We start from the raw sequence: 72,089 nt of genomic DNA on the forward strand, positions 1-72,089 counted from the left end.
GGTGCAAAAATGGTTAAACCCTTCAAAAATCGTGAAGGAAGACACATAGACATTCTGCCCAGACATAACTGCATTTGCGGTTCAAAATCCCCTTTTGCGGTACCACATATGAGGTCAACACATCCGCTACTGCGGAGTTCATTAAACCGGCCTAAGCCGCATCTGCGAACCTCTTCCGCATCTGCGCTTCCGCAAATGCGATCCCTTTAGCCACTTCTGCGGTTCAGCTCACCTGACCCATTTTCGCTTCTGCGATGAAACACTCGCATCTGCGGTCCACAAACCGTAGATGCAGAAATATCAGAAGTAGCAAATCTGAAGCTGCAACACAAATTTCAATTTCCCTGCTAACCATCCGAAATCACTCCGAGGCCTCCGGGACCTCAACCTAAAGCACAAACATGACCCAATATCTTATTCAAACTTGTTCCAATAATCAAATACCTTAAACGACATCAAATCTATCAAATCACATCGGATTCAAGCCTAAGTTTTCAAAATCTTCCGAAATACATTTTTGATCAAAAACCCAACCAAACCACGCCCGAATGACCTAAAATTTTACACACATATCCCAAATGACACCACGAAGCTACTGCAACTCTCAAAATTTCATTCCGACCTCTATATCAAAATCTCATCTATCAACCGGAAAACGCCGAAATCTCAATTTTGCCAATTCAAGCTTAAACATTCCACGGACTTCCAAAATGCATTCCGATCACACTCCTAAGTCCCAAATCACCTAACGGATCTAACCAAATTATAAAGAGTCCAATCCGAGATCATATACAAATAAGTCAAATATTGGTCAACCCTTTCAAATCTCAAGCTTCAAACTGGGAATTGTTCTTCCATGTTTATTTCGATTATCCTGAAAACCAAAACCAACGATTTACATAAGTCATATTACATTACACGGGGCAAGTCATGCCCGAGAACTGACGAGCGAAATTCAAAAGCTCAAAACGACCGGTCGGGTCGTTACATCCCCCCCCCCCCCACTTAAACATACTTTCATCCTCGAACATGGCCAGAGTTGTTCCAAAAGCCAACCAATTGCTTAATAACCTCACCATGCACATACCCAGGGGTGATACCACATCACCCTATCTCACATAGGTTCGATAACACAATATAACTGAAATTTCACAATCCATCCTAGTCCATAAACCATAGAACCATATTTCCACTTCTAAAATCATCAACACGATCAGAATCTCACATTTATACTATGAATAAGTCCGAACAATTTGTAACAAACCATATATGCTATCTCCGGTACAATCACATGATATACCATATAACTCCGCACTTGTAGTGATAACTTCTAAATCACAGCAGCTGTACACAACATCCGCATACCGATAGAAAAACTCTTATCAACTAAAGTCTCATCCCAACACTTTCATATACTGCCAATGATCACTAAGACACACGGTAAGCCATAACCATTTCCCAGATCAACCATTCATGAAGCCACTTCTTCCTTGGCAAATACCACAACAAATTTATGAACTAAAGCTCGATACTATCCTTCCAAATGCTGAAATTGCATCCGTTCGTATTTATTAATGATCCCCAACGATATCCTCTAATCCAACACATTACTCTGGTGACATGACACATCCATACATGCCTAAGCAACAACTTGCAAAATACACGCACTAATACGCAACAGTTCGAACATACTCAAATCATGAAAATAACTCAAATGAAAAAGCTGTACCTCAGGTTCACCAGTACCACCACAACACAAGGCTGAGAACCTGTCTCACATCATAGTAACAGAACACGTGAATCTAACCCGCAAGGTCATACCTCCACATAACTTCACTGTAATGTGCGATCCTATCCAACACTGCTCCACATGAATCACCTTAAGTCACATTGCTCGAAATCGACAACCACGCACAAATCGATTTCTGGAACCAAAGCAAATCATCATACCCACAGTGAAGCAAATAACATACATCACACTAACCTGAAAGGACATAACCGATACACCTTTCATCGAGTAACACCCAATCACTCTTCCCGCTCGACTTCCACCATGAAACCCCAATAGAACCACACCATATGTGCCCATAACCAACAAATCATAACATCTCGCAACACAGAAAGGTAATTCATGGATCTCCCCAGATTACTAATAAGCTCAATAACAATCGAATCAACACATCCCTCAACACTACAATTCAGAGCCAACCAAGGCGGCTCAAATTAGAACACGCATCCACATTGGCCTGCCAACAAACGCCTTATCACAAAAATCCCGGAGCTACTCTTCAACTCCTTTAACTCTGCCGGTGCAATCCGATATGGTGCCCGACATCAAATCAATACCGAAATCAACAACCTTGCCCGACGACATGCTCGGCCACAAGAAACATATCCGAAAAGTCCCTCCCTACCAGAACTAAATCAATGGTAGGAGCCTCTGCACTGAAATCTATCACGAAAAACCCAACTAAGAAAAACAAACCTTCCCAGCCGTCCGTTGGGTCTTCGAAATATAAAACCACTCCACTAGGACATAATCCGTCGAACCTCGCCACTCAATCCGTGACATTTTCCGGCATAGCCAACAACATCGCCTTAGCGCAATAGTCCAGAATGACACCACACAGAGACCAACAATCTGAACCCAATATCACATTCAAAATCTAACATACCAAGCAACAAAAGATCCGCTCGGGTCTCCAAATCCCGATAGTCACTAAACAATGCCGATACACACGACTCACAACCACCACATAGCTTGAATATGAGAACTTCCCGTCTCCAACTCCATATGGTCCATGAATCAACATATCTGGTCCTAATTCTGCCGTCTGAATGCATACCACACCTCAAATACCTAATCATTCCATGAGAGATAATCTAGAATTCCTCTGTGCCACCAAGCAAACTCGAATATCAGCAATCGATCTAACAAGAAAATGCCGCAATACTACCGAAGTATCATCAACTTAATCACATTGCCCTTTCTGAAACATATGCCCTCGTCAAATCACCCCAACTTAGCAATACAATTTCCTTAATCATCCGAAGACCCTTTCTCTAATTATCTGAAGCTCGTTCCTCTAATTGTCTGAAACTGCCCGCCGCCTAAGAGTTGTGACCTTCCTTTTAGAACCGAACCGCAACCTTACACACGCGATTATCAATCCTTCACAGCATACAACATAAGCCATACCATCCTAGGATAACCATGAGAACTTCATATCCCTTCCGAACCACAAACAACTATGCATTCCACTAGCCAAGAACTTCCCATTGATCCCATCTAGAAGAGAACCACTATACATCCCATGCTCCTCACGCCAATAAGAAAAATATACCTCTCTAACTACGGTGGAAACCATCTAGAACTCCCCGAATTCCTTTTGCACAACACTAACTCATCAGGACTGAATCCTCCTAACTCAACCGAGGTACGCATGTCACTAAAACCCAAAAGAATTACCACAAAACACCTGTAGAGACTCGTTACCTCGTAAACACCCAAGGAACTAATCATATCCTTACCATACCGATCTGGCCTACTACCATGCTATCCCATCTATCTGAGTTTCCCTCTGATCTACTGTCATCTTGACACTTCTTCTTGCTACAATGCCACAATTCCTCAACCCAGACTCACCACGCGAGACCCAAGCACAAAACCACACTCTCCAAGACTCATAAGCCGCTGAATACTCTCTCAAATATTCCTAAAAGCACCACATTCAAAATACTTTACTCTGAGAAAACCTCTTGCGAATCTAAATCTGTTACCTTTACCTTCCTGATACTGATACATAGAATCCTATAATTAATATAGAAAATACCACAAGTCTTGACATCTTCCAATGAAAACTCAGTTTCTAACCACATATACAACCTTAAAATTCCCCATTTTACATGTAGAATCTTGAACACATTAGAACTATTCTCGAAAGTCATTCACTCTATTCAAACTGCAATTAGCCTGACCAAACAAAGAGAACCACCCGTGTCTCAATAGCACTCCGACACCGTTGAGTGTAACCTCATCCTAGAACAACCAAGCCACTTCCTACTCTATGCACCGTGCATCCATTACCAACAACTCAAGACATTCCGTGATTCTCATACCCTATGTAGCACAATATAACCTCTGTCAAAATTTTCCTTTACTCGAGCCATCCTAGGCCTCAATTTCCGCAAGCCATAACTGATTCACCATAGCACCTAACCGTGCAATCGCCTAATCAATAGCAGACTCCCCCACTTGGTTCGAATCCATAGATCAAAACACACACAATAACTCATAATGATTATACTCTATTGATGCCATAATACCATAGTGAGATTAAACTCAAATCTTTTATGAGCTTGTGAAAATACAGATCGTCTAGAATTTTAACTCTTCTGCAAATCTCGCACTCCACTCTCGCAACAGTTACACCCACTCCCAATTTAAATTGCAACACATATCTTTCACTTGCAAATGAGATCTTCTAATAGACACATAAGGTTCGCACAACCTCAGAACACTTCGCAGGAGACAACCCACCTACTTTGCCTCTAACTAACATTTCTGTATACCTTCCACCATCATAAACTATATGCAGTCACTTAGTCTTCCTGAGTCTAAACTCAAACAACAACATGAAATTTACTTCACTCACAACTGGGAAACATGAAAAGATCCTTCACATGCCCATAACTCGAGGCTATACCTCGAATCAAGAAGGAATTCAAGCACCTGTAGTTCTTCTATCCTCTAGCAGACCCTTCGCGTCGCCTCCAAATCATATGGATACATCTTATAGTACTAGAATACTCATCACATAGTTATCCAACTGTCACTCCCACTAGTATGGATACTACCGAACATATGAGTTCAAAAACACTAGTTCACACAATCAGCACCTCAGTGCTTAAGCTATAGGCAGAGATCTGGCCTCAAGTTCTCCAGACTGGCCCAACATCAACTCACAGAGATCGCATCTCGCCCCTCGATCAGGGAATCACAAGCCATCGAGGCACAACTGATATTGAGCGCTCATGCACGCATACAAATGTATGGAAGGAATTCAAGAGTTACTTTTCAAGATGAATCAAGGATGCACGATTAGAATTCAAGAATGTGAAGTATTCCTAAAGGTTCTACAACCTCTACAGGATAAATACAGACGTCTCCATACCGATCCGCGAGACTCTACTAAACCTGCTCATGACTCGTGAGACCTATGTAACCTAGGCTCTGATACCAACTTGTCACGACCCTAACCCCGTACCCGGTCGTGATGGCATCTCTCGTGAAGACAAGGCCAGCTAGTCTAACACAATTCATCCTTTTAAGCAGTTAAATGGCATAAGAATAGTTCAAATATGATTTAATAGCACAATTAGCAGAAATAGAGATAACAAAGCGGAATTCCAACCCGACACAGCCCTAACCGGGGTGTCACAAGTCACGAGCATCTACTAAGGTCTCAAATACAACAAAGTCCTGAAATAGGCTAAATACAAACTAATGAATGAAGAGAGAGAAAAGCAGTGTTGCGAACGCTGGCAGCTACCTTGCTAAACTCCGATAACTCTGCCTCCGATCAGCCAAAACCCGCTACCGGGTGTACAAATACCTGAATCTGCATACAAGGTGCAAGGAGTAGAGTGAGTACTCCAACTCAGTGAGTAATTATCATAACTTAAGTCAGAATGGTAAGAAATTACGTAAAGCATATCAGGATGCTGTATAGAAGCAGTTCAAATCCAGTAAGAAAGCAGTGAAGCTGTATAATCTTTTAAAAACATCTTAGCTCAGTTTGAAACTTGTTTGAAAATGACTTTTTCAACAGTTATGCAAATGAATGCGAAATAATTAGTACAGATAAGCACAGAAATTTGCCCCTCGGGCACAAATACACAATTTAAACAGGTAAATGGCAGGCAAATAAGATAAGATAAGCACATAAGGTTCGCCCCTCGGTCACAATGTCATCAAATCCGCCCCTCGTGCAATGTCTCAGAACAGTACCAGCCACTCGGGCTCAATCTCAGAACAATACCAGCCCCTCGGGCTCAATCTAACATCACAATGGGTATCCGCGCTCACTGGGGGTGTATAGACTCCGAGAGGGGCCCCTTACGGCCCAAGCGCAATATCAAGCCATCTCAAGGCATCAAATCTAGGCCCTCGGCCTCATATCAATTCAGTATCTCACTGCTGCGGCGTGTAGCCCGATCCAAAAGTATCCTCACAATACAGGCCCTCGGCCTTACTCAGTCAAAAAATCACATAAGCCACTCAGGCAACAGCAAAACATGATGCTCAACCGAAAATGTTATTTGAAATATCATTTCAAGTGTTAAAGAAAAATAAATTTGGCTGAGTTTTGAAAATAGTGGAAATTAACATGACTGAGTTCAAGTATAAAATCAAAACAGTGAGAAAATATCAACAACAATCCCCAAAGGGTTCAAATAGCTGGCCCTAGGCCCAAATATGGCATTCAGCCCAAATAATGATGATAGTAATTTGTTTTCAGTCAAATACGCGGTAAAATCATCAATCGGTACAGACCAAGTCACAATCCCAATAGTACACGACCCCACGCTCGTCGTCAGCGTGTGCCTCACCTCAATATAGCACTATGATGTGTAATCCGGGATTTCAAACCCTTAGAGCATCATTTACAATCATTACACACCTCGAACAGGCTAAATCTCTAGCTCGCGATGCCTTTGCCCCTCAAATCGGCCTCTATGCGCGTCAAATATATCCAAAATCAGAACGAGAATATCAAAATATGCTAAGGGAACAAAGCCCAAGCGAAAACAATCAATAACGGGCACAAATCCCGAACTTACCAAAACCCAAGCTCCGGGCCCACTTCTCAAAACTCAGAAATTTTCACATCAATAGATTCCTCATCTCCCCACGAGTTCATACATATCAACAACATCAAAATCGGAGTTCAAATGGCCCCTCAAATCCTCCATTAAAGGCCTCTTAAACTCAAGCCCTAATCCTCCATTTTTAGCCCTTTAAACCCATTAATTACAACCTTAATTCATGAAATTCTACCATAGGAATGTGTCTTAAGTCCAAAATCCTTACCTCAACGAAGTCTCTTTGATTCCTCTCTTCAAAATCGCCCAAAGCTCCCAATTCCAAGTGCAAAATGGCTAAACCCTTCAAAAATCGCGAAGGAAGACATATATATATTATGCCCAGACATAACTGCAGCTGCGGTCCAAAATCCGCTTTTGCGGTACCGCATATGCGGTCAACACATCCACTTCTACAGAGTTCATTAAACCGGCCTAAGCCGTATCTACAAACCTTTTCCGCATCTGCGCTTCCGCAAATGCGATCCTTTTAGCCGCTTCTGCGGTCTAGCTCACCTGACCCATTTTCACTTCTGCGATGAAACACCCACATCTGCGGTCCACAAACCGCAGATGCAGAAATACTAGAAGCAGCAAATCTGAAGCTGCAACACAAATTCCAATTTCCCCGCTAACCATCCGAAATCACCCCGAGGCCCCCGGGACCTCAACCAAAAGCACAAACATGACCCAAAATCTTATTCAAACTTGTTCCAATCATCAAAACACCTCAAACGACATCAAATCTACCAAATCACATCGGATTGAAGCCTAAGTTTTCAAAATCTTCCGAAATACGTTTTTGATCAGAAACCCAACCAAACCATGCCTGAATGACCTGAAATTTTACACACACATCCCAAATGACACCACGAAGCTACTTCAACTCTAGGAATTTTATTTTGACCTCTATATCAAAATCTCACCTATCAACTCGAAAACGCCAAAATCTCAATTTCGCCAATTCAAGCTTAAACCTTCCACGGACTTCCAAAATGCATTTTGATCATGCTACTAAGTCCTAAATCACCAAACGGAGCTAACCAAATCATAAAGATTCCAATCTGAGATCATATACAAACAAGTCAAATATTGGCCAACCCTTTCAAATCTCAAGCTTCAAACAGGGAACTGTTCTTCCAAGTTTATTTCGATTATCCTGAAAACCAAAACCAACGATTTACATAAGTCATATTACATTACACGGGGCAAGTCATGCCCGAGAACTAACAAGCGAAATGCAAATTCTCAAAATGACCGATCGGGTCATTACACATCCTTAACTTTTCTTCTTTGCAAACGCGGTCCTCTCTTCGCATTTGCGATGCACAAAAATCTAGGCAGTCAGAATATATCCCAAAATCGAGGGTTTCACCATTTTCATCATATTTTGACTTCTAGAGCTCGGTTCTTGGAGATTTTTGGTGAGGTTTTCACGTAATTCGATTGGGTAAGTGTTTTCAACTATAATTAAATATATTTCATGAATTTGTCTTTATTTTTATCATTTAAATTGTGTTTGGGGTTGGGGAAGGAGTGAGGTTTTGAAGAAAAATTCTAAAACGAAAAATCGTGATTTGAGAGACCAAATGGTATCGAAATTTGATAAAATTTGTATGGTTGAACTCGTATCAGAATGGGTATTCAGTTTTTGTAAAATTTGTTGGGTTCCGAAGTGCGGGCTCGGGGTCGACTTTTGGACCGATTTTTAGAATTTGATCAAGATTGGAACTTTATGATCCGAAATGGTCTCTTATGTGTTTTATTTGTACTTTGAAGTTAATTTGGTTATATTTGAGCCGTTCGGAGGTCTTTTCACCCGAGAAGTGCATCTTAGAGTATCGGTTTGTCGTCTTTGAGGACGTATCTTGCCTAACCTTGTGTGGGGGCTTCCCATTAGGAATTGAATCTTCTATGCTAATTGTAGTCCGTGCATGTGAGGTGACGAGTGTGTGCTCGGACTTATTTATGGGAAATATGCTCTAGGGATCTTAGGTCCTTATGTTTAATATGTGAAGAACATTCCGTTATGATTGAGTTTAATAATTGCTTAAAATGCCTCCATATGCTCCATATGATGTGCTAGCTTCCCTCGAATTCCTACGTGTTGCCTTGACCCTTAATTGCCTTAATTGAAGTGATCGCTTTCCTTATTGTTTTGATACTTCTTGATTGTGATTTCCCCTATGACTTCGTACGAATAGTTTACATGTCCAATAGTCGTGATTACCAGTGTAGTTATCACATGCTTGTTATGTCTTGTCGTTTAGTTAAAGTTTCATTGTGAAGTTATTTATCTGTATAAGTTTGGTTATAGCTGATTCCTTTGCGTGGACATATTTAATCCTTGTTGTTGGTTCCCTTGTCGGGATGTGTTTACTCTTGTTGTTGACTCCCTTGCCGAGATATGGTTGCATCCTTATTGTTCCCTTGCCAGGATTATTCTGTGATTACTGTTGATTGGTGTATTAAATGGATCAGGTTGGACACCGCAACAATATTAAATGGATCGGGTTGCACGCCATAACAATATTAAATGGATCGGGTTGCACGCTGTAATATCATTATATGATTTGGATCGGGTTGCACGCCGCAACATCATTATATAATTTGGATCTGGTTGCACGCCGCAACAGTAATATATGATTTGGACCGAGTTGCATGCCGCAACAGTAATATATTCTTTGGATTGGGTTGCACGCCGCAACAGTAATATATTCTTTGGATTGGGTTGCACGCCGCAACAAGATTATATGTTTTGGATCGGGTTGCACGCCGCAACAGTAATATATTATTAGGATCGGGTTGCACGCCGCAACAAGAAAGAAGAAAAGTGAATATTGATTCTTATGGTGAGAACGAGAGTAAAAGCACGAAGGGTGATGCTGTGCACTTTCTGCTACTATGTATTTGTTGTTATCAATTCAAATGTTTAAACTGTTTAATTCCTTTATTGTTGTGATCCATTGTGTTAGAACCCATAATATTTTTAATACATCACCGTATTTATATATATTTATTATACATTCCAATACTTCAAGCTTCAATAATTGTTACATCCTTAATTCAATTAGTTTGTCAAATATATCCCCTTAAACTGTCTGAGGTTGTATTTTAAAAAGGAATTTCTACTAAGTTTTAAGTTATCAACTCCCCTGTTAAAGGTAATAATTCTTTCGATGTTGTATTTTAAATTAAAAGGGGGTACATTCTTTACTCAAAGGATTTCCAAAGAAACTACTTCATCTTTTCTCGCTGGCTTTTCCTAATTAGCTTAGAAATTGCAATTTTACTTATATTAGGTAAATGGGACTTCTTAGACATATTGAGTGTATTGTACGGATGTTATGTATTGTATAGTATGAGGATTTTATTGTTAAAAGTGAAAAGGGAAATGAAATATGGGGGCACAAGGTGCCGTGTGTGCTGAAGGTTCGAAAGTAAAGATTATGATATGAGGAATCGAGGGTTGAGACGGTCGGGATTGTGTACTAGGCATGATGTGATTGATTTAGTTGGCATTGCTTTCTTTATTTGGATACATTCTTACTTGTCTCTGTTCGTGTTATGTTAGTGTTGATTTACTTGGTTATCCGATTCAGTTGGTTATCTGATTTACTTGGTTATCTAATTTACTTGATTATCAGATTTCCTTGTTTATCGTTCGTTACTACCCGTGTTCTCCCTTATTGTTCCTACTGTTTGTTTTTTGATTTCTCTCCGCTGTTGGTATTACCTCGTTAACTATATCTCGATATTTTATTATCATATCCTGTTCATTTCATTTGACCAGTAGGTGTCTTGACTGTTCCTCGTCACTACCCCACCGAGGTTAGTCTTGATACTTACTGGCACCGCAGTGGTGTGCTTATACTACACTTCTGTACATTTTTGTGTACAGATCCAGGAATTGATCGATAGTAGTTGTGCGGGACGTCACAGTGTAGACTCACGGTAACCTGCTGCTGCGTTTGTAGGTCTTGGAGTCACCTTCGTTTGTATTTACGTTTCATTGATTCCTTCTCGTTCTGGATCAGTGTTGTATTTACTTTGTATAATTACTCTTAGAAAGGCTTATGACTTGTACCACCGGTTTTGGAAATTTTGATTTATTCAGAGTTGGTTAATTTAATAGGTATATACATATATAAGTATGTCCCAAGGTTTACTATTTTTATCTTGATTTTTATAGATTTTTAAATCTATTTATTGCCTTATTTTATCAAGAAAACCCAATAATTATCCCCAAAATTATCATTTTAGGTAATTCACTTATTGGATTCTCATATTTATATTAAAATATAGCTGACATAATTTTTGCATATTTTTACAAATTTGTTTAGTATTTTTAAAGCTAAACTGCGTATAATTGCGATATTAGCCTATTTTAAGATTTAATTATTTTCATAATTATAAAATTGACTCCAGTATTTTTAATTTGATAATTACATATTATTAATCATTTTAATACCTTTAATTTAATTCTAGAAATTATTTTACTATTTTTTATAAAATTAATAAGGGAAAAATGGCTATTTAAATGTTAGCCCCGTTTATTTCAATTTTAGCCTTATTTGAACCTCCAGTTGAACCCAATGTTAAACCCAATTACCTTGACCCAATCCCTATTTGAACGGACCCAAACCCAACCCTGCTAAACCGTCCCACGTACTCAATTAATCCAGGTCGTTGATTAAAATGATCAACGGCCACCAAATACCCTTTCCTTTTTTAATCCCGACCTACCCCCTAACCCTAACCATTTCACAACCCTAGACGCCTCTGAAATCCTGTACTCTCTCAAACTCTCTCGAGTCTTCTCAGAACCCTAGTTGCCTTTCACCGCTCCCACCCTGAAAGCCATCGGAATCCATGGCTTCCAGGGCTATAGGAGTCTTATACCTACCTCATGTTACTCTTACACGCCTGATCTCTGAAGATTCAAGGCTTGGCCTCGAAGGTTTGCACCCAGACCTCTGCTGATTCAAGGTTCCAGAGTCATTGTCGGCCTTGCTCCGGCGTACTATGGTGTTTTGAGCCTGGTTCAAACCTCTCCGACTCAGATCGGTGACCTTTTCAAATCCTTTCTCATTTTAGGGTTTTTCTGAAACCCTAACCCTTTGAGGTTTTCTCCGATCTCTTTAAATCCGTTGTGTATCTGTCTCTCTTTGAGTTTTCAAGCGATCTCCCTAACTTTTCTTTCAAAAATTACTTTTCAATGTCTTTCTTTTACGATTTAGGGTTTTCTGAAAATGCTTAAGTGTTTCTCTGACTTTCTTTTCCTTTTATTTTGTGTATTTGCCTCTACTATGTTCTATGTTTTCCTTCTACCATGTATGTTCTTCTACTGTGCTTTCTATGTTCCGTTCTTGTATGTTCTTCTATTATGCTTTCTATACTATGCTCTTGTATGCTTTTCTACTATGTCCTGCTATTTTCTTCTACTATGTTCTGGTATATTTCACCTACTGTATTCTTATATCGTGTTCTTAAGTGTTCTTACTATTTTTCTTCTATTGAACTTTGTTTCTTTTAAAAGGATCTTCTTAAGCATGCTTTCTTCTACTGTTCTTATCAGTCTCTTCTCATCATGTTTCGAATTAGTTTCTTTACTCTGTTTACCTTGAACCCCTCTACTATATTTACATGCTATTCATGAGTTTTGTTGCTGGAAGAAGTATGTTAGAAGTTTCAGTTCTTTTCTGAAACCTCTAAACATATTTCGATTTGACTACTTGTCTCCTCATCTCTGCACTTGATTCAAGGCGGAAACCCTAGAATTTGGGGGTTCTGCCGAGGTTTGATTGAACTAGGGTTTTATTTTATAACCCTTAACTCTTTCAGACTAACTTTGAGTCTCTGAACTGATTTTGGACACCTTTGTTTTCATACAATGTTGAACTTTTTGCTAAACTCTTCTACACTGGATTTTTTCTACTGATTTATACGACAGTCTTTTTTTCATGCCCACATGCTCCTTATATATGATGAATTTTCCTCTAAATGGTTTTCAAATTTGCAATAAGTGCAAACTTTCTTTTTAATATGGCTCGATTGATTTCTTTCCATTATTTTGTTGATTCTCCCTATTACTCGGCCTAAGTTAAAACCCTTCTTCACCTTTTATGACTCAGTTCATTCATGCAAAATCGCGAACTCTTTTGATTTACTGTTTGTTAATTGATTTGCTTACCTTATTTGCACAAATCGTGTATTTCAAAATCTTGTCCTTAAATAACTTTTTATGTATTTGCCCCTGATTGCATGTTTTGCACAAAGTGCTTACTCAATTTCTTTCCTTAAATGTTTTTCACCCGTTTGAATCTGAATCCCTTAATTAAGGGAAGCCTTATGTAATTGATTGACAATCAGTTCCTTAACTGTTTTTCTTGCCTTATTTCTGCATGATTTTTGACACTATAAAAGGCACAACCCTCTTCACACACTACCACATCAGAATCTTTCTAAAACTCATACTCTCTCTTAATAATATTCTCCTTTTGACTGCACTGTGGCCTATTTTACAAGACTTACTGCTTTCCTTTACTTGTTTCCCTGAAAACTAGTATGTCTTGATTTAATTCTTAGCACCACAACAATGTGTTAATTACTGCTTTTGTATCCATGTTCATCTGCTATTTCTGTATATCTCAGCACTTAAATTAGCATGCTGATTTCCTTATGTGTGTTTTGTTATGAACCCCCATTCCTCTATCACCCCTACATGTTTTCAGCGGTGACTTAAGGCATGGCAATGTAAGTTGTTGTCCATGAATTAAGTTTGAACCACTGGGGTCTTGACCTCTAAGCAAATAGGCCAGAGGGTGTGTCAGCATCTTCCATTGCTGGGTATGCCCTTCAGCCCGCTTTTCTGTTGCCTCTTGCAACTTACCATTACCCTATACCCTTATGTGTAATGATGTGAGGTGCTTACCTTTTCTCTTTTCCCCTTTTAGAATCCTACTTCTGCACTTGCACTCTCTATTAGTCCCTAAGTTCTGCCCCCCTCTTGTGAACCTTGCCTTGGGACCTCGAGCTCTCTCTGAACTTGGACACCTGAGGGTTGGCCCTTCCACACTGCACCATGGATTAATCCGTGATACGTTTGGTGTAAGCACTGCCCGGAGTTCATATGAGACTCTTAGGGAACTCTAACACACCCCAAATAGGAGAAAGGCTTTGAATATGATCTCTTGGAGTTGATTTACTTCATACTTCAGACAGGAAGTCTGAATCAAGCTCTCCTTGATTGTACTTTTTAATTTCTGATGTATTTTTTTTTACTTTACTTTTTCTAGGTTATAATAATTTTGTAATAAAACTCTCGGGGATGGTTAGTGAAAAAGGGGGGATAACTATGTATGTAAAGGGGGTAGATATCGTGCTCATAGGGAATTTCTGATTTCTGCATATCACATAGATATCTTGCCTGTAAGAATTCTACACTTTCATATGTAGATACTATGCCTATAAGGAATTCTGCACCCATATAGATATCCTGCCTATAGGTTTCTGAAATTCTGCATTCATATGGATATCCTGCCTATAGTTAAATTTCTGTGTCTCTCATATAGATACCATGCTCATAGTTAACTAGAAATCAGAATCCTGCATATGCATCTATCACTAGGCAAACCTATTTATAGGGCTTAAATAACTAACTACATTTAGATATCATGTTCATAGGCTTAAACGAAGTACATTATTTAGATGACATGCCTATAGGATTTCTGCACTCTTGCTATGTCTATAAAAAGGTTTAAAATCAACAACGCCTAGAAAGCATGCCTATAGGAATTAATAACCAAGTCTGAAACATCTTACTCGCCTACAAATCAAAAAGCATTGTCTAACGTCTGCAGAATTTATGATCTTTTGTCAAAACTCGTCTTTCCTGAACAACTAACAACCTTTTTCTAAAATTAGAATATTCATCTTTTCTGAAATCAGTATATATCATGCCTATAGGTTTTCATCTAACACTTAGGCAAGCCATAGGACAGTTTATGAACTGAATCAGACTTTTATCAACTACAACCAGCAGGCAAGCCTGATTCGGCTTCTTATCTGAACTATGTAATAAATAAATCTGCCTCTACCGTTTAAGTTTTAATTAGACCCTAAACAGTACATGCAAGTCATGCTACATTATGTGCTTTCTTTGGTTTGAAGGAGGTTTGTTTAAGCCCTTTTATTTGTTTATATGCTTCCCCAAACTTGTTATATGTGTTTTGTTTGTCGCCTTAGTGTTTTGCCTTTTGAAACCACAAATAAGCCCAATACCTCTTCCCTCTAGGATTAGTAGTCCCAAGTGACTTTGGGGCTGATAGGATTTGGGCGGGTAATAGCATGCAATAAGTAAACGAGACCATTCCGCCGTTTAATACCTTAACGGGGTGGGGAAGGGTAGACATGGATATGATGACCACGCGATAACATCACGTGTAGCCCCTCATTGAGGAGTGATTACCGAATGTTGTGTGGGGTGATCCATATTATTAATAAACCTAGGACCCCCCCCCCCCTTCCTTTGTTTTCTTTATTTCTTTTAAATCTTTTTAAACCATTTCTTTTAAGAAAATCAACTCTTTTTAGTTCCTTTTTCTTACTTTTGTTTATTTGGTAATCATTACGTGAAAATTCCCTCTTATTTGAAGTCTTTATTTGCCTATGTGTTATTTGCACTTAAGTCACAACAATAGTTTGGCCAGGAACCACACTAGTGGATCCTGAAGGGTGCCTAACACCTTCCCCTTGGGATAATTTCAAGCCCTTATCCAATCTCTGGTTACTCAAAACAAATCACTCCTAGTGTCCTAATGCACTTTAATCATTAGGTGGAGACTCTTTTTTCAAAATCCAATTCCCGAACGGGAACGATTTGTCTCCCAAATGTCATAAACCAGATTTCGTGAGAAAAAAGGGGTACAACAGCGTGGCAACTCTGCTGGGGATATCTTTTAGGCTTCTACCATTTCAAGCTATTACTGTGACTTTACATTTCTTATGTGCCTTATTTGTTAAATACCTTTAAGCATTTAATTCCCTCTTCTACTGCAAAAAACTAACTTGGCTCTTGTTTCTTTCCCTTGTTTCTTTCACTGCTTTCCTTTATTGCACTCCTTTATTACTGTTTTACATTATTGTAATTATTACTCTATGAACGTGCAAATACATGACAATTTGTTTTAATTATTGCATAAGCATGTTTTCAACATCATATTCCACTCGTGCCAAACAAATACCATAGCAACTCTTATAATGAGTGGTTGCGCTCTTCCGATATTATCACCCTCTAAATTTGGCAAAGGCGTATTTGCGATAAAACCAGTCGATCAACGGTGTAGTCGATGGTTCTGTGCCTTTCCCTTTTGAGTTGTCCGCTCAAGGGTGCCAGTCTAAAACCTCGTAGAAACCTTACTCTGTTTAAACTGTGCATGCATCATAGTCAAACCTAGCTGAGTCAGTTATGTTGTCCGCATAATGACTCTTTAAGATAGCCTTGTCCAAAGTCCATTGGGTTTCCCAAAACCCAAACAAACACTATTATGTTTGTGAATTTATTTGGAGAACTAAATGCTTTTATGCCAATTATTGGTATTTAATAGTCGAGTTTTGTGGGGGTAAGGGCCTAACCCTTTTGTCTTGCAGAAATATGAGGCACGAAGTCCCCAGATTCGGCATGGTCACAAACATCCACCCAAGGTTGCTAAGCTGGTAGGAGGATCTTCATTCCAGTGATCAGACTCTTGTCCAGAAATACTTAGGAAATCTACCTTCCCTCCTGGAGGTCCAACCCAACAACAAAATCATAGAAGTTGCTACTCTATTCTGGGATTGTGATAGGTCTGTGTTTCACTTCGGAGAGATTGAGATAACACCCCTGCTAGAGGAAATAGGAGGATTGGCTAGTGTACCATGGGAGATCCCGAGTTTGTTAATGCCGGAAAATTGCAAGGGTAGAGGTTTTCTCAAAATGATGGGCCTAAAGAAGAATCCAGACTTGACATGTTTGAAGGAGTCCTACATTCCCTTTGATTATTTGTACGAGATATACGATCACAGCAAATCCTACCGTACATATCCGGATGAGTTCGCCCTTACATTGTTGGGGCATATTCACCGAAGGGTCTTTGTCTTTACGTTTGTTTCTTGGGGATGATAGTGTTTCCAATGAAGAAAGCAAGGATCCACACCAGGCAAGCCATGGTCACCAAAACTTCAATGGAGGGAACTGGTGGACAACCATTTAGCATAGTGCCAATGATCATCGCAAAGATATACCGAGCCTTGGAAAAGTGTTAACAAAGAGCCCTACACTTCGAAGGCTGAAACTTGCTACTTCAGCTCTGGCTCATGGAGCATCTTCAAAGGGGTGAATATCGGCAAGAGATTCAGCGTAGAGACTGGGACGATCATATAGCCTTCCATCAACCAAGGCGAATGAACTACATGCCCAACATGTTTGCTCAGCCAGAAGATGCCAAGGGGTGGGTGGAGCTATTTGAAAATCTAACTGAGGATCAAATACAATGGATGTTCGAGTGGTTCCCTACTGAAGAGTTCATCGCCCGATCCAGGGACACACCATTTCTGATACTTGGTTTGAGAGGAACCTACCCTTATGTCCCTCTCCGAGTTATGAGATAGGCTGGTAGGAAGCAGGTTATACCAAGGGTCGACAAGATAAGTCACTTCCGGGCTGACTTCCAAGCTGATGACAGTCCTTATAAGTGCCAAACTCATCATATGTGGCATTGCAAGATCATCATGGGAAGAGATACTATCGAACCAGACAGATACCATGCTGGCTGCACCCTATACTATTTAGGCTGGCTGGAGGATAATCAAAATGGTCTGCGCCAACCCGGGTTTGTTCGAGGTCACAGAATCATCGATGAAAGGGCTGAAGCACAGGTCGAATACAACCAACTGCGCAAGAGGATTCAGGAATGTGAAAGCGAGCACCGTGAGATTCAAAAATCCCACAAAAAACTAATTGAAGAGTGGAAAGACATGGATGTCAGTGCTAGCAAGCGATTAGGATACCTGGAACGAGGTTTAGTGAAGCTGGAAAGGAAGTTTCTCAAGAGGATTGAGGACTGCCAGAATGCTGAAGGAAACAAGGGTGGACACCTGGCCAGAGCCTACCTGCTGCTAGGACTTTGCGAGCTAGTGAAGCTATTTGATGGAGCCAAAGATTCCAAGTCTGGGGAAGGTTCTTCTGGGACCAAATAGATAAGAGTTTTCTTTTACTTTATGAAATGTAATAAGGCCAATGGCCACTAGTGACATTTTATTCCTTGTTATTTAGTGTCGTTTTGGGATTCGTCTACTTTTTATCAATAAAATGAGGAATTTAGCATTCTAAGTTCTCCAAATCAATTTGTTGCTAGGCCTACTCGGCACAACAAGGCTCCCAAATTAGGACGCAATTTATATTCTTGCACTATGTGTTTAAATTTCGCAACACTTTCTTATAATCCCCACTGACTTGTTGCCTTTTTGCTTTTACTTTTTGTTTATTTACTCCCCTCCCCAAAGGTTAGTTCGTGCACTCTGGCATCGCCATCATATTCCACAAGATCAAAGGGTCCTCCACCCACTCCTCCTCTTAGTCCTATCAGAAGCAGGAACAAAGGAAAGATGGAAGATTTTTACAACACCAGAAAGGAAAACTCAACTGAACGGGTAGAGGTCACTCATGGTGCTCAGGTCTCCAAAGAAAGTGCGTCCCAACTCGAGCAGAAACTGGTGAAATTTCAGGAGGAACTTGATCAGGTTCGGAATCTGGCAAACTTGTCATTTTCCCTCACCACTCCAGATATCAATTTTCCAAACTCTCAGAACCCTATGCCTCCACAAAACATCCCAAAACCACAAAACCATCCCGCTCCTTACCACCACTGCAATCTTGCCACACTCCACTACTCATCCCAGAACCTCTGAATTCCACAAATGACCATTTCCACCATAACACCCCCATCTATGTGGAAACCATGCCACCCTCCACCCAACCTGTCTCAATCATACCCAAGTCTGATGATAAAGACTCACTCATCAGGAACCTAGCTGCGGAACTCAAGAGATTGACTAGTCGAATTTAGAGTGTCAAAGAAAGTAAGGGGATTGAAGGGTTGAACTACGAAGATCTTTGTATATAACCAGATATTGAACTGCCCGAGGGGTACAAACCTCCTAAGTTCGAGATATTTGATGGTACAAGGGATCCAAGAGTCCACTTGAGAACATACTGCGACAAGTTGGTCGGAGTAGGGAAAGACGAAAGGATTCACATGAAGCTTTTCATGAGGAGTCTGAAGGGAGATGCTCTGTCTTGGTACATTAGCCAAGACCCGAAGAAATGGTCAATGTGGGTGAGTATGGCATCTTAATTTATAGACAGGTTCAGGTTCAACACAGAAAATGCACTAGATGTGTTCTATATCTAGAACTTAAAGAAGAATCCCACGGAAACATTCCGCGAGTATGCCACTCGCTAGAGATCAGAAGTTGCTAAGGTCAGACCTGCTTTAGAAGAAGAACAAATGAACAAGTTTTTCGTTTAGGCTCAAGACCCGTAGTACTATAAAAGGCTGATGTTGATTGAGAGCCAGAGAGTTTCCGACATCATCAAGCTAGGGGAAAGGATCAAGGAAGGCATCAAAAGTGGTATGGTTACAAACTTTGAAGCTTTGCAAGCTACCAATAAGGCTTTACAATCTGGTGGTACGTCCAAGAAAAGGGACGTAGGTGCCGTAATAGTTGCATAAAGAGCCAAATCCCCTATCAAATACCAAGCCTATCCGATACCTCTACTCACATATCAGCCTACCCCGAATTACCAAACACCCTCACCCTCTTACCAAGCTCCATCACCTACATACCAATCACCCCCACCTCCTACATATCAACCTACTTCACCCAGATATTCCCAACCCGCACATGTCTACCAAGCCTACAATGCTCAGCCATCCCACTATCAATCACCTCCCACACGTCAAAACTTTCCTAGACCTCAACCAAATATTGACCGGAGACCCCCCAAACAGTATGCCGCCATTGCTGAACCGATTGACCAACTGTAAAAAAGGCTCAAAGCTGCTGGTTATGCCACCCCTATCCCTGCTATTACCCCTGAAAACCCTTCTCAGTGGGTCAATACAAATAAATCTTGTGCATAACATTCTGGCATGAAGGGACATACCATTGATGAATGCCGTTCTTTGAAAGATAAGATCCAGACTTTGATCGATAACAAGATCATTGTAGCAAATAAGCCTACTCTGAATGTCCGCAACAACCCTCTGCCAGACCATAAGGGTGGAGGTATTCACATGATTGAAATAGAGGATGATTGAGATCCCAAAGGATCGATCGGTTTAATCACAGAAGGCGACGAACCAAAGAAGCCGATAGTCACCCTCAATCCGATCGTAGTCTAGACTCAGCCTTCTGGGGAGGCCGAGGTAAACATGTATGTACCACTTGAATTTGAAGCACCACCCCTACAAAGATGCCAACACCAATTGTAGTCGAGTTTGGGTCTCCAGCAAACGCACCCGCACCGTTTGAAGTTGTGGTTTTACCCTCCAAAATACATGCTCCGTTCGGAGTAAAGGTGCCCATCCCAGTAACAACATCAGCCGTAACACCTTTCCATACAAATGCCATACCTTGGGATTACACAGCCGAGGCGAGAAGGAAAGGGAAAGCTAAATTCGGGGAAACAGTTGCGGCACAGGGTACGACAAGAACCAGCAGGGTTTATACTCCGAAGCATTTAGCTGAGTCGAGTAAGCAGGCCTCTGGTCGGCTGACCATCACTGAAACCAGGCCCGATGATCTCTGGAGAAAGATACAAGCCAAGGAATACTCAGTCATTGATCAGCTAAACAAAACACCGGCACAGATTTCTATCCTAGCTTTGCTGCAAAGTTCCGACGTACATAAGAATGCCTTGTTGAAGGTGTTGAGTGAGGCATATGTACCAAGCAACATCACCGGAGGAGAAATGGCAAACATGGTAGGGAAGGTATTGGAAAGTCACAAGATAACTTTTCATGAAGATGAGCTGCCACCAGAAGGGTTGAGTCACAACAAAGCATTGCACATCACCGTGCAATGCGAAGATTATTTTATCACTAGGATCCTAATTGATGGACGGTCCAGCCTCAATATTTGTCCGTTGGTAACACTCAGAACATTGGGAAGGGGGCTGAATGAGATCAAGGATGGGGCCATCAACGTTAAAGCTTTCGACGGTTCCCAAAGGTCCACTATTGGGGAAATTAGTTTGTGCTTGCAAATGGGGCCTACTTGGTTCGATGTCGATTTCCAAGTAATAGATATGTTGGCATCTTACAACTTGCTGTTGGGACGGCCGTGAATTCATGCCGCTGGGGCCCTAGCATCAACACTGCATCAGGCGGTAAAATTTGAGTGGAACCACCAAGAGGTGATTATTCATGGCGACGGTAGCAATCCCATAACAGTTGCCAAACTGTCCCAGCAATTGAAGGAAGGAGAAAGATAGGCTGGGAAACCTATCACCACATCAAGTGAGTCAATGACATCGACAAAGACAAGTGGTGAGGCAACAAAATTGATAGCATACTAAATTGGTGCGAATATGAACCTTGCAAGGGACTTGGCAAGAACCTCCAAGGAATCGCCAAGCCTATGAAACTGAAGAAACATGGCACCACTTTTGGTCTGGGATATGAGTATACTTGGGAGGAATTCAACAATTGGTCGCCACCATAGCAAGGTCCATACTACAAGCTGGAGCAGCCAATACCACATTTGGAGCAGACTTTCTAGCCGACCGATGTTATCTATAGCTCGGAAGAAGAGGAAACACTGGCGGCAGTGAGGAATTTGTTCCTAGAAGAAGATGACATGGATTGTTATGTCATTATCGAGGAGGGGGGAGGAAGACCCTTCCATACAGTCCGTAAGTCGAGGAGCACGCCTCAACGATTGGACCATCAGAACCACCAGAGATCGGAAAGCCTCGGGGTAGCAAGGCTGAACAAAGCATCATGCACTATCTTTTATTTTTACTAGTTGATTTTCCTTTCGCAGTTTTGATTTTTTGCAATAAGATCTTCCAATGTTCAAAACAGTTATGAAATTTATCAAAGCATTTCGGTTTCCTTACAAATCTTACTCTTATTATTTTCTCTCATTACTTTACTTATACAGCATTACTATTACCTATCTTGATGAACCAATGGCTGTGACATGCAACGAAACAATGCAACAAACAGACATAGATTCAGAGGAAGATGATATATCGGAAGAGATTGTTAAAGAGGTTAAAAATTTTGAGAACATACCTAAGTCCAACCTGGAAGAGACCGAGATTGTTAACCTGGGAGATGCAGAAAATATCAAAGAAACTCGGATCAGCATTCATTTGTCACCGTCAAAAAAAGAAGAATACACAGAATTGCTGAAGGAATACTTGCCTGGTTATATGATGACATGACTGGTTTGAGCACATCTATTGTGGCCCACAAACTGCCAACTGATCCGACATGTCCACCAGTAAAACAGAAGCTCAGAAAGTTTAAACCGGACATGAGTCTAAAAATCAAGGAAGAAGTCACTAAGAAGGTCAAAGCTAAGGTCCTCGGGTTAGTAGAATATCCGACATGGTTAGCCAATATTGTGTCAGTGCTAAAGAAGGATGGGAAGGTCAAAATCTGTGTCGACTACCGGGATCTCAATCGGGTCAGTCCAAAGGACGACTTCCCCTTGCCAAACATACACATCCTAATCGACAATTGCGCCAAGCATGAGTTGCAATCATTTGTAGATTGCTTCACTGGATATCATCAGATCTGGATGGATGAAGAAGATGCTGAGAAAACGGCTTTCATCACACCGTGGGAGATGTACCGCTACAAGATGATGCCATTCGGGTTAAAAAATGCAGGGGCCACCTACCTGAGGGTCATGACTACTATCTTCCATGATATGATACACAAGGAGATTGAGGTGTATGTAGATAATGTCATCATAAAGTCCAAGAAAGCCACTGACCACATGGAGGATTTGAGGAAGTTCTTCAAAAGACTAGGAAGATACAACTTGAAACTGAATCCTGCAAAATGTGCATTTGGGGTTCCTGCCGGAAAACTACTTGGGTTCATTGTGAGTCGCCGAGGGATAGAACTGGATCTATCTAAGGTCAAAGCTATTGAAGAACTATCACCGCCAAAGAACAAGAAGTATGTAATGAGTTTCTTAGGAAGACTTAACTACATCAGCCAGTTCATAGCACAATCTATGGTCATTTGTGAGCCGATCTTTAAGATGTTCAAGAAGGACGCCACTACCACATGGACTGATGATTGCCAAAAAGCTTTCGACAGAATCAAGGAGTACTTATCAACACCACCAGTCTTAGTTCCGCCTAAGCTGGGTAGACCTCTATTACTCTACCTTGCAGTATTGGATGGAGCGTTCGGTTGTGTTATGGGGTAGCATGATGAAATAGGGAGGAAGGAGTAGGCCATCTATTACCTCAGTAAGAAGTTCACCCCATACAAGGCTCGGTATTCTCTGTTAGAGCGCACCTGTTGTGCTTTGACTTGGGTAGCTCAAAAGTTGAGGCAGTACTTCTGTGCCTATACTACATATTTCATATCAAGAATGGATCCCTTGAAGTACATCTTTCAGAAGCCCATGCCCACTGGCAAGTTGGCCAAGTGGCAAATCCTGTTGAGTGAATTTGACATTGTCTACGTGACTCAGAAAGCAATCAAAGGACAGGCACTAGCAGATCACCTTGCTGAAAATCCCGTGGACGGAGAATACGAAGCCCTGAAAACATATTTTCCTGATGAAGATCTATCATTCATAGGAGAAGACATTGCAGAATCCTATGACGGTTGGAGAATGTTTATCGATGGAGCAGCAAATTTCAAAGGAGTTGGCATAGGAGCAGTCCTAGTATCAGAAACCGGCCAGTATTATCCAGTATCTGCCAAGCTCAGGCTCCCGTGCACCAACAACATGGGCGACCAAGAACTCCAAGATACTCTCTTATCTACATCATGTGCAGGAGTTGAGAAAGAGGTTTACAAAGATAGAATTCCAGCATGTTCCCAGGGTCCAGAATGAATTTGCCGATGCACTGGCTACCCTATCATCCATAATACAACATCCAGACAAGAATTTCATTGATCCCATTGTGGTAAAGATCTGTGATCAGCCTGCTTACTGTGCTCATGTTGAGGAAGAAGCAGACAGAAAGCCTTGGTTTCATGATATCAAAGAATATTTGATGAAAGGAGAATACCTAAAACTTGCAAATCCTACTCAGAAACGCACACTTCGGAGGTTGTCCAACAATTTCTTTCACAGTGGAGGAATCATGTATAGGAGGACTCCTGATTTAGGATTGCTAAGTGTGTCGATGCAAAGGAAGCATCCAGGCTATTAGAGGAAATTCATGTAGGGACCTACGGTCCACATATAAATGGCTTTGTTTTAGCAAAGAAAATACTTCGAGCTGGTTACTCTTGGATGACTATGGAAACAGAGTGCATCCAGTATGTCCGAAAGTGCCACCGCTGCCAGATTCATGTAGACATGATAAAGGTGCCTCCAAATGAACTTAATGCAACAAGCTCGTCGTGGCCGTTCACTGCCTGGGGAATGGATGTTATCGAACCAATCGAACCTGCCGCATCAAAAAGATACAGGTTTATCCTAGTAGCAATTGATTATTTCACCAAATGGGTTGAAGCAGCATCTTACAGGGTAGTGACTAAGAAAGTCGTGGCGGATTTTGTCCATGACTGTATCATGTGTCAGTTCGGAATTCCATAGTCAATCATTACTGATAATGGCTCCAACCTCAACAGTGATTTGATGAAATCCATGTGCGAAACCTTTAAGATCAAACACAAGAATTCTACAGCTTACAGACTTCAGATGAACGGAGCCGTAGAGGCTGCCAACAAGAATATCAAGAAGATACTAAGGAAAATGATAGAGAAGCATAAACAATGGCACGAGAAGCTCTTATTTGCTTTATTGGGATACCGCACCATAGTCCGCACATCGACAAGAGCAACCCCCTATATGTTCTACGGTACAGAGGCAGTCATTCCTGCCGAGGTGGAAATTCCCTCATTAAGAATCATACAGGAAGCAAAGCTAGATGATGCAGAATGGGTTAAGAATAATTGTGAGCAGCTAGCTCTTATAGATGGAAAGAGAATGAATGCAGTTTGCCATGGTCAACTTTATCAGAACAGGATGTCCAGAGCCTTCAACAAAAGAGTTAAGTCGAGACAGTTCACACCGGGGCAATTGGTGTTAAAGAAAATCTTTCCACATCAAGATGAAGCCAAAGGGAAATTATCTCCCAACTGGTAGGGTCCGTACATGGTTCAATGGGTCCTAACAGGAGGAGCCCTCATACTCGCAGAAATGGACGGAGGAGTCTGGCCAAAGCCAATCAATTCAGACGCAGTCAAGCGATACTATGCGTAACCTTTATGCTTTCTTTTATGATGTAATTTGAACTACGCCTAATCCGATTCCCATTTAAGAGGGGATATGTAGGAAGCCCTATGGGTTCGGTCACAATTCAATAAAATTTTCATTTTTCCCGCTATTGGAAACTGGGGCAGAATTTTGAGGAGGACCCTCAAAATTCTGAAGTCGATTCCAGCCATTTATCATTAACAGCCGTTAGGAGCAGCAACCCAGTAAACTGGGGCAGAATTTTGAGGAGGACCCTCAAAATTCCGGAGCAAGCGAAGTTGCAATGTCTTGAACCACATCGCAGTCATCGGTTCATCTAAAGAAAATTATTCTTAATTATGCACTTATGTTAGGTTTTTACTAAATCATGCATGTTTATTACTAAAATTGCCTTGTTTAGCAATGCTACCCCGATGATACGTACAATATCACCAGATAAAAGCCGAGCAGGTCAAGCAAAGCCAGCGGGGATACGAACTAACCTTTCCCCCTTTACAAACTCACGATTTTTCTTTGGATGTAGGCACTTGAGTTGCAAAATCATCAAATATACTATACACTCACTCACAAAGTTCAGGAATATGACTCTCGGAACCATTGCACTTGCTTGCAACTGCTATCCGCACAACAGTGTCCCCAGCAGGCATAATATCCCCAGCAATCACGATACCACAATTCGCTATCAGCTAAAAAAACTCTATTGTCATTTGCCATTTTTACTTCCTTCATAAGGCTACCATTCTGCCTTCCGAGGTTAAGCTCTACCTCCATCTACATTCTCTGCATTGCATAAGGCTACCATTCTGCCTTCCGAGGTTAAGCTCTACCTCCATCTACATTCTCTGCATTGCATAAGGCTACCATTCTACCTTTCGAGGTTAAGCTCTACCCCCATCTGCATTCTTTGCATTGCATAATACCATTCTGCCTTCCGAGGTTAAGCTCTACCTCCATCTGCATTCTCTGCATTGCACAAGGCTTCCATTCTGCCTTCCTAGGTTGAGCTCTACCTCCATCTGCATTCTCTACATTGCATAAGGCTACCATTCTGCCTTTCGAGGTTAAGCTCTACCTCCATTTGCATTCTCCGCATTGCATAAGGCTACCATTCTGCCTTCTGAGGTTAAGCTTTACCTCCATCTTGCATGACTGAAAGATTGCCACTTTATTTACATCTTGCATAGCTGAAAGATCGCCACTTCATTTACATCTTGCATGGATGAAAGATCGCCACTTCATTTACACCTTGCATGGCTGAAAGATCGCCACTTCATTTACATCGTGCATGGCTGAAAGATCGCCACTTCATTTACATCTTGCATGTCTGAAAGATTGCCACTTCATTTACATCTTGCATAGCTGAAAGATCGCCACTTCATTTACATCTTACATGGCTGAAAGATCACCAAATCATCCGAAGGTGTCATTGTTCGGAGGCACCATTATTATAGCCCGAGAACGCCATGTCATGGCCTGAGGACCCCTTTTATCTTTTGCATATCGTTATTCAAAGGCGTCATAGTTCGGAGGCATCATTCTCATAGCCCGAGAGCACCATTTCATGGCATGCGGATCCTTATGCTTCATGGCCCAGGACATCATGGTCTGAGGACGTCATCCTAACCGTTCAAAGACAACATTTCATGGTCCGACGGGAACTTACATCATGTTTAAATTTCCGCACAACATATGGTTCATTTACAGGTAAACCGGCGAGCAATGGTCGTCTCAGCGGGAGCAATCCCACTCCAGTTCCCGCAACCCTATTAGATTTCAACCATTCATCCTAACCCAAATACCCCATCCGTCTTGGAAAATCTCCATCGGCATATTCCACCGACAAATCCTGGACTACATATGGCTTGATTCCTGTAAGACCAGGGATATGTAGGTAGCTCAGGAGCCAGAGCTCGGTAAAATTCTTCAAACCATTCCGTTCAGTCAAAGTTGGTCATCATATCTTTACCCGATAACTCTTTCATCCTTCCCGGGTAAAGAAGGGCAGCTATTGATACCCAATTTTTTCCTGTATATTTTTATATGCAAAATACTTTCAAAATAGCAAGTATATGCATATATAAGTTTGTCCCAAGGTTTACTATTTTTCTCTTTAAATCTATTTATTGCCCTATTTTATCAAGAAAAACCCAATAATTATCCCCAAAATTATCATTTTGGGTGATTCACTTATTGGATTCTCATATTTATATTAAAATATAACTGGCATAATTTTTGCATATTTTTACAAATTTGTTCAATACTTTTAAAGCTAAACTGCGTATAATTGTGATATTAGCCTATTTTAAGATTTAATTATTTTCATAATTATAAAATTGACTCCAATATTTTTAATTTGATAATTACGTGTTATTAATCATTTTAGTACCTTTAATTTATTTTCAGAAATTATTTTACTATTTTTTATAGAATAAATAATGGAAAATGGCTATTTAAATGTTAGCCCCGTTTATTTCAATTTTAGCCTTATTTGAACCTCCAATTGAACCCAATGTTAAACCCAATTACCCTGACCTAATCCCTATTTGAACCGACCCAAACCCAACCATGTTAAACCGCCCCACCTACTCAATTAATCCAGGTCGTTGATCAAAATGATCAACGGCCACCAAATACCCTTTCCTTTTTTAATCCCGACCTACTCTCTAACCCTAACCATTTCACAACCCCAGCCACCTCTGAAACCCTGTACTCTGTTAAACTCTCTCGAGTCTTCTCAGAACCCTAGCTGCCTCTCACCGCTTCCACCCTGAAAGCCACCAAAATCCATGGCTTCCAGGGCTATGGGAGTCTTATACCTACCTCCTATTGCTCTTACATGCCTGATCGCTGAAGATTCAAGGCCTAGCCTTGAAGGTTTGCACCCAGACCTCTGCTGATTCAAGGGTCCAGAGTCATCGCCGGCCTTGCTCCGACGTACCATGGTGTTTTAAGCCTGGTTCTGACCTTTCCGACTTAGATCGGTGACCTTTTCAAAGCCTTTCTCATTTCTAGGGTTCTTCTGAAACCCTAACCCTTCGAGGTTTTCTCCGATCTCTTTAGAACCGCTGTGTATCTATGCTCTCTTTGAGTTTTCAAACGATCTCCCTAACTTTTCTTTTGAAAATTACTTTTCAAAATCTTTCTTTTACGATTTAGGGTTTTTTTGAAAATGCTTAGGTGTTTCTCTGACTCTCTTTTCCTTTTCTTTTGTGTGTATTTGCCTCTACTGTGTTCTAAGTTTTCTTTCTACCATGTATGTTCTTCTACTGTGCTTTCTATGTTCCGTTCTTGTATGTTCTTCTATTGTGCTTTCTATACTCTGCTCTTGTATGCTTTTCTACTATGTCCTGCTATTTTCTTCTACTATGTTCTGGTATGTTTCGCCTACTGTATTCTTCTACCGTGTTCTTACTATTTTTCTTCTATTGAACTTTTTTTCTTATCAGTCTCTTCTCATCATGTTTCAAATTAGTTTCTTTACTCTATTTGCCTTGAACCCCTCTACTGCATTTAGATGCTATTTATGAGTTCTGTTGCTGGAAGAAGCATGTTAGAAGTTTCAATTCTTTTCTGAAACCTCTAAACATGTTTCGATTCGACTACTTGCCTCCTCATCTCTGCACTTGATTCAAGGCGGAAACCCTAGAATTTGGGGGTTCTGCCGAGGTTTGATTGAACTAGGGTTTTATTTTAGAATTCTTAATTCTTTCAGATTGGCTTTGAGTCTCTGAACTGAGTTTGGACATCTTTGTTTTCATACAATGCTGAACGTTTTGCTAAACTCTTCTACACTGGATTTTTTCTACTGATTTACATGACAATCTTTTTTTCATGCCCACATACTCCTTATATATGATGAATTTTCCTATAAATGGTTTTCAAATTTGCAATTAGTGCAAACTTCCTTCTGAATATGGCTTGATTGATTTCTTTCCATTGTTTGCTGATTCTCCTTGTTACTTGGCCTAAGTTAAAACCCTTCTTCATCTTTTCTGACTCGGTTCATTCATGCAAAATCTCGGACTCTTTTGATTTACTGTCATTTAATTGATTTGCTTACCTTATTTGCACAAACTGTGTATTTCAAAACCTTGTCCTTAAATAACTTTTTATGTATTTGCCCCTGATTGCATGTTGTGCACAAAGTGCTTACTCAATTTCTTTCCTTAAATGGTTTTCACCCATTTGAATCTGAATCCCTTAAATAAGGGAAGCCTTATGTAATTGATTGACAATAAGTTCCTTAACTATATTTCTTGCCTTATTTCTGCCTGATTTTTGAGACTATAAAAGGCACGACCCTTTTCACACACTACAACATCAGAATCCTTCTAAAACTTACACTCTCTCTTAATAATATTCTCTTTTTGACTGCACTGTGGCTTTTTTTACAAGACTTACTACTTTCCTTTACTTGTTTCCCTGAAAACTAGTATGTCCCGATTTAATTCTTAGCACCACAACAATGTGTAATTACTGCTTCTGTATCCATGTTCATCTGCTATTTCTGTATATCTCAACACTTAAATTAGCATGTTGATTTCCTTATGTGTGTTTTGTTATGAACCCCCATTCCTCTATCACCCCTATGTGTTTTGAGTGGTGACTTAAGGCATGGCAATGTAAGTTGTTGTCCATGAATTAAGTTTGAACCACTGGGGTCTTGACCTCTAAGCAAACAGGCCAGAGGGTGTGCCAGCATCTCCCATTGCTGGGTTTGCCCTTCAGCCCGCTTTTCTGTTACCTCTTGCAACTTCCCATTCCCCTATACCCTTATGTGTAATGATGTGAGCAGCTTCCTTTTTTTCTTTTCCCCTTTCAAAATCCTACTTCTGCACTTGCACTCTCTCTTAGTCCATAAGTTCTGCCCCCCTCTTGTGAGCCTTGCATTGGGACCTCGAGCTCCCTCTGAACTTGGACACCTGAGAGCTAGCCCTTCCACACTGCACCATGGCTTAATCCGTGATACATTTAGGCGTAAGCACTTCCCGGAGTTCATATGAGACTCTTAGGGAACTCTGACATACCCCAAATAGGAGAAAGGCTTTGAATAAGATCTCTTGGAGTTGATTTACTTTATACTTCAGACAGGAAGTCTGAATCAGGCTCTCCTTGGTTGCGCTTTTTAATTTCTAATGTATTTTTTTTACTTTACTTTTTCTAGGTTGTAATAATTTTGTAATAAAACTCTAGGGGATGGTTAGTAAAAAAGGGGGGATAACTATGTATGTACAAGGGGTAGATATCCTGCTCATAGGGAATTTTTGATTTCTGCATATCACATAGATATCCTGCCTATAGAAATTTTGCACTTTCATATGTAGATATTATGCCTATAAGGAATTCTGCACCCATATAGATATCCTGCCTATAGGTTTCTGAAATTCTGCATTCATATGGATATCCTGCCTATAGTTAAATTTTTGCGTCTCTCATATAGATACCATGCTTATAGTTAACTGGAAATCCGAATCCTGCATATGCATCTGTCACTAGGCAAACCTGTTTATATGGCTTAAATAACTAACTGCATTTAGATATAATGTTCATAGGCTTAAACGAAGTACAACATTTAGATGTCATGCCTATAGGGTTTCTGCACTCTTGTTATGTTTGTAAAAAGGTTTAAAATCAACAACGCCTAGAAAGCATGCCTATAGAAATTAATAACCAAGTCTGAAACGTCTTACTCGCCTACAAATCTAAAATCATTGTCTAACGTGTGTAGAATTTATGATCTTTTGTCAAAACTCGTCTTTCCTGAATAACTGACAACCTTTTTCTAAAATCAGTATACTTCATCTTTTCTGAAATCAGTAGATATCATGCCTATAGGTTTTCGTCTAACACTTAGGCAAGCCATAGGACAGTTTATGAACTGAATCAGACTTTTATCAGCTACAACCAGCAGGCAAACCTGATTTGGACTTCTTATCTGAACTATGTAATAAATCAATCTGCCTCCATCATTTATGTTTTAATCAGACTCTAAACAGTACATGCAAGTCATGCTACATTATGTGCTTTCTTTGGTTTAAAGGAGGTCTGTTTAAGCCCTTTTTTTGTTTATATGCTTCCCCAAACTTGTTATATGTGTTTTGTTTGTCGCCTTAGTTTTTTGCCTTTTGAAACCACAAATAAGCCCAATACCTTCTCCCTCTAGGATTAGTAGTCCCAAGTGCCTCCGGGGCTGATAGGATTGGAGCGGGTAGTAGCATGCAATAAGTAAACGAGACCATTCCGCGCTTTAATACCTTAACGAGGTGGGAAAGGGTAGACATGGATATGATGACCATGCGATAACATCAAGTGTAGCCCCTCACTGAGAAGTGATTACCGGATGTTGTGTGGGATGATCTATATTATTAATAAACCTATGACCCCCCCCTCTTTCCTTTATTTTCTTTGTTTCTTTTAAATCTTTTTAAACCATTTCTTTTAAGAAAATGAACTCTTTTTAGTTCCTTTTTCTTACTTTTGTTTATTTGGTAATCATTACGTGAAAATCCTCTCTTATTTGAAGCCTTTATTTGCCTATGTGTTATTTCACTTAAGTCACAACAATAGTTTAGCCGGGAACCACACTAGTAGATCCTGATAGGTGCCTAACACCTTTCCTTTGGGATAATTTCAAGCCCTTCCCAATCTCTGGTTACTCAAAACAAACCCCTCCTAGTGTCCTAATGCACTTTAATCATTAGGTGGCGACTCTTCAATTCAAAACCCAATTCCCGAACGGGAACGAGTTGTCTCCCAAATGTCATAAACCCGATATGGATCATGGGCCACAGCTACTTAGGTAGAGACCGCTGAACATCATTTGGACACACGACAACTTGTACCACCGGTTTTGGGAGTTGTAAATTGTTCAGAATAATGTAATTTAAAGTTAGTAAGCATCAATGTTATTTCAGTTTATGTTAGGCTTACCTAGTTTAGAGACTAGGTGCCATCACGACTCCTTAGGAGGGATTTTTGGGTCGTGACAAGTTGGTATCAGAGCTCTATGTCCATGGGTGCTACGAGTCACAAGAAGGTTTAGTAGAGTCTTGTGGATCGGTACGGAGATGTCTTTACTTATCTTCGGGAGGCTATAGAACCATTAGGAAATTCCCCTTCTTTCATTCCTTATCGTGCGATATTGATTCAGCTCAAAGTATATAACTTATGTTCCTTTACATCCACTCGTGTATAATATTACATTCTCAGCGTTTGCCATGCACCGGTGGTTTATGATGCTACAGACATGCTACGAAGGAGTCAGGGATGCTCAGGCATTGTCTCAACATGTTGTTCAGACTGAAGACCCAAGGGTATTGAAAGACTATTCAGTTGATCGTATGGAGGCACAGCGGTTTCAAACATCTGGTTGATGAGGGCAAGCTGGAAAGGTTTAATTGGTTGACTAGTCGTTGTAATTTTTGGCAAGGTCATGAGGTGGGTGTTGATTGGGAGTAGTTAGTGGTATTGGATTACCTTGTGATTTGTGTTGTACGAGTTGTGAAGAGTAGTTTAGTGGATTATCAGACGTTGTTTCCCATGGCTTTGCGCCAAGTGGAGGAGTCCAATAGCGGCATTCAGATTGCAGAGTCAGACTTATATCGGTTTGGGCTAGAGGCATGTATTCCTGGATTTTGCATTTGACCAAGGATCGATATTTTGCATAAGATGATATTGGGACTTGCAATATTTCTACATCAATAATGGGTCGACATTTCAGCATCAAGGGGAGTCGGAGGAACAACTTCAGATTTATAGAAGGTCTATTCAGAGTACCACCATCAAACCCCCGAACACAAATCCTATTCTTATGAATTCTGTCATCATCAACCTTCAACTTGTTCAAAAATGCCACTTCATTCAGCCAAAATTCACATTTGGAAAGCTTAGCGTAGAGTTGTCTCTCTTTCAGAATTTGCATGACAATTCGGATATGCTTATCATGATCTTCTCTATTCTTGGAATAGACTAAAATGTCATCAATAAACACTACCACAAATTGATCGAGATAAGGCTTGAATATACGGTTCATTAGATCCATAAATGCGGCAGGAGCATTTGTTAAACCAAATGGCATTACCAAAAATTCATAATGGCCATACCTGGTCCTAAAAGCAGTTTTAGGAACATCTTGCTCCCTCACACGCAACTGATAATATCCAGACCTCAAGTCAATTTTTGAGAATAAGCTGGCACCCTTCAGTTGGTCAAACAAGTCATCGATTCTAGGCAATGGGTATTTGTTCTTGATTGTTACCTTGTTCAGCTGTCGGTAATCAATGCAAAGCCTAAGAGTGCCATCTTTCTTTTTCACAAATAAAACAGGAGCTCCCCAAGGTGAAATACTGGGACGGATGAAACCTTTCTCAAGAAGTTCTTGCAATTGAGCCTTCAACTCTTTTAATTCAGCTGGAGCCATTCTATAAGGAGCGATAGAAATAGGGGTAGTTCCCGGGACAAGATCTATAGGAAATTCAATCTCCCTTTCTGGAGGCAACCCAGGAAGATCATCAGGAAATACATCAGGAAAGTCGCACACAGTTGGTATGTCCTTAAGACTTGGACTCCCCAATCGTGTATCGACTATATGAGCAAGATAGGCATCACAACCTTGACAAATAATTTTCCTTGCCAAGACCGCTGAAATAATATTAGATGTCAATGATCTTTCTCCTTGAACTACTATGTGTGAATGTGCAGGAGTTCTAAATGACACTTGATTCAACCTACAATCAACCACTGCGTGGTGCCTATGGAGCCAATCCATGCCAACAATAACATCATAGTCTTGGAAGGGCATTTCAAGCAAGTCGGCAGGGAAGACCAGATTTTGAATCATGAATGGACAATCTTGGTAAATCCTGTTAACAATAGCCTGATGACCTAATGGACTCGTGACCAGCACATCAAAGTCAAGTCTCCCAGATTTAACAGTATCAGGAAATGCAAGTGATGAGCAAACATAAGAGTGCGAAGATCCAGGATCAAATAGTGTAACAACAGATATGCCAAATAAGTGAAATTTACCAGCAACCACGCCTGGGCCATCCTGGTCATTCTTCTGTCTCATAGCATAAACTCGTGCAGTAGCCCTTGACCCACCAGCCTGATTAGCTCCACTCGAACCCGCTGCTTGCATATTTCGAGGTCTAGCACTGCTATTAGCTTGAGAATGAATAGTGACAGGCTTTTGAACTGATCCCTCTGTATGTGAATACGAAAAAGGATTAGGATTAGGACAATCCTTCACTTTATGATCCATACTTCCACAATTAAAGCAAGCACCGGAAGCTCGTCTACAGGCACCATAATGATTCTTCCCGCACTGTGCACAAATAGGGGTATGAGTTTTGCCTTGGCCATAACTTGGAGTACTGGCAGTAGAAAAATTCGACTTGTTCTGCTTATGATGTAATGATTTATGTGTACTCTCAGTCCTGGAATAATCAAACTTTCCCTTTTTGGATGGACCGCCATAATCTGAATTACCCTTCCTAAACCTGTTTTCTCTCCTACTAGCTTCTTCCTTGTCAATTCTTTCCCAAGTAAGAGCAGCTGAAATCAGCTTGGAAAAATCATCAAGTTGTAAGATTGCCACTGATTTTCGAATGTAACCATTCAAACCTTCTTCAAATCTTCTGCATTTGTCTCTTTCACCATCAATAATACCTTTAGCATAGCGAGAAAGCCTGAGAAAGTTTTGTTGATATTCTGCAATAGACATACTTCCTTGTCTTAAATTAAAAAACTCTTTCTTTTTAGCATCACAATAGACAGGGGAAACATATTTTGCACGAAATAATTTTACAAAGTCATCCCAAGTCAGCACCGGAGGTTTTGCTTTTGCATTTGGCACACTTACCCACCAATCATAGGCGTCTTTTTGTAAAAGAGAGATAGCATACTTAAATTTGGAAGCATTAGTACACTCCAGTTGTTCAAAGACCCTCTCCATGCGCTCGAGCCATTGTTCAGCTACCGTGGGATCTGTAGTGCCTTCAAATTCAACTCCGCCCATTTTTCTCATCTTCTCAAAATTCATTTCACTAGGTTCTGACCTTGTCCCAGCCAAGTGACGAAAGAACTCAGCCATTTGCTGGAATGGGAGGAGTCATAAATGGAGTATTATGACTCATTGCTCTTGGATTACTGCCCACTTCATTTCCACTAACACGAGGATGATTTAGGTCAGGCAAGGGTTCCTCATTTTCTCCCTGAAGGTGAGGCATGACATTATGCTGAGCCTGACTTTCATCAACGGATTCAACAGCTCTATTCGAAGAAGAGGCCATATTAAAATTCCTATAAAAGATAAGATCACACTGCATTAGGGACATGTACATGATGCACGTGCACACAGAATCCAATAAATTAAATTAAACAAGTATGCAAAAATTTATAAACTCCAAGTCATTTTCAAAAAAAAAAAAATAACAACAAATACTACGTACTATCACAACAAAACAAATCCTAGAATCACAAGCCGTGGCTCTGATACCAAAACTTGTAGCAACCCCTTAGGGAGGCTACTACTTAAGAAACAAATCTAACTCCCTACTAACAAAATATTAAAAGAGATATTAATAAAAATATCCAAAGTAATTTAGTAGCGGAAATAGGCCCATGCGAAAAGGTTCAAAGTGCAATATATTTTTTTTCACATACACCATAATTTTATTTAACATAAAATACAATGTCGAAATATTAACACAGGGTGATATAACCCTTCTTGAGCAATCAAGAGATTTAAAACAACTTTCTAACAAATTTATACACTCATTCAAAATCACTGCAAGTTTGTATTATACATAAATATTAAACTATCGGGTATAAAGAAAGGGAAACTAGTTTTCTCCTTTTCTACATATTTACAAGACAAAGTGTAAATTCAGCATATTACAAGACCTGAGTCATTAAAATACCCTAATACAATAAAGTAAGTTACAAATTCAAGTTACAAGATTTTTTTGGTCTTTAAAACCCAACAAGCCTCCAAATAGCATAAGTGTGACATATATATATGTATATATTCTGTATATCCTGTACATCATGTATACGTCCCAAAACTATGCAAAACCAAGGTGCATATGCAAATGTGATCTTCATAAGTTCTTCCAAAAGACCAATTCACCCTGGACATCTTCAGATTTCATCCCGAACATTTCCTACGATAGAAAACAACTATCGCTAAGCATAAAGCTTAGTGGTGTATAAACTTTAGGCTTGGAGTCATTAAATTCTCCAATTCCCCTTTTCAGTCATAGTTAGCTCAATTTAACATAATTTAAAACAAGTGAACAAATATATCAAACATACCAATATCAAACTTTGAAGTGTTTCCAAATATTAATAACAATGCTCAAGAGTCTAGAAAGTGTATACTATCAATTTAAGGAAGTATACCAATTATCCATTTTTCGCCCAATATGTACGTCATGACATCACACTAAGCATAATCAAATATCAAGATGGACCGAAGCCCCAAATCAAGTAGGGTCAAAACCCAATAGACAAGAGAATCAAGAACCATATTAAAAATGGCTTCCTAGTTCGTACTTAACATGGACAAGTTTCATAATTCAAGACGAACTACAAATCCAAAGTCAAGATGGCAAAAGATCCGAATCAAGAGGCATGCCAAGTGAGTGACCAAATCACTGCCACAAGAAGGACAAAGTCCCAACAAGAATGCAAAATGATCAAACAATCCGTACGAATGGGCGATTTAGCAAATTTCTGACAAGACTTATTATAATACGAATATAACAATATAAATTGAAGACAATAAAAACAAAATATCAGGTTATTTCAACATATTTCCAGCAAGCAAAAAGAGTACAAGTTTATACACAAACCTTGGTGTTTTACCATAAAACAGTTCAATCACAACTTGGGGACGTTCGAATCGTCTACGCCGTAAACAAACCAAATCTGTCCACTTCCTCAAACACTTCTCCTTTGATGTTTTTTTTTCAAGGGTTTATATACCTTAAATACATAATCAAATATCTAAATAAGTTCAGTGATTTAACAAGTCAACTAAACATGATATTGGTGAAAATTACCCAAAAACGTTTGAAACAGAAATTCTGGACAGTATCACTGTTCTAAGTTGTGACTCAGTTTTGAAGATCTATACGGACAAACTAGACTTTATAGTCTTCATAAAAGTTGTAGATCAATGTCTTACCATTTAAGAACATCTTGAATCACCACCATATCAATTTTGAACAAAATGTTATGCTAAATTTACTAACAGCAGTACATGGAGTATTTCAAGAACTGAAAATCTGGACAGCACCTGCCCTGTCCTTTCTGACTCTTTTTCAGGTACATAACAACAAAACTAGATTTTGATTCCTTTATAAGAGTTGTAGATTTATGAAATACCTTTCCATAAAGTCCTAGATCACTTAAATCGGAGCTCTGTACAAAAAGATATATAGAAAATACTAGTAGATGTCTAGTATAAAAACGGGTTATAGAAACTTACCAAGAGGAGCAACTTGATCTTCACCAAAAACGAATTTTGTGTGTGGATTTAGTAGAAATCCATGAGTTTTTTTTTATGAACCTTCAGCTTCTTGTTCTTACAGAGGAGAAAGATAGAGAGAGATAGAGATGGAGAGATAGAGTAGAAAGATAGAGATAGAAAGAGAGAGGTAGATATTTCTTCTTCTTTTTTTGTTTCGGAAGAGTAGAAGAATAGGGAGCTTACGGATAGATATGAAATAAAATGATTCCCCAACTACTAAATATTCTTAGATAAATACAAAAGGTTGGAAACCTAAAACTTAATTATATACTATATTTAATAACAACTCGTCAAAATAATATTAAGTGTTACATATAGCAACACCATGGAACTTCCTTGCCAATATTAACACAACCTAAGTAAGAAATTTTCATATACTGACCATTTCACATTTAGGAAGTGCAAAGTAAAATATTTCCTCGTTAAAAAAAATGCTCAATCAAGAATGCAAATATTGTAAAAATTTTGGGGTGTTACATTCAAACTTAAAGAATGGCGTGATTTATTGTGGTTGTCAGCTTGCCTAGTATTGCGATAGGTGTCATCACGACAGGCGAGATTTGGGTCGTGACAAATTTTTGTCAGCTTACAGATTTGGACTTTCCCTTCAGCGTATTTGTCAGCTACGAGTTTAATTGAGTTTCATTTTTTTAAAACAGTACATGAATATATGTGTTTACCTTTAAAACAGATAACAATTGAATTTATACGCGGTTTTAAGGACATGTAGGTTGATTCAATACAAATAATTCAAGAACATTAGAAAAATATGTTAAATATAGAATGAATAACCAAACCAATTGTGATGTTACAGTTGGGCTCGAATTTGGGCTGAATAGTAATTATGTTCTCGATCGGACCCTTGGTTCGAAGCCAAATGTATATGAAGAAAAACAATAAAATAAGGACTTTTCAATAGCTAGAAAGTAGAGAAATGAATTTGTATTGTCATGGTATGTGTGTTACAATGTTAGTTATCAAAGAAAAACTTCTCTTTTATATAGTAGGAGAGTATCACCCCTAGTACAAGTCTAAAAGGGGTAAAATCCTCCTCTCTCGTTAATTATTGATCTGTAACCGCCATCGAGCGAGATCTGTACCGTGATATCCTGTTGGTTACGGAGATCACGGCCCTCTATCCGTCACCTATAACCGTTCATGCGCTTTTAGAACTCATTCCAGGCTTAGGGTGCGTCGTTTTATCTAGTCCGATGGCGAGCTCCATTCGAGCCTCGGTACAAGAAGTTTCCAGCTTCGATTTCGATCCCATGTACTCATACCCTTGCTTCGTTTGACCCGCCGGGGAATCGGGATGTGTGTTAGACCAGGTTTTATCCGGATACAATATGCAAAAATACTAATTTTGATAAATATTATATTTTAAATTCGTAATTTAAAATATACAGTGAATTAAGTGCTAAGCTAAAGGCTAAATCCTCAAGTTTAAATAGTTTATCCACGTTTAGTTTTTTCGAGGGTGTTTGAATTGGCTTTTAAAAAGTAGTTTATAAGCTAAAAGTCATAAGTTGGTAATACACAAGTTTTAGCTTTTGGCTTATTTTTGCACTTTTCATGCCTAAAAGTAAGTGCTTTTGAGCATTTTTTTATTATTGTCAAACACCACAAAAATTAAAAAAGTACTTAAAAGCCAATAAATACTTAAAATAAGTCAATCCAAACACCCTATTGTTCTCATTCCTCGTGTCGACTCACCACCACAAAAATTATTCAACGTAAAATTGTTGGATCCATCGTTCAAATGTTGAATGTCATGCGAATAGCATTTGGACCCCCACACCTTTCAAAGTCATGTACAAAATTTTCGTCACACGAATTACGGCCTCTATTTTAATTTATGTGATGCTTTCTTAATTTTAGTTGTGAATTTGGACATAAAATATTCTAAAAAAAGGAAAAGGTACTCTAAGTTCTAACTCTTCTCTTTGATTACTACCTCCGTTCCAATATTTTTGTTAGTTTTTTTTTCTTTAAATTTGAGTCTTTATATGAGTAAATACTATTTCTTACAATTTTACAATTTAAAAGAAACCAAATTGTTTTCTCTAACTTTAAAACTTAATTTAAATTTTATTAATATATTTATATGTCGGTTTGATTTAGTTTCATGTTCAAACTCATAATTACACCAAATTAAATACATGACTTTTTATGTCAATTGATATTCAATTTTTATTTTGATTCGATTTTTCAATTTTTCTAGAACACGCTAGCTATGATTAACAACTACCACCAATTCTTGACTTTTCAAATTAATATCTTGGACTATTCATTCATTTATTTATTTCTTCTACGTATTGAACACTACTATCCAAGTTTCCCACGCTTTGTTCTAATAGTTCTCGTTCCTTTCTTTATCATAGTTCTTTAACATTTTATTTATTATTATTTATTATTATTATTATTATTATTATTATTATTATTATTATTATTATTGTTATTATTATTGTTGTTCTTATTATTGTTGTTCTTTTTATTGTTGTTATTGTTATTATTGTTATTGTTATTATTGTTATTGTTATTGTTATTGTTATTATTATTATTGTTATTGTTATTATTATTGTTATTATTATTATTGTTATTGTTATTATTTCTGCGTTCCGAGGCCTTAAAAACCTCTTTTAGTCTCACCTCAATTTGCGCACGCAGTCCGGGTGCGTAGCCGGAAAGCCAATATGTGGAAATCTGTGAAAAATGATAAATTTTGACTATAAAATGGATTAAGTTGACTTCGGTCAACATTTTGGGTAAACGGACCCAGGCCGTGATTTGATGGTCCCAGAGGGTCCGTAGAAAATATGGGACTTGGGCGTATACCCGAAATCGAATTCCGAGGTCCCAAGTCCGAGAAATGAATTTTTAAAGAAAATTATTTTCTGAAATTGTTTATGAGATTTTGAAATGAATTGTGATTAGAGCTCGATGGTATCGGGCCCGTATTTTGGTTTCGGTGCCTGGAACAGGTCTTATATATGATTTAAGATAAGTCTGTGAAATTTGGTAAGAAACGGACTTGAAACAACGCGAATCGAATCATTTTTGAGAAAATTGGAAATTTGAAGTTCTTAAGAAAATTTCATGATTTTTATGTTAAATTCATAGTTGTTGATGTTATTTTAGTGATTTGAATGCACGAACGAGTCTGTATGATACTTTTAGGTTGGTGTGCATGTTTGGTTTAGAGCTCCGAGGACTCGAGTGAGTTTTGGATAGGCCATGGAGTGAAATTTTGACTTAGGATGTTGCAGATTTTGAAATGATGTATTGCCAGCCTGCAGGCTTCGCACTCGCAAATGCGAGATCGCATTTGCGAAGGCTCTGTCGCAAATGCGAACTAGCCCAGGCCAGCACTATCTCGCAAATGCGAGGTCCCCATCGCAAATGCGATTTCCCCCAGCTACTGCCTTAGTCGCAAATGCGACTCTTGTATCGCAAATGCGATTTCGCATTTGCGAGAGGTCTATCGCAAATGCGAGGAAGATCGGAAAATCTACTTGGTCGCGAATGCGATATTTTGTTCACAAATGCGAATATAGCAAAGGTCGGGGTTCGCAATTCCCATACCTGCAACCTGCAATTTTTATACTTAGCCAAAAATCAACCATTTTTCACATCTTTTCAAAACACAAACTCCCTAGGGCGATTTTTCAAGAACAACTCTTCTTCCAAATCGATTGTAAGTCAATTTTAACTCGTTTTCTTCAATCATTAACATCTTTTAACATGATTTCAACTCAAAATCAATGATTTTCATAGGGAAAATTGGGTGTTTCGGGTAGAACCTAGGTTTTTCAGAAATTGGGGATTTGGACCTCGATTTGAGGTCCGATTTCAAAACAAATTATATATTTGGGTTCGTGAGGGAATGGGTAATCGGATTTTGGTTCGAACCTCGGGTTTTGACCGTGTGGGCCAGGGGGCAATTTTTGACTTTTTGGGTAAAACTTTGGAAAACTCATTTTCATGCATTGGGGTTGATTCATTTAGCGTTTATTGATGTAATTAAGTAACTTGTGACTAGATACGAGTAAATTGGTGGTGGAATCACGAGGTAAAGTGATAGGTGAGACTTGAATTGTGTTCGTGGCATCGAGGTTAGTGTTTGGTCTAATCGTAGCTTGAGGGATTAGGAGTTGTGTCTTATTTGCTATGTGTTAATTGTGGAGTAGACGTATAGGCATGGTGTCGGCTATCTATACGTTGGTGTCTAGCATGCCCGTGAGTCTTGTATTGTAGTTGTTATGACTCCGTTGTGATTTATTGCACTTCACATGTTATTATCATTATTGTTCTCTTGCCGGGATGTTATTATCATTATTGTTCCCTTGTCGGGGTATTATTATCATTATTGTTCCCTTGCCGGGATGTTGTCTTGATATTATTGTTTCCTTGCCGGGATGTTGTTGAAATATAATTGTTCCCTTGCCGAGATTCTTTTGTGATTGTTGTTGATTTGTAAATGGGATCGGGTGGCACGCCACCATGGAAATATATGAAATGGGAGCGAGTTGTATGCCTGCAACGAGATATGTGAAATGGGAGCGGGTTGCACGCCTGCAACGAGATATGTGAAATGGGATCGGGTTGCACGCTTGCAACGAGATGTGAAATGAAAGTGAACTCTGCATTTGTTTTCCTTATCCGTATTAGTAATTGGATGTTCGTTTCTTTATATTCTCTTGATATTTTGTTGTTATCTGTTATTCCTCGAAGCATATTTCCCCTGCCCACTTTTAGTTGTAATTATCTGCTTCTATTTTCGTTGTTTATGATATAACTGCACAAATTTATTTGGTAGTCTGGTCCTAGCCTCGTCACTACTTCACTGCGGTTAGGCTAGACACTTACCAGCACATAGGGTCAGTTGTGCTGATACTACACTCTGCACTCATTTGTGCAGATCTCAGTGCTGTAAACTTCGGACCGTAGTGAGGTTGCTGCCTTCAGTCCAACAGGCGACCCGAGGCAGTCCTGCAGGCGTCTGCGAGCCTTGGCGTCACCTTCTATCTATCCCTTTATCCCTGTTTTATTTCCTTAATTCAGAAGCAGTGTATCGTTTATTTTTTTTCCTAACTTTGTATGTAATAAATCTTAGATCGTCTGTGGTACTGTGACGCCAGTTCTGGGTAGTTAAGGCTTAAACGGTTGTATTAGATACATGTTCAGATATTTTATTGCTTATCTTCTGCTTATTCTAATTTTTCGCTGTTTACACATTATTACTTTATAATTGTTAAAGAGTATAAAAAGGATAAAAAAGGTTATTCGTTCAATACTTAGCTTGCCTAGCTCACATTAGTAGGCGCCATCACGACTTCCGAAGGTGAAAAATCCGGATCGTGATAAGTTGGTATCAGAGCCTTGATGTTATGCAGCATTAAGATTTAGATGCAATAACTTAATATTTATATATGTACTCAAATTCAGATATCGTAATCTTAATAAAGGCAAACAAACCTAAGGCTCATGATGATATTATACTACTTTTAGAAAGTTTGTATATTACCTAGCAATGATCAACTATTTAATTTGTTAACACTTCATAATGAGATGAGTTATAATCCTTAAATATTCCAATTGTATACATGTTCCAAATTTGCATATCTCCAAGGAGTTTATTAGCGTCAATTTGCTCAGTTTCAGTGTGGCTTTACACTCTTAACTCATAGCTATTAAAAGATAAAACATAAGTTATAAAATAAAAGGAAATAAAACATAAGTTATAGAAGAATTAATAGATATTCATACAAATTCATTGAATTCATAACAATTACTCCATCCAATTCATTTTAATTTATTTTTTAACTGTTTTTTTTGTGGTCCATAATATTTAATTTTTTCAGATATCAAGAAGAAATTAATTTCTTTACTTCAAAGTTACACGAAGGAATCTTGGAGTATCTGTTATATTTCTAAAACAAATTAAAGAGATAGTAAAGGTTAATATGGTCTATTTTATTGTTAAATAATGTTAAAAGGTGAATTCTTAATATGTATGAAAATAACTAAAAAATCAGTTAAAGTGGATAAAAGGAAATATAAATTATTGAGCGTATGTTGGAAAACAAGACTTTATATTGTGTTTGTTTAATTGAAAAAACAAACTATAGAATAAATTTATATTAGAATATAAAAGTATGTCTCATATAACTGTTGTTATCAGTGGAATGTATTGATGTGATGACCCAAAAGGTCATCACTTGATTTACGAGTAAATTCTGTATTTTGGGGCCTTAGAAGCCTCCTTTTTCCTCATCTCGATTTGCGTGCGCAGTCCGAACGCATATCCGAAACGTTTTTATGTGGAAATGTGATGAAAATGTTAATTTGGCCTTTAAAAATTGAATTTAAGTTGACTTCGGTCAACATTTTGGGTAAACGGACCGGGACCTATGATTTGACGGTCCCGAAGGGTCCGGAAGAAAATATGGGACTTGGGCGTATGTCCGAAATCGAATTCCGAGGTCCCAAGCCCGAGAAATGAATTTTTTAAAGAAATTATTTTACTGAAAATATAAAAGTTTTTGGAAATTTGATTATATTTGAAATTTATGGTATTGGTCCCGTATTTTGGTTCCGAAACCCGGTACAGGTTCAATATGACATTTAAGATGCGTCTGTGAAATTTGGTAAGAAACGGAAGTCGTTTGATGTGATTCGGACCCATAGTTATAAAATTTGATACTTTAAAAGTTTTGAGATTTTTCTTAGATTTCTATGCTAAATTCGTTGTTTAAGATGTTATTTTGGCGATTTGATCGCACAAGCAAGCCCGTATGATATTTTTAGACTTGTATGCATGTTTGTTTTAGAGCTCCGAGGGCTCGGGTGAGTTTCAGATAGGCATCGGGGTGATTCGAACTTAGAAAATCTGGTGTCTTTGCTGTTTGCTGGTGTCCAGGTTTTGGTTCTATGCGATTGCATAGATAGGTCCGCGATAGCATAGAGTTAATTCTGGGAGTCATCATTTGTTTTATGCGATTGCATAGATAGGTCCGCGATAACATAGATTTAATTCTGGGAGTCATCATTTGTTTTATGTGATTGCATAGATAAGTCCGCGATAGCATGGAGTTAATTCTGGGGGTTACCATTTTTCCTCTATGCGAACGCATACCCTGTCCCGCTATCGCAATGCCCAGTTTCCCTTACCCTATGCGAACGCATGCTGTTGAGTGCGAACGCATACTTTTGAGTGCGAACGCATATGTTTGTTGCCCAGCTAATATAAATACTCTTTCAAAAACGGGCAGACCTTATTCTTCACAATATTTTCGAGGTTTACAGCCATAAGAACGATTTTCTTCAACAATTATCATCCCCAAGTCATAGGTAATCAATTCTAAACTTTGTTCTTTCAATTCCTTACTGTTTTTCATCACTTTTAAATCAAAAATCAAGGGTTTTCATGGTAAAAATTGGGGATTTGGGTAGAGTTATGGCTTTTTGAATAATTGAAATTTAGACCTCATTTTGGGGTCGGATTTCGAAACTAATTGCATATTCGGGCTCGTTGGTGAATGGGTGATCGGGTTTTGGTTCGAACCTCGAGTTTTTACCAAGCGAGCCTGGGGTCGATTTTTGATTTTTTGGGAAAATGATAGGAAACATATAATTAAGCATTGAGTATGAATCTTTTAGCATTTATTGATGTTGTTAAATCAATTTGTACTAGATACGAGTAATTTGGAGACAAGTTCTAAAGGAAAACGGTGTTTGAGGCTTGAGTTGGCCATGGAAGTTCAAGCTAAGTGTTTGGTCTAACCTTAGCTTGAAGGATTAGGAGTTGTGTCTTATATGCTATTTGCTAATTGTGGAGTACGACGTATAGGCGTGGTGACGAGTATCTATACGTCGGTGTCAAGCATGCCCGTGAGTCTTGTATTATAATTGTTATGACTGTGTTGTGGTTTATTGTGCTTCATATAAGGATTATCATTATTGTTCCCTTGCCGGGATGTTGTTGTGGTATTATTCTTCCCTTATTATTATGCTATTATTCCCTTGTCGGGATTCTTTTATGATTGGTGTTGATAAATGAAATGGGAGCGGGTTGCACGCTGTGATGACCCAAAAATGTTATCTTTAATATAAATATTCATTTTTGTGATCTATGAAATTGTTGAGAGCTTGCCTGCTATGAGTTAAGTATCACCTAAATAGTTGATGTGAATGGCGTTTCTTTTCTATCAATATATTGCTTATGAGGTCACTATTAGAATTATTTTCGTGTGGTGTTACGTTGATTGGATTGTGTAAGTATTTTTAGGATTGGTTTTTGGGATTCTCTAACAGGTGGATAGGCCTATTTACAAAGGAAACTCTGGCAAAAGTTTTGAAAAATTTGGGGGTTAGTCAAAATTTAGGAGTTAGATATGTGTGAGAAAAGAGATAAGTTATGCTAAGAGTTTGGGGGTCGACTCTACTTCTCATTCGAGGACTATTAATATGATGGATACTAATTGGATATGATAATAGGTGTACGAGATATATTAGGAGAGATATGGGGTCTGAGGAAAGTTCTAAGCCTAAGCCAAGTTGGAAAATTACATAATATACAAAATTTGCAAATGAGTATGCACAAGACCTACGTGGATATCTACGTGGATATATACTTTGGACGAGCATATCTACGTGAATATAACGAGTTTGTGATGCACAACCTATCAAATTAAAGCTCTTTGCGTCTAGTTTCCAGAGAATCAAAATGTTCGTCATTTGGAGGTGTATACAGAAAGTAATGACCATTTTACCGGACCTGTGTCATAAGTGCGCCCAGGCGCGCGACCGCGGCGAATTAGAAGTTTTCTGCCTGTGAACGCGGAGGGAACGCGGCAAAACACGTAAAATCCCTATAATACCCCTGGGTAGTGTAAAAACCGAAGGGGTCCGAAATTTCTTCCATTTTTGGTCATTCAAGCACGGATTTGGGTGATTCCAAAGGGTTTTTTTACGATTTTGACTTCGGTAAGTGTTCTATATCTGGAAGTGATTACATTTCATGAATATATATCAATATTCATCGTTTATTTCGGATTGGATGAAAGAAATTGTGGTTAAGTTTTCCAAAAATGAAAATTTAGGATTTGAAGGTCCATTTGACATCGGAATTCGATAATTTTTTTATAGTTAAACTCGTATCGGAATGGGTTGTCGGATTTTATGAGTTTCATTGGATTCTGAGACATGGGCGCCACAGTCAATTTTTGAGCTAAATTTCAAATTTTTAATCCGAAAAATTTGTAAATTCATATAGAATTAGTTCCTACGATTCGTGATGAGTATTTTGAATTGTTTATGACCAGATTTGAGAATTTCGGGCACGAATTCGCGAAGCAAAGGCTTGTTGGAATTTTGAATTGGTTGTGAAGCGAAGTAAGTGTTTGGTTTAACCTTAGCTTGAGGGATTAGGAGTTGTGTCCTATTTTCTATGTGTTGATTGTTGAGTATGACGTATATGCATGGTGACGAGTATCTATACATTGGTGTCAAGCATGCCCGTGAGTCTTATACTATGATTAATGTGACTCCGTTTAGTATTGTACATGCTCTATATGATAATTTCTATTGAGGAATATGACTTGTGGAAGTATTATTGTTAATTGAGCATGGTAAAGCGTTGGCTCAAGTTGAGAATTTAATTGTTGAACATGGTAGAGCGTTGGCTCAAGTTGAGAATTAAATTGTTGAACATTATAGAGCATTGGCTCAAGTTGAGAATTGAATTGTTGAAAATTGTAGAGCATTGGCTCAAGTTAAGAATACAATTGTTGAACATTATAGAGCATTGGCTCAAGTTGTGAATTGAGCTGTGAAGTAAACGTGAAAGATGAAAGGAGAGAGAGAATCATGATATTGTCTCCCTTGCCAGGGTGTTATTGTTTTGATATTGTTTCCCTTGCCGTAATTTGATTGTTGTACTATTGTTCCTTCGTCGGGATTTGATTGTTATACTATTGTTCCCTTACCGGGATTTGATTATTGTACTATTGTTCCCTTGCCGGGATTTTATTGTGATTTCATTTATTTCCTTTCCCTTATTTCTTATGATTGTTGTTTGGGTGAGGAAGAGTGTTAAAGCATGAAGGGTGATGCCGTGTATGATTTTGTGAGGAAGATTGTAAAGCACGAAGGGTGATGTCGTGCCGTACGATGTACAATTCCGTGTCGATTATATGATTTTGTGAGGAAGAGTGTAAAGCACGAAGGGTGATGCCGTGCCACACGATGTACCATTCCGTGCCGATTTTATTGATTATATGGTGAGGAAAGAGAGTAAAAGCATGAAGGGTGATGCCATGTACATTTTTATTATATGATTGCTTTGGTGAGGATGAGAGTAAAAGCACAAAGAGTGATGTCGTGCATTTATTGATTTTTGGTTCTCTATTGATATTTGAGATACATTGTTTCTTTCAATTACCTGTTGTCTTTTGATTCTAAATTGATATCTCCCCCACAACATGCTACCCCTCCCATATTTGACAGTTATTACTGTTCTTCTTTTCCGTTGTATATAGTTGAATTGCACAGGTTTATTTGATAGTATGGTCCTAGCCTCGTCACTACTTCGCCGAGGTTAGGCTAGGTACTTACCAGCACATGGGGTCGGTTGTATTGATAATACACTCTGCACTATATGCAGATCCCGGAGTAGCTTTTGAACCGTAGATTGGGTGGCTGTTTTTAGTCCACGTGGAGATCTAAGGTAGACCTACATGCGTCTGCAGGCCCTGTCGTCTCCCCTATCCTTTATTTCCTATTTCATTTCCTTAATTCAAAAACAGTGTATCGTTTATTTTCAGACCTTGTATGTAGTACTCTTAGATCGTTTGTGGTAACGTGACACCAGTTCTGGGTAGTAGAGGTTCAAATGATTGTATTGGATTCATGTTCAGATAGTTTATTGTTTTTCTTCCGCTTATGATAAATTTTGCTGTTTTAAATGTTATTGCTTCATTATTTTTAAAGAATATAAAATAGGTAAAAAGGTAAATTGTTCAAATAATTGGCTTGCCTATCTCACATTAGTAAGCGTCATCACGACTCCCGGGGGTGAGAAATCCAGGTCGTGACAAGTTGGTATCAGAGCTCTAGGTTACATGGGTCTCACAGTTCACAGACACGCTTAGTAGAGTCTGAAGGATCGGTACAGAGATGTTTGTATTCATCCCTCAAAGGCTACAGAGTTAGGAAAAACTTCACATTGATTCCTTCCTGTCGTGCGGTTTGGTTTCTCAATACTAATTAAATTACTACTCTGTTCTTTTGCAGATGGCAAGAACACGCACTTCCTCATCCACTGACCAGTAGCCCAAACCCCCAGCAGCAGCTCCCATAAGGGGCAGAGGGCGAGGCTGAGGCCGTGCTAGAGGCCGAGGTAGGGGCAAAGCTCAGCCCAGAGCAGCAGCGGCGGAGCCTCAGGTTGACTTTGATGATGAGGTTCCGGCCCAGACAGCTCCGGTGGGCCCAGCTCAGGTCCTAGAGGGGTTCATTGCTACCCAAGTACTTCAAGATGCTCTGGTTCGTCTAGTAGGCCTCATGGAGAGCGTCACCCAGGCAGGTTTGCTTCTTGCAGCACCAGCCATCTCTCAGGCTGGGGGAGGAGCCCAGACTCCTACTACCGCACTCTGGAGCAGGTAGCTCCCCAGTTCTAGGCACCAGTAGTTCAGCCGGGTGTGGTAGCTCAGACCGGTGATGGAGCACCTATGTCTACCGATGCTTTGTGGAGGTTGGACAGGTTCACCAAGCTCTTCACTACTACTTTCAACGGTGCATCTTCTGAGGATCCCCAAGATTATTTAGACAGCTTCCATGAGGTTCTTAGGAACATGGGGATAGTATAGACCAATGGGGTCAATTTTGCTACTTTTTGCTTGTCTGGATCCGCCAAGACTTGATGGAGAGATTATTGCTTGGCTAGACCAGTTGGATCGCCAGCTTTGACTTGGAGCAGTTTACTCAGCTATTTCTGGAGAAGTTTCTCCCCATCACTCAGAGAGAGGCCTATCGGAGGTAGTTTGAGTGTCTCCAGCAGGGTTCGATGACCGTTACTCAATATGAGACCAGATTCATCGACTTGGCTTGTCATGATCTTATCATACTTCCTATTAAGAGAGAGAGGGTGAGGAGGTTCATTGAGGGACTTATTCAGCCGATTCGACTTCAGATGGCTAAGGAGACAGGGAGTGAGATTTCTTTTCAGGAGGCGGCCAATGTGGCCAGGAGAGTGGAGATGGTGCTGTCGCAGGGAGGTGGTCAGGGGTCTAACAAGAGGCCTCGTCATTTAGGCTGATTCAGTAGCACCTCGTCTGGAGGCAGAGATTCGTATGGTAGATGCCATCCTCCTAGACTTTTTTAGTCAGCACTTCAGGTTTCTCACGGTGCTTCAGGTGGTCGTGGTTCCCATATGCAGTATTCTGATCAGCAACCCTACAGTGTACCACCAGCTCCTATCAGTGCACCGCCGCTTCAGTGTTTTCGGGGTGGTCATTCAGGTCGTCAGGGTCAGCAGTCTCAGCAGCCGAGGGCATGTTACACTTGTGGTGATATGGGTCACATTGTTAAGTTTTGCCCTCAAGCATCGAGCAGCTCTCAGTATCAGGGTTCCCGTGTCATGGTTCAGGCACCGAGTGTTCCACAGTTTGCCCAGCCAGCTAGAGGTGGGGGTAGATGTGCTAGAGGTTGAGGTAGAGGTATTAGAGGTGGAGCTCAGGCTGCTAGAGGTGGATGCCAGTCAGCAACAGGCCGTCCCAGAGATGTAGTTTAGGGTGGTGGGGCCCAGCCCCGATGTTATGCTTTTCCAGCCAGGCCCGAGGCTGAGGCTTCCGATGCAATTATTACAGGTACTGTTCTGGATTGTAGCAAAGATGCTTCAGTTTTATTTAATCCAGGATCTACATACTCCTATGTATCATCTTATTTTGCATCGTATCTGGTCATGCCTAGTGATTCTTTGGGTGCTCCTGTTTATATGTCTACACCGGTCGGTGATTCTATTGTGGTAGATCGAGTCCATCGTTCATGTATAGTTGTGATTGGAGGTATTGAGACTCGTGTAGATTTGCTTCTCCTAGACATGGTTGATTTCGATGTCATTTGGAGATGGACTAGTTATCACCTTATCACGCTATCTTGGACTGTCATGCCAATACTGTGACCTTAGCCTTGCCGGGTTTACCTCGTTTAGAGTGGAGAGAGACTCCTGGTCATTCTACCCGTAGTGTTATCTCATATATGAAGGCTCGGCGTATGGTTGAGAGGGGGTGTTTGGCCTATTTGGCCTATGTTCATGATTTTATTGCTGAGGTTCCTTCTATTGATTCTGTGCCCATGGTTCGTGAGTTTCCTGAGGTATTCCCCTCAGACCTGCTGGGTATGCCACCCGATAGGGATATCAACTTTTGCATTGATTTGGCTCCTGGAACTCAGCCCATTTCTATCCCACCGTATTATATGGCCCTGCCAGAGTTGAAAGAGTTGAAGGAGAAATTGCAAGACTTGCTTGAAAAAGGCTTCAATAGACCCAGTGTTTCACCTTGGGGTGCGTCGGTGTTGTTTGTTAAGAAAAGGACGGATCGATGAGAATGTGTATTGATTATCGGCAGTTGAACAAGGTTACAATCAAGAATAAGTATCCATTACCGAGGATTGATGATTTGTTTGATCAGCTTCAGGGTGCCAAGGTATTTTCGAAGATTGACTTGAGATCTGGCTACCATCAGTTGTGGATTAGGGCATCCGATGTCCCTAAGACAACTTTCTGCACTCGGTACGGGCATTATGAGTTCTTGGTGATGTCATTCGGGTTGACAAATGCCCCAGCATCTTTTATGGATTTGATGAACTGAGTGTCCATGCCTTATTTGGATTCGTTCGTGATAGTCTTCATCGATGATATTTTGATCTATTCCCGCAGCCGGGAGGAGTACAAGCGGCATCTTAGAGTGGTTCTTTAGACCTTGAGGGTAGTCGGTTATATGCTAAGTTTTCGAAGTGTGAGTTCTAGTTGAGTTCAGTTGCATTTCTAGGTCATGTTGTATCAGAAGAAGGTATTCAGGTTGACCCGAAGAAGATTGAGGCAGTCAAGAACTGGCCTAGACCAACATCAGCTACAAAGATTTAGAGTTTCTTAAGGTTGGCAGGCTACTATCATCGGTTTGTGAAGGGGTTTTCATCTATCGCAGCCTTGATGACCAGGTTGACCCAGAAGGGTGCCCAATTCAGATGGTCGGATGAGTGTGAGGCGAGCTTTCAAAAGCTCAAGGAAGCTCTGACTACGGCACCGGTATTGGTTGTGCCCACAGGTTCAGGGCCTTATACAGTTTATTGTGTTGCATCTTGTATTGGACTTGGTGCGGTGTTGATGCAGGATGGCAAGGTCATTGCCTATGCTTTGCGGCAGTTGAAGATTCATGAGAAGAACTATCTGGTTCATGATTTGGAGTTGGCAGTCATTGTTCACACGTTGAAGATTTGGAGGTATTATTTGTATGGCGTGGCATGTGAGGTGTTCACGGATCACAAGAGTCTTCAGTATTTGTTCAAGCAAAAGGAGTTGAATTTGAGGCAGAGGAGGTAGTTGGAGTTGTTGAAAGATTATGATATCACCATCTTATATCATCCGGGGAAGGTCAATGTGGTGGCCGATGCTTTGAGCGGGAAGTCAGCCAGTATGGGCAGTCTTGCTTATATTCCGGTCGGTGAGAGACTGCTTGCTTTGGATGTTTAGGCTTTGGCCAATCAGTTCGTGAGGTTGGATGTTTCTGAGCCCAGTCATGTGTTAGCTTGCATAGTTGCTCGTTCTTCATTATTGGATCGTATCCAAGATCGGCAGTATGATGATCTCCATTTGCGTGTCCTTAGAGACACGGTGCAGCACGGAGGTGTCAAGCAGGTTACCTTGGGTGATGATGGAGTTTTGAGATTACAGGGTCGAGTTTGTGTACCTTAGAGGAGGCCCATAGTTTCCGGTACTCTATTCATCCGGGCGCTGCTAAGATATATCAGGATTTGCGGCAGTATTATTGGTGGCGGAGAATGAAGAAGGACATTGTTGCACATGTGGCTCGGTGTTTAAACTGTTAACAGGTTAAGTACGAGCATCATAGGCCCGGTGGTTTGTTCCAGAAGATTGCGATTCCTGAGTGGAAGTGGGAGTGTATCACTATGGACTTCATTGTTAGACTTCCATGGACTTAGAGGAAGTTCGATGCAGTGTGGGTTATTGTTGATAGACTGACTAAGTCAGCACATTTCATTCCTGTGGCATTCTCCTATTCTTCTAAGAAGTTAGTTGAGATCTATATCTGGGAGATTGTTCGCCTTCATGGTGTGCATGTGTCTATCATTTCAGACCGAGGTACGCAGTTCACCTTACGCTTTTGGAGGGCAGTTCAGCGAGAGTTGGGCACGCGGGTTGAGTTGAGCACAACGTTTCATCCTCAGACAGACGGGCAGTCCGAGCGGACCATTCAGATTTTGGAGGATATGCTCCGAGCTTGTGTCATTGACTTTGGAGGCTCGTGGGATCAGGTTTTGCCTTTAGCAGAGTTTGCCTACAACAACAGCTACCAGTCAAGTATCTAGATGGCTCCATATGAGGCTTTATATGGTAGACGTTGTCGGTCTATGGTTGGATGGTTTGAGCTGGGAGAGGCTCGGTTGTTGGGTACGGATCTGGTTTAGGAGGCTTTGGACAAGGTCAGGATTATTCAGGATAGGCTTCGTACAGCTCAGTCTAGGGAAAAGAGTTATGTCGACCGCAAGGCTCGTGATTTAACATTCATGGTTAGTGAGCGGGTATTGCTTCGAGTGTCGCCTATGAAGGGCATGATGAGATTTGGGAAGAAGGGAAAGCTTAGCCCTAAGTTCATTGGCATGTTTGAGATTCTTGATCGAGTGGGGGAGGTGGCGTATAGACTTGCATTGCCGCCGAGCTTATCAGTCGTGCATCCAGTGTTTCATGTGTCTATGCTTCGGAAGAATCACGGCAATCCATCCCATGTGTTACATTTCAGCATTGTCCAGTTGGACAGGGACTTGTCTTCTGAGGAGGAGCCGGTAACTATTCTAGACTGGCAGGTTCGTTAGTTGAGGTCGAAGAGTTTCCCTTCTGTTCATGTTCAGTAGAGAGGTCAGCATGCTGAGGCATCGACCTGGGAGTCTAAGTCGGGCATACAAAGTAAATATCCACATCTTTTCACCAGCTCAGGTACTTTTCTAATTCCGTTCGAGGACGAACGTTTGTTTTAGAGGTGGAGAATGTGATGACCCAAAAATGTTATCTTTAATCTAAACATTCATTTCTATGATCTATGAAGTTGTTGAGAGCTAGCCTGCTATGAGTTAAGTATCACCTAAATAGTTGATGTGAATGGCGTTTCTTTTCTATCAACATATTGCTTATGAGGTCACTATTAGAATTATTTTTGTGTGGTGTTACGTTGATTGGATTGTGTATGTGTTGTTAAGATTGGTTTTTGGGATTCTCTAACAGGTGGATAGGCCTATTTACAAAGGAAGCTCTGCAAAACTTTTGGAAAATTTGGGGGTTAGTCAAAATTTAGGAGTTAGAGATGTATGAGAAAAGAGATAAGTTATGCTAAGAGTTTGGGGGTCGACTCTACTTCTCATTCGAGGACTATTAATATTATGGATACCAATTAGATATGATAATAGGTGTACGAGTCATATTAGGAGAGATATAGGGTCTAAGGAAAGTTCTAAGTCTAAGCCAAGTTGGAAAATTACATAATATACAAAATTTGCAAATGAGTACGCACAAGACCTACCTTTGGACGAGCATATCTACGTTGATAGAACAAGTTGTGTGACGCACAACCTATCAAATTAAAGATCTTTGAGTCTAGTTTCCAGATAATCAAAGCATTCATCATTTGGAGATGTATACAGAAGCTATGACCATTTTACCGGACTTGTATCATAAGCACGCCCAGGCGCACGGCCGCGCCGCGACTACGGCGAATTAGAAGTTTTCTGCCTGTGAACTCGGCGAGAGCGCGGCAGTTGCGCGGCAAAGCACGTAAAATCCCTATAATACCCCTGGGCAGTGTAAAAATCGAAGGGGTCCGAAATTTCTTCCATTTTTGGTCATTCAAGCACGGATTTGGGCGATTCCAAATGGATTTTTCACGATTTCGACTTGGGTAAGTGTTCTATATCCGGAAGTGATTACATTTCATGAATCTATATCAATATTCATCATTTATTTCGGATTTGGATGAAAGAAATTGTGGTTTTTGAAAAGTTTTCCAAAAATGAAAATTTAGGATTTGAAGGTCAATTCGACATCAGAATTCGATAATTTTTGTATAGTTGAACTCGTATCAGAATGGGTTGTCGGATTTTATGAGTTTCATCGGATTCCGAGACGTGGGAGCCACGGGAAATATTTGAGCTAAATTTTGGATTTTTAATCCGGAAAATTTGTAAATTCATATAGAATTAGTTCCTACGATTCGTGTTGAGTATTTTGAATTTTTATGACCAGATTTGAGAATTTCGGGTGCGAATTCGCGAGGCAAAGGCTTGTTGGAATTTTGAGTTGGTTGCGAACGAGGTAAGTGTTTGGTCTAACCTTATCTTGAGGGATTAGGAGTTGTGTCCTATTTTCTATGTGTTAATTGTTGAATACGACGTATAAGCATGGTGACGAGTATCTATACGTTGGTGTCAAGCATGCCTGTGAGTCTTATACTTTGATTAACATGACTCCGTTTAGTATTGTACATGATCTATATGATAATTTCTATTAAGGAATATGACTTGTGGAAGTATTATTGTTAATTGAACATGGTAGAGCGTTGGCCCAATTTGAGAATTTAATTGTTGAACATGGTAGAGCGTTGGCTCATGTTGAGAATTGAATTGTTGAACATTGTAGAGCATTGGCTCAAGTTGAGAATTGAATTGTTGAACATTGTAGAGCATTGGCTCAAGTTAAGAATAGAATTGTTGAACATTATAGAGCATTGGCTCAAGTTGTGAATTGAGTTGTGAAGTAAACGTGAAAGAAGAAAGGAGAGAGAGAATCATGATATTGTCTCCCTTGCCAGGGTGTTATTGTTTTGATATTGTTTCCCTTGCCGTAATTTGATTGTTGTACTATTGTTCCTTCGTCGGGATTTGATTGTTATACTATTGTTCCCTTGTCGGGATTTGATTGTTGTACTATTGTTCTCTTGACGGGATTTTATTGTGATTTCATTTATTTCCTTGCCCTTATTTCTTGTGATTGTTGTTTAGGTGAGGAAGAGTGTTAAAGCACGAAGGGTGAGGCCGTGTATGATTTTGTGAGGAAGAGTGTAAAGCACGAAGGGTGATGCCATGCTGCACGATGTACAATTCCGTACCGATTATATGATTTTGTGAGGAAGAGTGTAAAGCACGAAGGGTGATGACGTGCCGCACGATGTACCATTCCGTCCGATTATATTGATTATATGGTGAGAAAAGAGAGTAAAAGCACGAAGGGTAATGTCGTGTACAATTTTATTATATGATTGCTTTGGTGAGGACGAGAGTAAAAGCACGAAGGGTGATGTCGTGCATTTATTGATTTTTGGTTCTCTATTGATATTTGAGATACATTGTTTCTTTCAATTACCTGTTGTCTTTCAATTCTGAATTGATATCTCCCCCACAGCATGCTACCCCTCCCATAATTGACTGTTATTATTGTTCTTCTTTTTCGCTGTATATAGTTGAATTGCACAGGTTTATTTGGTAGTCTGGTCCTAGCCTCGTCACTACTTCACCGAGGTTAGGCTAGGCATTTACCAACACATGGGGTCGGTTGTACTGATACTACACTTTGCACTGTGTGCAGATCCCGGAGTAGCTTTTGGATCGTAGATTAGGTGGCTGCTTTCAATCCACGCGGAGATCCAAAGTAGACCTACAGGCGTCCACAGGCCTTGTCGTCTCCCCTATCCTTTATTTCCTATTTCATTTCCTTAATTCAGAAATAGTGTATCGTTTATTTTCAGACTTTGTATGTAGTACTCTTAGATCGTCTGTGGTAATGTGACACCAGTTCTGGGTAGTAGAGGTTCAAATGATTGTGTTGGATTCATGTTCAGATAGTTTATTGTTTTTCTTCCGCTTATGATAAATTTCGCAGTTTTAAATGTTATTGATTCATAATTGTTAAAGAATATAAAATGGGTAAAAAGGTAAATTGTTCAAATAATTGTCTTGCCTAGCTCACATTAGTAGGCACCATCACGACTCCCGAGAGTGGAAAATTCGGGTCATGACACACGCCTGCAACAGTAATATATGAAATGGGAGCGGGTTGCACACCTGCAACGGTAATATATAAAATGGGAGCGGGTTGTATGCCTGCAACGATACTATATGAAATGGGAATGGGTTGCATGCCTACAACAGTATCATATGAAATGGGATCGAGTTGCACACCTGCAATAGTATTACATGTGTACTTGATTCTTATTTCCTTATCTTTTGCTGGTAATTTATTTATGGTGTTCCTTACATTTTTCTACTATTATTCTGTTGTTATCTGTTACTCCCTGCAGCATGTTTCCCCGCCCAACTTTAACTGTAATTTATCTTCTTTTATTTCCATTGTATATGATTTAACTGCACAGGTTTATTTGGTAGTCTGGTCCTAGCCTCGTCACTACCTCGCCAAGGTTAGGCTAGGCACTTACCAACACATGTGGTCGATTGTGTTGATACTACACTCTGCACTATATGCAAATACTTATACCGGAGCGTTTGGACCACAGTGAGGGTGCTGTTTTCTGTCCATTAATTTTAAGAGGGTTTAGTGAAGTAGGTTTGTAAAAAAAGGGGTGTGACATCTCTGGCGACTCTGCTGGGGAGTTGTAGGTTCGAGCTAGTACATGATCTTGTTGGCTTTTTTAGGATGTTCGGTTGAGGTTTTTATGTGTTTTGTTTGCTTTATTTGATTTTTGTTTATGTCGTTTTATTATTTTCTAGTTGCTTATTTGTTTATAGTTTTTCCTTTATGTGTTATTGTTTCATAAATTGTCATCATTTGCATAATCTCGAGTCTTCTTTCTGCAACAAGTCTTCCGGAGTATATTTGAGCGTACATAGCCTTTTTATGAGTCACCCGTGTCTTTAGGGGGTGGCGTGGAAGCGTGGAGTGGGCGGACAGCTAGAGCAGCCGCCATCGACCACGTGCCGCCCCGAATTGCCTTGTCGAGTGAACCCCAACCGTAGGCCAGCCTTTAGGTCATTTTAATTTGCATCATGTCATTTAGACCTAGTAGGGCTCGGTCCCAGGCACCGTGTCCCTTGTAGGAAGCCTATCCAAAATTTGTCAAAAATGGGTCTGTGGCCCAAAAAGACATTCAATCATCCCTATGTGATACATGTTGCACCTTTGAGGGCAAAATGGTCATTTGGCGGACCGATGCTTGGAAAAGAAGGGTGAAAAATGAAGCAAGTAAGGCCCAGTTATATTTTTCTTTCACTACTTTTTCAAAAAAAAAAAGACAAAAAAAATGAAAATGAAAAATCCAAAAAGATTTTACACTTTTCCATTATTTCCCAAATATTCAAAAAAAAGGAGGAAAAGAAAATCCAAAAAGATTTTACGTTTTCCATCATTTTTCAAAAATTCAAAAAAAAAGAGAAAAGAAAATCCAAAAAGATTTTACATTTTCCATCATTTTTCAAGAAAGACAAAATATAGTTTTTTTCAAATTAGTTGCATCTTCCCGAGCTATGCGAACCTGATTCTCATCTTTTGGGGCGAGATACGTAGGCAACCCACATAGGGTCCGATCTTCTTAGTAAGTCTTAGGTTCTTGGCTTTGCGGTGTCTTAGCCACATCTTGCATGTCTAGCCACGTTTGGCCACATCGGTTGTTGTTGTTTTTTTGCAAAAGAGGAATATTTTCGCAAAGTGGCTTGTTAACCCATGTCTTAGATTCCTAAGCCACAATAAGGTGTCCTCTCAATTTTAAGGTCCATTCCTGTTGAGTTTGCATGTCTAGCCACTTTTGGCCATATCGGCCATTGTTGCAAAATGGGGTCATTTTCGCAAAAAGCGGTTCAATTAGCCATGCCGTAGGATTTTGAGTTCACAACTAGGTGTCATATTATTTTAAGGTCCTTCCTTTTTGAGTTTGCATCTTTAGCCACTTCTGGTCATATCGATCATTTTTGCAAAATGGGGCATTTTCGCAAATTAGTTTTGGGCCATGATGTTCAGAGTTTGAATCCATAAAAGCCTTAGTGAGGCATTTTCCTTGTCCATGAGGTCAATCTTGTTGAGTTTGCATTAATAGCCACTCTTGGCCATGTAGGTTAATTTTCAAAAATAGCCCAAGCTTGTTTTGCATTTGTCTAATAGGAGGTGTGGTCTCACATAGTGTCTCGAGTCATTTAATCTGTTTGATCTTATTTTCTCATTCAGGTATGGATCCATTTACCAGAGCTCGAGCACGACAGATACCCCGAGACCATCACATTTGGGAGCTGTTTGAGGAGACTTTTTATTTTTGTGTCTGTTTTATATTATTTTTTGCTTTCTAGTCTTGTATGGTTGTATTCAGTCTTTTAGTTGGTGTAACAAGTTGTTGTAGTATAGTTGAGGTTGTCAAGTGTCGCGTCACCATATTTCTTGTTTTGTATTTGAAAATCCAAAAAAATTTATAAATGAGAAGTCCAAAAAGATTTTTGTTTCTTAGTTTATTTTGTCCATTACTTTTCCAGAACTACGCTTGATCTGATTCATGAGGGGCATGATACGTAGGCAACCTACATAGGGTTCGATCGAATTATTTTTTCAAAAATCAAAAAAGAAAAAGAAAAAAGAAAAAGTGAGAATGAAATTGCGGGACATGAGAAATGAAAAAAAAAGCGATAATCAGAAAGAAAAGAGGGGGGAAAGAAATGAAAAACCAAGCGGTGTTAGAAAGGAAGATGAAGAAGGAAATGGGGCAAGAAAAGTGAAATAGAGATGATGTCATATGACCTTCGTACCCTCGAAGCTATTCTAGAACTGTTAATTATTGCTAGGGGCATTGCACGCAATGTGATATTTCTATCTGATAAATGCCCTAACACTAACATGTTGGCTTTATTTTGCTCCTCTTTGTTACTTTCATTGTTATCGTAACAGGGGGTGGTTAGTTTGTGGCATTTTGGCGAGTCATATGTACAACATAAGGTCAAAGAGAAAAGTAGCCTTGGCTAGCAAGGAAACAGGCACTAGGGTTATAGACCCACCAAGGGAGATTGTAGAATTAGAATCGGAACTGAAAGAGGAGGTCCGAAGGTTGAAACATCAAATGTCGGAAATGTATCAGGCCTGGTTTAAGGGACATCCTCCACCTTCATTCCCCACTAGCTACACTGAAAACCCTGCAACTATCCCACCATTATCACAAGCTCAGGTTCCCACTGTTGTTAACCTTTCCCCTCAACATGCACCGGGCTTTACCCCTTACCACAATTACCCTGGCATTTCCTCCCAAATTTTTCATGCTCCACCAGCCAAAACAACCTCATACCCTGCTCCGACATCATCTCCTATTTTTGTAGCTCCTCCACCAGCTACTCTTCTTTGAACCTCTAGCGAGACTGTGTTCAAAGTCCCCGATGCCCAAGGAAAGAGGCCCAAGGAAAGTTTTAGGGAGTTTTGGTTCAGATGGAACGAACAAGTTGCTCGGGTCAGTTCTCCGATTGGTAGAAAAGATGTTGCTGAGCCCCGCCAACGACATAATCCAGTGGGCATTCCTGCTAAAGTAAAAATTATTTTTAGAAAAAACGGTGACCTGATTTTTAGAGAATCGGGTAAGGGGGTTCATTTGACTCGGAGAAGGTGTTAGGCACTCCCCAAGTCCCGTAACTAGTACGGTTGCGTACTCGATCAAGTCGGCTTTTAAAATATTCAGTTGAGGTAAAAACATAAACAAAATAAACACACAAGAGGCTAGAGGTCGTCCCTACCTAAAAAGATAAAAATAAATAAAAGAAAATATTAAAGTTCTATTCTACGCTTCCTTACGTCATCCAATCTCTGGCCTTCATTTACATATACTTCGGGGCATACCCCAGATAAAATATATACAAATCCTTCGGGGCATTCCCCTATTAAGTTTAACTAATGGAACGACCCTTCGCCTCAAAACTAACAAATATCCTAAGGCTTGCCTACCCAAGCGTGACCGGTCTAAATATGCTACTAGCGATTAAAGCAATAAAAAATAAAATTAAACAAAATATTCATGTTCTAATTTCTTTTTCAAATTATGCGTCCAACCCCACTGCCACTTGAATGAAACAATCCAATACATATAGTAAGATATTCTGGATAAACCCATTCATATGTTAAGTAATTAAAACACTTTCTTATAATTAAAAATACTAACAAAGAACTAACTTAAGCAAGCATGATACTAACATTGCAAATCATCACATGATAGCAACTAAAATGCAATAACAAACCAACATAGAATATTCACATAAGAAGAGGAATAAAAGAAGCAGAATTAGGATTGGACCTCAAAATGAACCTGAACTTTACAAGTACTCGAGCAAAAACTATGGAACGAGGCTGGAATCGGGAGCTCGAAACCCCCACGAACAATCTTCACACGGCTCGAACTCAAAACGGCTACAAACTTAATTAAATTCCATGTTTTAGAAATTTAAATGCCAAAAATCAGAAAAGAAAAGGTCCAAAATTTAAACCAAAACACTAAGTGAAAGTGAGAAGATTTGCAAGCTCCAATTCGGCAATTCTAAGATCTTTTTGAGCTTTTGAAATTCTAAATTGACGAGATTCCTTTTGCTTCTTGAAGTCATCCATTTCGTTATATTTTCCACGCACTTGAACATCCAAACAATTGTCCTAATCCAAAAGCTTCATATGTTTGTTGGCATTGTCGCCCAACAGGCCATTTACTTATTTATTTTTGTTCATTTAGCATTTCGTTCTGCTTTCTCTGTCTATGTGTGCACCGGAAAATGTATAGACTGATATAGGCAGCTGATTTTTTGTGTAGGGAGGTGGGGGTAAGGTCGGCTCCCGGGTTTTGGGGTTCTAGGGTTTGTATTGTTGTCGTCTAAGGTTCAAGAAGAAGAAGGTGTGTAAGGGTTTAAAGAAGAAGGGGTAATGAGTTAGGTCTTGTTGGGCTTAAAAATTGGGCCAAAAAATTAAAAATGGACCTCTCTCATTAAAAATGTGATAAACTAACCCAAAAACTCACTCTTCCTTTTGAAAATGATATAAAATTTATAAAAGAAAAATATAAAACTAATCATAATTAATTAAAACAAATAATATTATACTATAAAACTATTTTGGTATTTTTCAAGATTATGTAAAAATAAAATAGGTTCAAAGTAACATATCTTCCTAATAATATCTAATGCGTGAATTAAATAGAGAAATATGGAACTATTTTTGTATTTTTTTTAATTTTGTTATAAAAATAATGTAAAAGAGTCAAACTTAATTGAAATAACTATATTAGACCTAAACTAAGTATTTTACACTAAAATGGGTGAAATTTCAGGGAAGGTCAAAAATCACACGTCTACATCTATCATTGAATTCATCATTTAATTCATGATTTGGGATGGAATTTGGGAAGAAAATTGTGAAATCTTTCAAAACTGTAAAATGATGATTTGAAGGACCAAATGGTATCAGAATTGGGTAATTTTCGTATGGTTAGACTCGTAAGAGTATAAGGATTCTAGTTTTGTAAATTTTGTCAAATTTCGAGATGTTGTCCTGGGGGTCGAGTTTGACCAACTTTTGGAATTTTGTTGTAATTTGATTGTTTTCGCTTGGGCTCATATTGTGACGTATTTGTTCTGATTTTGGATAGATTCGACGCGCGTGGAGGCCAATTCGAGGGGCAAAGGCGTCGTGAGCTAGAGAATTAGCCGGTTCGAGGTGAGTAATGATTGTAAATGATGCTCTGAGGGTTTGAAATCCCAGATTGCACATCGTAGTGCTATATTGATGTGAGACACACGTTTGATAACGAGCGTGTGGCCATATAATATTGGGGATTGTGACTTGGTCCATCCCGGTTGATGATTTTACCGTGTATTTGACTGAAACTTATTTGCTATCATCATTATTTGGGTTGAGCGCCATATTTGGGCTTCGTGCCAACTATTTGGACCCTTCGGGGATTTTTATTACCATTTCCTCACTGTTTTGAATTATTACTTGAAGCAGTCCCGTTATTTTCCTCTGTTTTACTACTCAGCCATTTTTACTCAGTTTTGAGACTTAAATAATATTTTAAATGATGTTTTGGGCTGAGAAATACTGTTTTACTATTGCTCGAGGGGCTTGTGAATATTTTTGACTGAGTAAGGCCAAGGGGCTAGTTGTGAGGAAACACTGGTACTGATTGAGGCCGGGGCCTGAGATATATACGCCATGAGGTGGCTTGTTGATATTGTTTATGAGGCCGAGTGCCTGAGATACATATATACGCCACGAGGTGGCTTGATATATATGAGGCCGAGGGCCTAGATTTGATGCCACGAGATGACTTGATATTGCACTTGGGCCGTAAGGGGCCCCTCCCGGAGTCTGCACACCCCCAGTGAGCGCGGGTACCCATTATGATGTGAGATTGAGCCCGAGGGGCTGATATTGTTCTGAGATTGAGTCCGAGGGGCTGAAACTGTTTTGAGATGTTGCCCGAGGGGCGGATTTGTTGATACTGTGACCGAGGGGCAAACTTCTATTTGTTTACTTACCTGTCAATTACTTGTTTTACTTGTTGAAAAGGGATTTACTTAACTCTTCACTGTTTTACTGTTTTTAAGTGATTTTTTTTACTGCTTCAGTGTAGAATGCCTTGTGTTGTACGTGTTTTCTTACTTTCAGTCGTTATTTACATTTATTACTCACTGAGTTGGAGTACTCACTTTACTCCCTGCACCCTGTGTGAAGATTCAGGTGTAGCTGGTACCGCTCCTGAGTGCTGATTCCTCCAGTTCTAGGCGGCTTTTCGGAGACTACGAGGTAGTTGTTGACGTACGCAGCACCGTGTCTCTACTTCTCTATCATTTCTGTTTCCTTTCAAATACTTGTAGTAGTTTATGACTTTAGCAGACTAGTATTATGGTTTAGAGATGCTCGTGACTTGTGACACCCCGGTTAGGGCTGTGTTGGGTTGAACTTTCCGCATTGTTATCGATATTTCCGCTATTTAGTATTATTTAAATCATGTTTAGACTATTTTTCATGTTGATTAACTACTTTAAAAGTTGAGTTGGGTTGAACTGGTTGTCCTTGTCTTCATGAGAGGCACCATCACGCCCGAGTTCGGGGTTAGGGTCGTGAGAAGTTGGTATCAGAGCCTAGGTTACATAGGTCTCACGAGTCATGCGCAGGTTTAGTAGAGTCTCGCGGATCGATACGGATATGTTTGTATTTATCCTCGAGAGGCTGCAGAACCTTTAGGAAAACTTCACATTCTTAAAATTCTTGTCGTGCGAACTTGTTGATCCGAGTACTAAACTTCTGTTACTCCGTTCTCTCACAGATGGTGAGGACACGCGCTACTGGGTGGGGTGGACGACCACCAGCGCCACCAGCTAAGACCACCAAATGCCGAGGACACGGTCGTGGTCGTGGCAGAGGCAGAGCAGCGAGGGCAACACCTGTTGATCCACCAGCTGCTCCAGCTCAGGATTAGGCTCCAACTATGGGTGCTCAAGTAGCACCAGTTCAGGCACCAGTTGTGCCCATCGTGATTCCGGGTCTTTAGGAGGCCTTGGCACAGATCTTATCAGTTTGCACTGGCCTGGCTCAGGCAGTTTCAGCCACTACAACCGTAGCTACTTCATAGGTCGGGGAGGCAATTAGACTCCTGCCGCTCGTACACCTGAGCAGGTAGTGCATGGACTTCAGACGCCGGGGGCACATCCAGCCCAGCCGGTTGCAGCTGTTCAGGTGATCACAGCCTCCGACCTTCAGTGGCACAGAGGGCGAGGATGCCCAGGGCTTTTTGGATAAGTGTTAGAGGATGCTTCGTACTGCCGGTATTCTGGAGACCAGTGGGGTTGCTTTTACCACCTATCAGTTTTCAGGAGCTGCTTTTACATGGTGGGAGGATTTTGAGAGGCGTAGGCCTATTGGTGCAGCGCCCCTTACTTGGCAGCAATTCTCCGTTCTCTTCCTGGAGAAGTACGTGCCGTAGTCCCACAGAGAGGAGCTGCGTAGACAGTTTAAGTGGTTGCGACAAGAGGATATGACTGTGTTAGAGTATGAGTTGAGTTTTTCTGAGTTGGCTTGTCATGCCATCTGGATGGTTCCGACAAATCGAGAGAGGATCAAGAGATTTGTTGACGGGCTTAATTATCATCTCCGTATTCTTATGACTAGGGAGAGAGATGGGTGCTATGTTCGAGGAGGTGATTGATATCGCCCATGAGATTGAGTCGGTTCGCCGTCAGGAGCGAGAGGAGAGGGAGGCCTCAAGGATCGGGCAGTTATAGTGGTGCTCCTTCGAGGGGCCAATTCTAGCACAACAGAGGCCGTTTATTCAGGCCTGCTCAGTCAGCTTGTCTAGGTTATCATGGGGCATTTTCGGGTCATGGTCATCATGGATCTCAGCAGGGCCAATCACTACTCAGCGCCCTCCCAGCTCAGAGTTCATCTCGTGCCCAATCGGCTCAGGGTTCTTCTATACCGAGCACATCTGCTAGTCACTCCGGTGCGAGGGGTTCCCTTCAGTCCCCTTCTCCAACACTTGGGAGTTGCTATGAGTGTGGCGAGATAGGCCACATGTGGAGGCAGTGTCCTTATCGTGTTGCTAGTTCATCCCAGCAGAGGGGTCAGTCTTCGGCTTCAGCACCAGTTTCTTTACCACCACCTGCTCAACCAACTAGGGGTGGAGGTCAGTCAGCCAGGGGTCGCCCCAGAAGGGGAGGTCGATCAGAGGGCAGTCAGGTTTGTTTCTATGCACTCCCAGGTAGACCCGATACTATTTCAGATGCTATTAACACAGGTATTGTTTCAGTCTTCCATAGAGATTCCTCTGTATTATTTGATCTTGGTTCCACCTTTTCTTATATGTCATCATATTTTGCTCGTTATTTGGGTAAGCCCCGTGAGTTTCTTACTTTACATGCTCATGTATCTACCCTGGTCCGCGATACTTTGTTGTAGACCGTGTGTACTGGTCATGTGTGGTGACTATTGGGGGTCTGGAGACCCGAGTGGATCTATTACTATTGAGCATAGTGGATTTTGATGTCATTTTGGGCATGGATTGGTTATCTCCGTGTCATACTATTCTGAATTGTCATGCTAAGACAGTCACATTGGCTATGTCGGGTGTGCCACGGATCGAGTGGCGAGGTATGACTGATTACGTTCCTAGTAGAGTAATCTCTTTCTTGAGAGCCCAGCGTATGGTTGGGAAGGGTTGTCTTTCATACCTAGCATTTGTGAGGGATGTCGGAGCTGAGACTCCCAGTATTGATTCTGTTCTAGCTGTGGGGTATTTTTCCGGTGTGTTTCCTGCAGACTTGTCGGGCATGCCATCGGACAGGGATATTGATGTTCGTATTGACCTGGTGCCGGTCACTCAGCCCATTTCTATTCCGCCATATCGTATAGCACCAACGGAGTTGAAGGAACTGAAGGAGCAACTTCAGGAGCTCCTAGATAAGGGGTTCATTCAGCCTAGTGTGTCACCTTGGGGTGAGCCGGTTCTGTTTGTGAAGAAGAAGGATGGCACAATGAAAATGTGCATTGATTATAGGCAATTGAACAAGGTAACAATTAAGAACAAGTATCATTTGCCTCGTATTGATGATTTATTTGACCAGCTTCAGGGAGAGAGGGTGTTCTCCAAGATTGATCTCCATTCAAGTTATCACCAGTTGAAGATCAGGGACTCAGATATTCTTAAGACGGCTTTCAGGACCCGATATGGTCATTATGAGTTCTTAGTGATATCTTTTAGGCTGACCAATGCCCCAGCAACGTTCATGCATTTGATAAACAGCGTGTTCGGCCTTATTTTGATTCATTTATCATAGTCTTCATTGATGATATTCTGGTGTATTCACGTAGTCAGGAGGAGCACGTGGAGTATTTGAGAGTTGTGTTGCATAGATTGAGGGATGAGAAACTTTATGCAAAATTCTCCAAGTGTGAGTTTTCGCTTGGTTCAGTGCCTTTCTTGGGGCACGTGGTGTCCAGCGAGGGTATTCAGGTTGATCCGAAGAAGATAGAGGCGGTTCAGAGTTGGCCCAGACCATCCTCAGCCATAGAGATTCGCAGTTTTCTTGGTTTGGAAAGCTATTATCGCCGGTTTGTTTAGGGATTCTCATCTATCGCATCGCCCTTTACCAAGTTAACTCAGAAGCGTGCTACATTTGTATGGTCGAACGAGTGTGAGGAGAGATTTCAGAAGCTCAAGTCACCTTTGACCATAGCTCCAGTGTTGGTTTTGCCATCAGCTTCAGGTTCATATACCGTGTATTGTAATGCTTCGAGAGTTGGGATTGGTTATGTGTTGATGCAGGAGGGCAGAGTTATAGCTTATGCTTCTCGTCAGTTGAAGCCTCATGAGAAGAACTACCCCGTTCATGATTTGGAGTTGGCTGCCATAGTTCATGCATTGAAGATTTGGAGGCATTACTTGTATGGCGTATCTTGTGAGGTGTTCACTGATCATCGCAGTCTTCAGCATTTGTTCAAGCAAAAGGATCTTAATTTGAGGCAACATAGATGGTTGGAGTTGCTTAAGGATTATGATATCACTATATTGTAGCATTCGGGAAAGACCAATGTGGTGGCCGATGCTTTGAGCCGAAAGGTAGTGAGTATGGGGAGTTTGGCATATATTCCAGTTGGGGAGAGACCTCTTGCAGTTGATGTTCAGGCCTTGGCCAATCGGTTTGTGAGATTAGACATTTCGGAGCCTAGTCGGGTATTGGCTTGTGTGGTATATCGGTCTTCCTTATATGATCGCATTAGAGAGCGACAGTACGATGATCCGCATTTCCTAGTCCTTAAGGACAGAGTTCAGCGTGATGATACCAGAGATGTGACCATCGGAGATGATGGGGTGTTGAGGATGTAGGGCCGGATTTGCGTGCCCAATGTGGATGGGCTTCTGGAATTGATTCTGGAGGAGGCCCATAGCTTGCGGTATTCCATTCATCCGGGTGCCGCGAAGATCTTTCAGGATCTGAGGCAGCACTATTGGTGGAGAAGAATGAAGAAAGATATTATGAGATTTGTAGCTCGGTGTCTCAATTATCAGCAGGTGAAATATGAGCATCAGAGACCGGGTGGCTTGCTTCAGTAGATGGTTATTCCTGAGTGGAAGTGGGAGAGGATCACTATGGACTTTGTTGTTGGACTCCCACGGACTATGAAGAAGTTCGACGCTATTTGGGTGATTGTGGATCGGCTGACCAAGTTCGCACACTTCATTCCTGTGTATACTACCTATTCTTCAGAGCGGTTGGGAGGGATTTATATTCGGGAGATTGTTCGTTTGCATGGTATTCTGGTTTCCATCATTTCAGATAGAGGTACTCAGTTTACTTTGCAGTTTTGGAGAGCCGTGCAGAGAGAGTTGGGTACTCAGGTGGAGTTGAGCACAGTTTTTCATCCTCAGACAGACTGGCAGTACGAGCGTACTATTCAGATATTGGAGGACACGTTGCGTGCTTGTGTCATTGATTTCGGAGGATCATGGATGAGTTTCTACCACTTGCAGAGTTTGCCTACAACAACAGTTACCAGTTGAGTATTCAGATGGCTCCATATGAGGCTTTGTATGGGAGGCGGTGTAGATCTCCAGTTGGTTGGTTCGAGCCCGGTAAGGCTAGGCTATTGGGGACTGATTTGGTATAGGATGATTTGGAGAAGGTGAAGGTGATTCAGGAGAGGCTTCGTACAGCACAGTCGAGGCAAAAGAGTTATGCTGATAGGAAGGTTCGAGATATGTCCTACATGGTTGGCGAGAAGGTTCTGTTGAAGGTCTCACCCATGAAGGATGTTATGAGATTTGGGAAGAAAGGGAAATTGAGTCCTTGATTCATTAGGCCTTTTGAGGTGCTTCGGAGGATTGGGGAGGTGGCTTATGAGTTTGCTTTGCCACCCAGCTTGTCGAGTGTGCATTCGGTATTTCATGTTTCTATGCTCTGAAAGTATATCAGGGATCCGTCTCATGTTTTGGACTTCAGCACGGTTCAGTTGGATGATGATTTAACCTTCGATGTGGAGCCAGTAGCTATTTTGGGTCGTCAGGTTCGGAAGTTGAGGTCAAAGGATATAGCTTAAGTGAAAGTGCAGTGGAGAGGTCGGCCTATGGAGGAGGATACTTGGGAGACCGAGCGGGAGATGCGGAGCAGATATCCTTACCTATTCAAGGCTTCAGGTATGTTTCTTGACTCGTTCGAGGACAAACGTTTGTTTAAGTTGGGGAGGATGTGACGATCCGGCCAGTCATCTCATGAGTTGCCGCTCGGTTTCTCCCATTTCAACTTCTTTATGATTCGTTATCTGTGTTTTATGTGATCGGGTTGATTAGTTCGAGTTCGGAGAGGATTTGGTAAGAAATGAGACACTTAGTCTCTTTTAAGAAGGCTTAAGTTGGAAAAGTCAACCGGATGTTGACTTATGTGTTAGAGGGCTCATATATGAGTTCCTATGGTTCAGTTAGATTCGGGAGGTGATTTTTGACTTAGGAGCGCGATCAGAATGAGTTTTGGAGTTATAGAGAAGATTTAGGCTTGAATTGGAGAAGTTGATATTTTGGCGATTTCCGGTTAATAGGTGAAATTTTGATATAGGGGTCGGAAAGGAATTTCGAGAGTTGCAGTAGCTTCGTTGTGTCATTTGAGATGTGTGTGCAAAATTTCATCTCATTCGGGTGAGATTTGATAGACTTTTTGATCGAAAGCATAAATTAAGTGTTCTTAGGCTTGAATCCTATGTTAAATTGGTGATTGATGTTGTTGTGAGCATTTTGAATTTTTGGACAAGTTTGAACGATGTCATGGGATGTGTTGGTACAATTGGTTTGAAGTTCCGGGTAGGTTCCGGGATGTTTTAGGCCAAAAATCATAGTTGTAGCAAGTCCAGAAGGGTTGCAGGCCTCGGAACGCACCCGTGTGGTCCGCACAAAAAGAAGTGCGGTTGCGGTATGTGTTGTGCGGACCGCACAAAATGAAGTGCGGCCGTGGTGGGAAACATTTCACTGGTCCTACTTCGGAAGCTCATATCTTTTGATCTACAAGGAATTTTGAGATGATTCAAAAACAAAAGTCATAGACCTTCGTGTCTAGTTTTAATAAAGGTAAAGATATCGCAATTTGGACATCTGTAACAAACATTATGGCCAAAATACTAAAGCCTGTCACTGCAGAGGAAAGCTTGTGCGGCCGCAATCGTTTTTGTGCGAACCGCACTGGTTTTATGTGGATCGTTGTCGATTTTGTGTAGTCCGCGGAGGTGGAAATCTGTGAGGTACTCTATAAATACGAGGTTTTGGATTTTATTTGATATTTTGACCTAGAGAGCTCGGATTTTGGCGATTTTTCGAAGGTTTTTCAAGAAATTCATCGGGATAAGTGATTCTAACTCAGATTTGGCTAGAGTACATGAATCTATCATTGAATTCATCATTTAATTCGTGATTTGGGATGGAATTTGGGAAGAAAATTGTGAAATCTTTCAAAAATATAAAATGATGATTTGAAGGACCAAATGGTATCGGAATTGGATAATTTTCGTATGATTAGACTCGTGAGAGTATAAGGATTCTAGTTTTGTGAATTTTGTCAAATTCCGAGATGTGGTCCCGGGGGTCGGATTTGACCAATTTATGGAATTTTGTGGCAATTCGATTGTTTTCGCTTGGGCTTTGTTCCCTTAGCATATTGTGACGTATTCGTTCTAATTTTGGATAGATTCGACGCGCGTGGATGCCAATTCAAGGGGCAAAGGCGTCGTGAGCTAGAGAATTAGCCGGTTCGAGGTGAGTAATGATTGTAAATAATGCTCTGAGGGTTTGAAACCCCGAATTGCACATCGTAGTGCTATATTGATGTGAGACACACGTTTGATGACGAGCGTGTGGTCGTATACTATTGGGGATTGTGACTTGGTCCATCCTGGTTGATGATTTTACCACGTATTTGACTGAAACTTATTTGATATCATAATTATTTGGGCTGAACGCCATATTTGGGCTTCGTGCCAACTATTTGGACCCTTCGGGAATTTTTATTACTATTTCTTCACTGTTTTGAATTATTACTTGAACTTAATCCCGTTATTTTCCTCTGTCTTACTACTCATCCATTTTTACTCAGTTTTGAGACTTAAATAATATTTTAAATGATTTTTTGGGCTGAGAAATACTGTTTTACTATTGCCTGAGGGGCTTATGAGTATTTTTGACTGAGTAAGGCCGAGGGCCTAGTTGTGAAGAAACACTAATACTGATGGCCTGATATATATACACCATGAGGTGGCTTGTTGATATTGTTTATGAGGCCGAGGGGCTGAGATACATATATACGCCATGAGGTGACTTGATAGATATGAGGCCGAGGGCCTAGATTTGATGCCACAAGATGGCTTGATATTGCACTTGGGCCGTAAGGGGCCCCTCCCGGAGTCTGCACATCCCTAGTGAGCGCGGGTACCCATTGTGATGTGAGATTGAGCCCGAGGGGCTAATATTGTTCTGAGATTGAGCCCGAGGGGCTAATATTGTTCTGAGATTGAGCCCGAGGGGCTGGTACTATTCTGAGATGTTGACCGAGGAGCGGATTTGTTGATACTGTGCACGAGGGGAAAACTTCTATTTGTTTACTTACCTGTCGATTACTTGTTTTAATTGTTGAAAAGGGATTTACTTAACTCTTCACTATTTTACTGTTTTGAAGTGATTTTTTTACTGCTTCAGTATAGAATGCCTTGTGTTTTACGTGTTTTCTTACTTTCAGTCGTTATTTACATTTGTTACTCACTGAGTTGGAGTACTCACTTTACTCCCTGCACTCTGTGTGCAGATTCAGGCATAGCTGGTACCGTTCCTGAGTGCTGATTCCTCCAGTTTCAGGCGGTTTTTCGGAGACTACGAGGTAGTTGTTGACGTCCGCAGACTCGTGTCTCTACTTCTCT

The 72,089-nt window shown here is 40.3% G+C and overlaps 1 protein-coding gene and 1 long non-coding RNA gene across 3 annotated transcripts; both read right to left on the reverse strand.

The window, feature by feature from the left end:
• Nucleotides 1–5,370: 5,370 nt before the first annotated feature.
• LOC142164590 (uncharacterized) lies at nt 5,371–35,673 on the reverse strand. Of its 2 annotated transcripts, none has more exons than XM_075222543.1 (2): nt 33,474–35,673; nt 5,371–5,621 (listed from the first exon to the last, which is right to left on the reverse strand). In XM_075222543.1, exons 1-2 carry the CDS (start codon nt 35,462–35,464, stop codon nt 5,597–5,599), a joined length of 2,016 nt encoding a protein of 671 aa, XP_075078644.1. In that variant the 5' UTR covers nt 35,465–35,673; the 3' UTR covers nt 5,371–5,596. The 2 variants fall into 2 exon arrangements, 1 of the variants encoding a protein (XP_075078644.1); XR_012695340.1 differs by lacking the exon at nt 33,474–35,673 and adding an exon at nt 22,206–22,244 and having other exon boundaries at nt 5,542–5,621.
• Nucleotides 35,674–36,147: 474 nt separating this feature from the next.
• On the reverse strand, nt 36,148–38,062 carry LOC142164591 (uncharacterized). Its single transcript, XR_012695341.1, has 3 exons — nt 37,865–38,062; nt 37,227–37,359; nt 36,148–36,536 (listed from the first exon to the last, which is right to left on the reverse strand). It is a non-coding gene; the product is annotated as an uncharacterized LOC142164591 (long non-coding RNA).
• Nucleotides 38,063–72,089: the final 34,027 nt, after the last annotated feature.

The sequence above is a fragment of the Nicotiana tabacum genome, chromosome 10, assembly GCF_000715075.1.
Source record: "Nicotiana tabacum cultivar K326 chromosome 10, ASM71507v2, whole genome shotgun sequence".
Lineage (NCBI taxonomy): Eukaryota > Viridiplantae > Streptophyta > Magnoliopsida > Solanales > Solanaceae > Nicotiana > Nicotiana tabacum.

What these genes read in the sequence shown, in the direction of transcription:
- LOC142164590 (XM_075222543.1), bottom strand. Translation starts at nt 35,464, where the DNA reads ATGGCTGAGTTCTTTCGTCACTTGGCTGGGACAAGGTCAGAACCTAGT. An exon ending in AAAACTGCTTTTAGGACCAG is followed by an intron (nt 5,622 to 33,473) that starts GTATGGCCATTA and finishes CCTTGTATGCAG; the next exon opens with ATTCAGGTATTTGTACACCC.